This window comes from Pleurodeles waltl, chromosome 10, assembly GCF_031143425.1.
Source record: "Pleurodeles waltl isolate 20211129_DDA chromosome 10, aPleWal1.hap1.20221129, whole genome shotgun sequence".
NCBI classification, from domain to species: Eukaryota; Metazoa; Chordata; class Amphibia; order Caudata; family Salamandridae; genus Pleurodeles; species Pleurodeles waltl.
The window spans coordinates 792,786,343-792,858,431 of record NC_090449.1 but is presented as its reverse complement, the minus strand read 5'-3'; positions in this window follow the sequence as shown (position 1 = coordinate 792,858,431).

The following is a 72,089-nucleotide window of genomic DNA, read 5'->3' as shown; positions in this document are numbered from 1 at the left end:
ACAGTAATATTGACCACCAGAACCGTTTTGAGCACTACCAGTGCAAATAACTGTGGTCTCTGAAAGTGAGCAGCTCTGTGCTCACATTTATGATGGTCAGGGTGAAATCTTGACCAGAGACGTTAGTTACCTTCTGCATTGGCTCACTTCATGTTCTTGTTTGGCTTTGTGGCTGGCCTTGTCAGTCTAGCTTTTTTGGCTGGAGCTCTGGTTTATCAACATCTCAGTGGTGTGCTGCATGGTGAACAAGTTTAAGCAGCCAGGCAGGGGCACACCCGATTCAGGCACACCAGATTTAGTTGCTGCAGCTTGCCACTTCAACCTTTTATGGGACCTCTTATCCTTCCTCATTTAAACAACAGTTGCCAGCTGTGGCACTGTGGTGCTGCCTGTGGGTAATCGAGAAGCGAACATTCCATAGTCCAATTACACAGACTTCCTCACACAGAATATTTTTCTGATATTCTCTGAAATGCCCCCAGTGTAAATGCTCCTCTGACTTTTCAGGAAACCAGGAATGCAAGAGGAAGCTTATTATTAACCACCACAGTATGGCAGTGCCACCACCAATCGGAAACCTTGACTTTCAAATACCTTACCATTGGAAAGGTGATACAAGCACCAACATATCCTTTTCAAAAGAGAGGATTTGGAAAAAAGTATCTGAGAACACCCAAAAAGAGCAGCAGGTGCCACACGGCAGAGGCAGAAGGTGACAGCCATATACATCACCAGTCATAAGCCACTGCTGTTGCACTACCACTAAATCACACAATGATTACACATGAGCAGGTGTAGGTGAAGAGAGCCCAGATAATGAGCTATGGGCACTCTCATTCTGCCCTTGCCCCCCACTTTATCTTGCATTTTTTCTCTTTCAGCCTCCATACCTTTAAGGAATAAGTCAATGATAAACAAAACAGAACAAGCCAAGCATAGGGCCCCACCCACCTCAATGAAAAAGTGAATTCCCGAGAATTTAACAGCACTGATTGTAGACATCAATACCACCGCCGTCAATATGCAAATACACAAGAATTTAGGTCCTCTTTCTAAGCTCACCAATAATGTGACCACAGTGGAAAATGGAACTTTTCACCCAAAAATTCATTTAAAGTGGGGCAAATTTCACACTGCGCAGGGGGTTTTCCTCTAGTACAAAGTTTTTTAAGAAATGTCTGTCGAAATTTGTGAGTCAAAAAACATATTTCAATTGTGGTTCAGACCTGGACAAAATGTGCAATATTTTGTTGTTATCACTTATTTCGGCCTGCAAAACTTGTAATAGGAAAGTAATACCAAATAATAGAAAATCCACACCCTGTCATATCGGTATATCCCCAGGAGTAATTACCACACCTATATATCAGCCAACCGAGACTGAGGGCCTTAGTCTTCACCATCCTGAAGAACGGGTGGGTGATAATGACTGCAGTGTTTGGAGTCGAAGGACGCTCTTCTAAGCTTTCTCCAGATCTTAGGTACAGTTGTGTTTACAACAAAAAAAGCAGGCAGCTTGCACCGGTGCCAAACAGAAAACAAATGCATTTTGCACCAATGTAATTTCCTACGTAGTAGGGAGTAAGTAAATAGATTTTGTTCCAATTTCTGTTACAGAAAGACGTTTGCACCCGGTCTAAAACTCAGAAAAAATGGTTTGTGACAACTTCCCAAAAATAACAGGTTCGCCTATAAATAATTTTATTTGTGCAATCATTTTTTTTATAAAGAACACCCTAGTCCTAATTACATAAACTGCTCGATGCTATGCGTTTTTTCCTCCTGTTCATATTTTATTATTTGGAGATTATCTAGCGTTTCAGGTACCTCCCTTCTGCCAAAAAAGTACACATTCTATATCGGGTGTACTGTACGACCACTCATTTATTTTGGAGTTGTCCCCCATCTGTCAAACTCTAAATTACCCCATTTATCTAATATAGTTCACGCTAAGATTGGAATGAAACCAGTTTGCTCTATTCCATATCACCTATGCAGCACAAGAGGTACAAAATTATTTAATCTATGTTTTGCTCAGTGCACAAATTTGTGTACTATAACTCATGATATGGCTAGAAGGATTTCCCAACTGTGTGTTAACTGAAGGTCAAGTCTTTTTCTCGTGCTGTAAACAAACACTTTTGTAAATGATTGGTTTTATTTTCGCACTAATTAACGTTGTGCAAGCACAAGTGAGATTTGAGGGTGGCCAAGAGTTCAATATAGATACAATTAAATAAAGAAGCATTGGCTAAACCAATGGGTCTGGTATTGGTTGCCAGTCCTCTGGCTTTGTCAAAGCTTGTTTTGTTTTATCATGTTTTTTGCGAAACTTTGTTCGGGCAGCTGCCAGACTCTTATCAGTTCAAAAAAGGCTAAAATATTATTCGTCTCAAAAAACACATATTAGAACAGTAGTCCCTGGGGCTGAAGGGAACTGTTTTGTGTGTGGATGTGTTCCTTAGAAAAAGCAGAATGCGTCATTTACAATGAAATTAGAAAATGGTTGAAGTGCGATAACCCAGTGCTTCATCCTGTATGCTGGTGTGGTGGAAGAACATTTGTAAATGATACAATAGCAGACCAATGGATGGGTAAATATAGGTGTAGTTTTAGCAAAATCAAAAAGTGTTGGCTAATGTAAGGCCTAAAAATGAAAGGATACACTTTTAGATCTCACCACCGGCAGTGGATTATAGGGAGTGAGTCAGTGAGTAGACAGCTTGTGAAGTTGTATGCAGTAAACCTCAATGATTGTGTCTTCACAACGCCCTGGATCTGACTAGTAGATGCAGTCAACTCAGCCCTACTAAAGGGGAGGAAGTTCGAAGAGGAATTTGAGATAATACTGAGAAAGCAGGAGGGATTTCAAAAAAGTTTAATATGTAACCTTGCACAGTCTGTAGACACTGCAAGGGAATGTAGCAATCTATACTTCCACTGACAACACTGGATAGTTCTTCAAGTCTACAGGAAAACTATAAGTCAACAAATAAACTATTGTATTTTGCGGAAAGTGGCCTTAAAAGCTGAAAAGCCAAACAATGTTATGGGTTTGCGTACTGACAAAACGATCACTCTAGACTGAGTGCACAATGCAGTAGTTTGTGATTCACTTCTGTAGGGTGCAGCACACCAATGGCCTTCCTAACAAATGCTAGGGAGAAAGGAGTTAGATGTGATTCCCTGTCTCATTAATTGAGACAGACAAGTTGGGTAAAAACTGTTGCAATTTGCAGCATGGTTACTAATTACCTTACATAGCGTATATATGACTTTTTAACTTATGTAATTTCACCCCTGTTTCACTCATCATTAAGGTGGGGCAGAATTTACAAGGACATGTATCATTTTTTCAACCCATTTTTCTCTTGGACTTTTCTCTTGGACTGGAAATGTTTCATTACAATCCACGTGACAATAACTAGCCTTGCGTTTATTCCCTTTGAACATACACACATGCATTTAGAATATGGACAGTGGTGACATCACCCGCTCTGATTTTTTTTTTTTAAGAAACTCTACCCTATCGACTGTATCCGCTGTCTTTTGTTTACTCAAGGAAAAGGCGATTTGTGATTTACAATGCTGAGTAAACAACGTCAGTAAATATGCCTTATTTTGGGAATCTATAAGTAAGTCACAGTGCTGGAATAAGAAATAACCTGACACAGAAAATGATTTGTGAATGAGGCTGGATATTCAAGTGTAATTGACATGCAAGACGCAATTACTTATAGTAGGCCCATAATTCCCTAACTTTATTAATCATTTTAATTACGTATTTAGTGCACGTGACTGCCTAACTGGATTCAAATATGTGCCCCGCAGACCTCTGGGCAGTTCTTCAGGTCACTGAGCTATCTTATTTGCTGATGCCTTTTTAGGTGCACGACGAGAGATGTTCTTCAACGGTATTTCTTGTAAAACTTAAACACAAGCACATTGGATGCATTTAAAACTCTCTCGAGAAAGCAGCCGGAGACCGGTGTGAGCAGAAAGGTCCTTTGGTGGCTGTTTTTACAGTTCTCATACTCTGTTTGGACCAGTGCCACACAGGTGAACATATGGTGAAACAGCAGACCGCATTAGGCGAATTTGATCAATTTTAAAATATGTCACCTGTGTAATAACATAGGCCTACTGCTAAGCTTGTGTTGGTCTGAATTTTTATAGCACAATCTTAGCATCTTCTTGGTGTAGATAACACCTTAGCATGGATGCGTGAGGCTTTTTTTAGGATATGATTTAAAGCCATAACATATTTTTCAAATTAGTTTTTTTGCTTTTAATTTGATTTTGGAACAGTTAAACACAGAATTTCTAATGAGAACAGTCACGGCAACATTATTCGAAAAAAAGGTATGCAACTCACTCAGGTAGAAAGAGGAAAAGAAGGAACAAGAAAAAACAGAACAATACTATAGAAAGTACAATGGCAATACAGCTGAAGCAACCAAATGTACACAAAACATTTACATTACAGTCTGATGCATCACATGAGGAGGTCGAACAGTTCTCTTTGCAGGTTCCGACTTTCACTTCTGGGAATAAGAGGAGGCAGTGAGGCGGATGAAGAAAGGGGTGCGAGTGGGGAAAAAGAGAGCGGTGTGGGTGGGAGGAGCACAACAAGGACATGATCTATGTAAAAGGCCCTGAAGCAGGTCACCAATCAGGCATCATTTATTCAGGAAATGTCAGCCCTGACCAGGGGCGGCTCCTCCGATGGCAGCTGCAAAACCTTTAAAAGAAAACTATAATAAACTTTATTATTGTTTTCTTTTCAAGTGGCGGGGCCACGGGGGTGACAAGCAGTGAGGGGGAGTGCTGAGCACTCCCCCTCAGAGCGCATGTGTGTTTAGCTGGCCATCTCGGGCCGGCCAGACACACATGCACAGTAGGCTCTCTCCAGCCCAGCAACACAGTTGCCGGGCTGGAGGGAGCCCGCACAGGCTCCTAGTCTGCCTGGGAGCGCCCTGGCTAGGCACTCCCAGCCATTCCTGATGCTGCTCTGAGCAGTGTCAGGATTGGCCGCAGGGCAGGCTGGGAGCCTGTGCCTGACTGCAGCAGAGGAGCAGCGCTGTGGCAGAGAAGGTAAGCGTGTTTTTTTAAATTTAATGTTTATTCCCCCCTATACCTACCCCTTGCCCCCACGCGCCCCCCCTTCCGCGCCTTGCGACAAATCCTTGCTCGGGCAACAGTAACTGTCTGAGGTGATCATACGTAGATTGCAATGTTACCTAGGGCATTCACAAGCTACAGTCAACCATCAAATCCCGTGGGGGGGGTATGTTAGTTGTATATTCAGAGGGGGTGATTTTCATCTTTCGGAATGGTAGACAGGAACATGTCCCAGGTTGTAGTACAAGACACTGGTCTCTCCTTTCTGGCCAGATTAGTTAACACTTGAGCTTCCCACCAGTCCATTTCACAAATTCTTTCCTCTGCCCATCGAGCCTGGAGCATCCTCATTTTTCCAGTACATTGCAATCTGGCAATTAGCCAATGCTAAAGACAGGTCTGTGAACCTAGTCACTTCCCTGGTCCTCTTGGATCGTAACGTCCTACTATGCAAACAGGCCTTAGGAATGCTTGGGATACACAGCTCAGCAATACAACTTCTTTGTTGTAGCCCACAGGGCAAGAAAGGAGCCAGATTTAGACATGCACAGACCATGAGTAGAAGATCTGCATTAATAGCGTTACAGCTGGGGCAATTGTCCGACACTGTGGGAAACATTCTACAAGGCCTACTCTGTGTTAGATAAGAACAAGAGAATATGTGTTACTGAATCCGCTGAAAACGTACCTTAAAGCAAGGTCTTCAAGGCTTTCATGAAGCAGAGATGGTTACTTCTTTCTGCAGTCTGGGAGAAAGTTATGCACCAGATTCACAAACAACCTCGGGGAGCGTTTCTCCTTCATTCACCAATGACATGAATATTTATGGAACAAACATGTCAAAAAGAAGGCTTGAAATGTAGGAGAGAGACTGGTTGACTGCAGTGAATAAGGAAAGAGTATTTGCATCACAACCCAGACTCTCATATGCTGAGTGTCTGGATCATGAGTGTGCAATGTCGCAAAATCATCTTATTTGCAACTACATGATTTCTTAAAATGTGAATGCTGTGAAGTGTGCACTCATGAAATTTGAAAAAATTGAAACTTTGGCATCCCTTTGCAGCAACAGGAATCATTACTATTGCCACGAAGTGGCAGAAAAGGTAAACGGATGAAATGGTACTGCTTGACTGCCATCAATGGCACTTGCTTTGACTCTCTTTTCCCCAGCAAACTTCAGAGTCACAGCCTCCTTCTCTGGCCCACAAGCATTCAGAGCATGCCGTACTGCTTCTTAGCCCTGCCCAATACCCCCCACACATCCCTTGCCAGCCTCCATGACCGTTCTCCGTGGCACTTTCTATTGAGCGATTCAGGGGATGTTGCAGGAAACAAAGATTTCCTGTTCCAGGATGTGTCACACATAGGACAACCTTTGGCGCAAAATAAGCCTTGAAAGGGGGCTCGAAATTTAGCCTTCAGCTTAGCGAATTCAGCAAAGTCAGAAAACTTAATTTGCTTCATAAAATTTGAAGTTTCCAAACATCTGAATGCATGAACAAATAAACTTCTACCACTCCTAGCCATGAGGTGATGTAGGATGGGATGATCTAAGACTCCAGCGAGATTGGAAAAAACAGGGCTCTTAAAAACAGTTAGCCACATCCAGGTGAAGAGCAGTGAGTGCTGCCATTACAAATGACTCAAGCGGTCATTCTGACCCTGGCGGTCATAGACCGCCAGGGCCGGGGACCGCGGATGCACCGCCAACAGGCTGGTGCATCCAGGCCAATTCTGACCGCGGCGGTAAAGCCGCGGTCAGAAAAGGGAAACCGGTGGTTTCCCGCCGGTTTTCCTCTGGCCTGAGGAATCCTCCATGGCGGCGCTGCAGGCAGCGCCGCCATGGGGATTCCGACCCCCTTCCCGCCAGCCTGGTTCTGGCGGTTTTGACCGCCAGAACCTGGCAAGCGGGAACGGGTGTTGTGGGGCCCCTGGGGGCCCCTGCAGTGCCCATGCCAACGGCATGGGCACTGCAGGGGCCCCCTAACAGGGCCCCACAAAGATTTTCAGTGTCTGCATAGCAGACACTGAAAATCGCGACGGGTGCAACTGCACCCGTCGCACCCTTTCCACTCCGCCGGCTCCATTCGGAGCCGGCATCCTCGTGGAAGGGGGTTTCCCGCTGGGCTGGCGGGCGGCCTTCTGGCGGTCGCCCGCCAGCCCAGCGTGAAACTCAGAATGACCGCCGCGGTCTTTTGACCGCGGTACGGGGAGCCGCCCGCCAAGATTAGAATGACCCCCTCAGTGCCTTGCCAGTGCTCCTACTGCCCCAGACTCTATATGGGAACCTTAGAATTTTACCACATTCGCCCCTTTGGCAAATTTGCAAATTCAGTTAGAGAGAAAATGATGGGTGAGGTGGTCTTGAAAGAAGGTATACTGTTCCAGGATCCATCAGTTGTAGCAGCTGGGGGAGACTGTGCTTATTCTAGATGAGCAACAATACCAATAAAAACCAACAAAAGCCCAAATAGCTGCACTAATGCTCTTGTTCCCTTTTCACAAGAGTGTAATAACGAAAGGCAATTTGGATAAGAGGTTACACATTTAGGGAGGAGTCACCAATCAAATTAAACAACAAAGAGAACTACTAGATGTAGAAAAGACTAAAGCTGACACAGCAAATTAGGCAGGTGACATTTCCTGGAACTAGCCCTCATTCGGAAAAGTCTGAAGCACATGTGTAAACCCTGTTCTTTTTGCATTTGTCACCCTAAGTGGGAAGGGTATGCCCAGACGTGGGTCCCGTGCTCACTATGCCACCAGATTCAAGCTAGTCTGGCTGAAGAGGAGTGATACCCTGAAACCGGTTCTAGGATGCTTGTTTCTGGTCCAGGGAGGACCTGGTCTGGCATTTCGGGTTGGACTGTTCCCATGGGGAACAGGGTCAAGACTGATTTGCATATGGCTGGGTCCAAACTGGAATGGCATGGTAGGCAAAAAAAACTGATGGATTATACCCAGATCTGTGACTGGGGGTGAGTGTTTGATTTGTTCTGCATTCCATCCATCAACTGTTCTTTTTTCATTTGTCGCCCCAAGTGGGAAGGGTATGGCCCGACGTGGGTCCCGTGCTCACTATGTCCTCAGATATAAGGTAGCCTGGCTGAAGAGGGAGGATACACCGAAACCGGTCCCAGGATGCTTCTTTCTGGTCCAGGGAGGACCTGGTCTGTCAGTTTGGGCTGGACTGTTCCCATGGGGAACAGGGTGAAGACTGATTTGCATATGCCTGGGTCCAAACTGGAATGGCATGGTTAGCAAAAAAACTGATAAATTACACCCAGATCTGTGATGGGGGGTGAGTGTTTGAATTATTCTGCATTCCATCCATCAAGAGTTCTTTTTGCATTTGTCGCCCTAAGTGGAAGGGTATGCCCAGATGTGGGTCCCGTGCTCACTATGCCAACAGATTCAAGCTAGCCTGGCTGAAGAGGGGTGATGCCCCTAAACCGGTGCCAGGATGCTTGTTTCTGGTCCAGTGAGGACCTGGTCTGGCAGTTCAGCCTGGATTGTTCCCATGGGGAACAGGGTCATGACTGATTTGCATATGGCTGGGTCCAATCTGGAATGATATGGTGAGCAAAAAAAACAATGGATTAAACACAGGTCTGTGACTGGGGGTGAGTGTTTTATTTGTTCTGCATTCCGGCCATCAACTGTTCTTTTTGCATTTGTCGCCCCAAGTGGGAAGGGTATACCCAGACATGGGTCCCGTGCTAACTATACCACCAGATTCAAGCTAGTCTGGCTGAAGAGGGGTGATACACCAAAAGAGGTCCCAAGATGCTTGTTTCTGGTCCAGGGAATACTTGGTCTGGCAGTTCGGGCTGGACTGTTCCCATGGGGAACAGGGTCAAGACTGATTTGCATATGGTTGGGCCCAAACTGGAATGGCATGTTGAGCAAAAAAAACAATGGATTAAACACAGGTCTGTGACTGGGGGTGAGTGTTTTATTTGTTCTGCATTCCGGCCATCAACTGTTCTTTTTGCATTTGTCGCCCCAAGTGGGAAGGGTATGCCCAGACATGGGTCTCGTGCTCACTATGTCACCAGATTCAAGCTAGCCTGGCTGAAAAGGGGTGATACCCTGAAACCGGTCCCAGGATGCTTGTTTCTGGTCCAGGAAGGACCTGATTTGGCAGTTGGGGCTGGACTGTTCCCATGGGGAACAGGGATAAGACTGATTTGCATATGGCTGGGTCCAAATTGGAATGGCATGGTGAGAAAAAAACTGATGGATTAAACCCAGATCTGTGACTGGGGGTGAGTATTTGATTTGTTCTGCATTCCAGCCATCAACTGTTCTTTTTGCATTTGTCACCCCAAGTGGGAAGGGTATGCCCAGACATAGATCCCGTGCTCACTATGCCACCAGATTCAAGCTATCCTGGCTGAAGAGGGGTGATACCCCAAAATCAGTCCCAGGGTGCTTGTTTCTGGTCCAGGGAGGACCTGATCTGTCAGTTCGGCCTGGATTGTTCCCAGGGGAAACAGGGTCAAGGCTGATTTGCATATGGCTGGGTACTAACTGAAATGGCAAGGTGAGCAAAAAAAATGATGGATTAAACCCAGATCTGTGACTAGGGGTGAGTGTTTGATTTGTTCTGCATTCCGTCCATCAAATGTTCTTTTTGCATTTGTCACCCAGACGTAGGTCCCGTGCTCACTATGCCACCAGATTCAAGCTAGCCTGGCTGAAGGGGGTGATACCCTGAAACCGGTCCCAGGATGCTTGTTTCTGGTCTAGGGAGGACCTGGTTTGGCAGCTCAGGCTGGATTGTTCCCATGGGGAACAGGGTCAAGACTGATTTGCATATGGCTGGGTCCAAACTGGAATGGCATGATGAGCAAAATAAACGATGGATTAAACCCAGATCTGTGACTGGGGGTGAGTGTTTTATTTGTTCTGCATTCCGACCATCAACTGTTCTTTTTGCATTTGTCGCCCCAAGTGGGAAGGGTATGCCCAGGCGTGGGTCTCGTGCTCACTATGCCACCAGATTCAAGCTAGCCTGGCTGAAGAGGGGTGATAACCCGAAACCAGTCCCAGGATGCTTGTTTCTGGTCCAGGGAGGAAATGGTCTGGCAGTTTGTGCTGGACTGTTCCCATGGGGAACAGGGTCAAGACTGATTTACATATGGTTGGGTCCAAACTGGAATGGCGTGATGAGCAAAAACAACTGATGCATTACACCCAGATCTGTGACTGGGGGAGAGTGTCTGATTTGTTCTCTGCATTTCATCCATCAACTGTTCTTTTGGCATTTGTCACCCCAAGTGGGAAGGGTATGCACAGACGTGGGTCCCGTACTCACTATGCCACCAGAATCAAGCTAGCCTGGCTGAAGAGTAGTGATACCCTGAAACTGGTCCCAGGATGCTTGTTTCTGGGCCAGTGAGGACCTGGTCTGGCAGTTCGGGCTGGACTGTTCCCATGGGGAAGAGGGTCAGGACTGATTTGCATATGGCTGGGTCCAAACTGGAATGGCATGGTGAGTAAAAAAAACTGATGCATTACACCCAGATCTGTGACTGGGGGTGAGTTTTTGATTTGTTCTGCATTCTGTCCATCAACTGTTCTTTTTGCATTTGTCACCCCAAGTAGGAAGGGTATGCGCAGACGTGGGTCTCCTGCTCATTATACCACCAGATTCAAGCTAGCTTGGCTGAAGAGGGGTGAGACACTGAAACCGGTCCCAGGATGCTTGTTTCTAGTCCAGGGAGGTCCTGGTCTGGCAGTTTGGGCTGGACTGTTCCCATATGGAACAGGGTCAAGACTGATTTGGATATCGCTGGGTCGAAATTGGAATGGCATTGTGAGCAAAACTACTGATGGATTAAACCCAGATCTGTGACTGGGGGTGAGTGTTTGATTTGTTCTGTATTCCGTCCATCAACTGTTCTTTTTGAATTTGTCGCCCCAAGTGGGAAGGGTATGCCCAGACGTGGGTCTCGTGCTCACTATGCCACCAGATTCAAGCTAGCCTGGCTAAAGAGGAGTGATACCCCGAAACCGGTCACAAGATGCTTGTTTCTGGTCCAGGGAGGACCTGGTCTGTCAGTTCGGCTGGACTGTTCCCATGGGGAACAGGGTCAAGGCTGATTTGCATATGGCTGGGTCCATACTGGAATGGCATGGTGAGCAAAAAAACTGATGGATTAAACCCAGATCTGTGACTAGGGGTGAGTGTTTGATTTGTTCTGCATTCCGTCCATCAACTGTTCTTTTTGTAAATGTTTTCTAGAGACAGGAAATGCTTTTGTGAGCTGAGAAAATGTAAATGTAGCCCCACTGGGGCACAAGGAGCCCATGTACAACTTTTCAAAGGTGGGATCCAAGGAGTGCTGCCTATAGTGATCATCCCCACCCAATTTTGTACAGTAAAGGTATTTTGTTTCTTTATGAAATAAGGTATTGTGGATTACTTTAATACCAAAGGACAAAATGTGTGAACACCTAATTTTGGCTGTGCCTTCATGCGTCACTGGAGTGACATAATAATGTAAACGGCAATACATATATCATGTGTCTTAACATTACTAATAAAAGTGGAGCATAATATAAAAGGTCATAATATTGACGGTGCATTAATTGTAGAACACTAATAATTCATATGTATGTGTGTTCTAATATTGATGTTAACTTGCTGGACTGTAATACTTCTACTCTTTTGATACTTATGTACTTTGATTGTGGTATTATGGTGAAAATGAATATAATCACGTTTCATTTTTGGTTCTTGTTCCATGTATAATTGCAAGATGCCTTAATAATCATGTATTCAAAATGTGCATTTAATGGCAAATTAAATTAGCATAACCAAAGGCCTGAAATGTTTGATTCCTTGTTGTTAACCTTCAACGTGGAGTTTTGCTTGAGCTGCCATATTCTTTATTTGCAAGTGCTTCCATCTGAGTCTATACTTAATGAAAGGCATATTGTGTAACTTAGATAGTGGGGTAAAGGAGGATACTTTGGCAAGGACAAAGACTTACTAACAAACTGAGAAGGAAACACTCCTGTTTGTGTGCCCAGAGACACTCAAGGTTGTCCTGATGTTAACTTGATGGGAGCTGCCAATTTCAACTGCGTTAATGATGTCAATTTCTTGAAGGTTCGGTAGGTTTATTTGAAATTCACCTAGTTAGACAAGATTAGATTCTCTTTAGCCTTTGACGAAGGCAGATTTGCCTGAGACTTAGAGGGGTACAGACCCCTCTATTCTTTATTCCTTTGTTTGGCTTTATGCTATGCAATACCTCTCTTTCGGAACTTCTACTGAGGTTTCTGCTATGCTGACGCTTTAATATACTTCCATTGTTTTCTATATTTCCAGTGAGATAATTAGGATTTCTTGTACCTTACTTTAGGGTATTTAGATTAATTTAGATTTCCAATGATTAGGCAAGAGGACCGCAACTTAGATACAGACCATCAGATCTTGTTTCTCATCTTTTGTATTGCTGCAACTGAAATTATTGCATGCCTTATACTTGTACGATTTAATCTCATTTGATGATTTACTTTTCCTTTGGTGATTGTATATTTACATAGCATGTCTTTGTCCCTTAATTTGTATAAATTATTTTGAACTTTAACCTCTTTCTCCAGGATTTCATGTGTGACCAAGTTGGTTATACTGTTAATTGATTTGAAGTGTTGATTTTAACTCCCCTTTAGCTTTCAAGGGTCCTAAAAAGATCTGTCAAAAGAAGAAAAGCAAGAATATGGGCCCCATCATCAATAGCTAGCAACATACTGGTACTATGAAATAGGAATGCCATCATAACTATCTCTGCTTCACTTGGTGACTGAAAAATTGCATTAAGGGACACAGAGATGGATGCGATCCACTTGAATTTCATTGACATATTTCATTTTGGACAAGGCAGAAGGGTTATAAATATGGTTAGAAGACTTGGTAAAGGAGGTAGTGTAGTAAATCAGGTTAGAAACTCTCTGCATAACAATGTGCTTTTGAAATTGCTGGTGTGATATGGTAATTTATCTTTAAGACTTTCAGTAGAGAGGAAGCTGCATTCTGAACACCTTCTTTTTTTAGGAAGGGCAGATGGACAGTATTTTTGGAGATGTGCTTTCCGTAGATTACAACACAAAGCCACTCCACAACAGCAACTCACCACCCCAATCGCACCCCACTGCACAATACCAAACATATTGCATGATACCTTACCACACAGTGTAGAAAAATACACCTCTCCTGTTGTTCAGAGTTACATCCCTTTTCCACTGCATCACAACTTAGCACACCTGTTAATATCGCACATCACACCAGAAAGCAAAGGATCAGACAAAAGCGACTCAACACAACATCTCACACCTCATAACACCTTAAAGCATGTTACACCATACATCACACCTTATCACAAAACACGCTTACTCATTAAATAACACTCAGCGCCACAATGTATATCATGTCTTAGTATGTCACTCCATATGACATGCCAAAATACACTATTCCCACACCTCAACAAATAATACATCACCCCAGCTTAATGCACATCTCTACCTATTGTACCACTACTGTGCTACATCACAGTATACCACAATGTTAGAAAATGGGTCTCTAGTTTGCAATGGTTTACACTCTGTCCAAGTAAGTACCCTCATTCTAGTCAGGATAACAGAGTCACATAGCTGGGATAACCTCTGCTCATCCCCTTGGTAGTGTGGCTCAAGCAGTTAATCTTATCTCAGAGGCAATGTATAAAGTATGTGTACACACATACACACACACACACAGTGAAAACACCACAACAGTACTCCCCACCAGTTCAGAAAAAAGCCAATATTCATCTGAGTAAAACAAGACCAAAACAACAACAATTCAACATACACGAGTAAACATTTCTCTTTTTAAAAGTTTCAGCAAGTCTTTAATCCATAGGAATCAATAGATGTATCTCTTTAGCATAAAATAGCCAGGATGTGTCAAAAACAGAGACAATGCAGGCAACAGGGGAGAGAAGGTGCTGGAAAAGCAAAGCAACGCATCAGTTTCTTACTGCACAGGGGAGGTGATGTGTCCATTGTTTCCTCACAGGTGAGACAATGCATCTGTTCCTTACTGGCAGGGGACGTGATGCGTCAATTCTTTCTGCACAGGAAAGGGGTGCATCAATTTTCAGCCATGAGTCCTCGGTTCCTTACTGCAGTGCAGGGTTGATTAAAAATTGACACCTAGGGATGATGCGTGAAAAATCAGACACGCTGTGTTGATGGGAATGCGGTGAAACAGGTGCGAGACAAGGGCTGGATCAACTCTCCAGCCGCAGGGCAGGCGCTGTGTCGATTCTGCAGCCACGAGACAGGTGCTGCATCGTTTTTTTGGCCGCATTGCATTGGTACATGGATTTTCTCCTCCAGATCACCAGCTTGCACTTCAAAAGGCCTAGGGAATGGGGTTGGCACCACTTGGCAAGTTAGGACTCTCAACAGAGGAGCCCAGGCCCTGACAGATGAAGTCTTTGATGTCCCTGAGATCTCTTAAGAGGAGGCAAGCTTAGTTCAAGCCCTTGGAGAACCTTTGAAAGCAGAATGTAGAAAGCCAAATCCAGTCCTTTCAGTCCCAGGGCAGAAGCAGCAAGCAGCAGGCCAGCACAACCAAGCAACAGGTAGAGTGGCAGTCTCTCCTACAGCATCCAGGTCTTCTTCCTGGCAGAATTTTCTCACTCTAGAAGGATTTTAACTATGTGGTGTCAGAGTAGGCAAACTTCAAAGAGGAATCTTTGTAGTGCACAAGACCCTGCCTTTCCCTGCCCTGGCCCCAGACACACTCCAGGTGGTTGGAGACTGCTTTTTGTGAGGACAGGCACAGCTCAGTTCAGGTGCAAGTGTCAGCTCCTCCCTCCAATTTAACTTCAAAAGACCCATCAGCCTGGTGATGCTTTCACTTTAGCACTGGTCCGCAGAGGTAAAGTGCTCAGAGTTCCAAAACCAGCAAAAAACGAAACTCAGTACAGAATCAAAAACAGGAGGTCAGAAGCAAAAAGACAGGGAAATGTACGCAAAGAGCTGACAGGTCTAACACTCAGTAACACCATAAAACTTCATCATCATTATGCCCCTTTACAGCACCCTTTACCAGACCACACTCTCTGCATTATGCTCTACTACACCGTACAAAGGCATGAGAGCGTGGGAAAACATGGGTTTGGATGCCATGTGGGTTGGGTAAAACATGAGCAAGGGAGATTTAGGGATTGGCTAGACAAGTATGAACAGAGGAACAATTTAGGGGCTGAGATGAAGCATGAAAAAGGCAGAGAGAGAGAGAGACACTAACTCAATTGACAGCACATACAGTGGCAGCTGCCACTCAAGAGGGTGGCGGGGCTGGATGGGATGGGGAGCGGGAGGGTGAAAAAAAACCTTACCTTCGTGGGAGACACGTTTGTCTATCCTCTCTCCTCGTCCTCTTCCTGGCTGCACACAGGCTTCTAGCCAATCATGATACTGCTGTCACCAGCATGACAGCAGCAGCATGATTGGTCTGAGCAGCCTGCTTCGTCGCTTAGACTGGGAGTGGAAGCCTGGGTCTGTTCTCCACTCTGCTGTGCAATACAGCCAGGTAGAAAACATGCAAAGTGCGCATGCCTGTTTGGCCGGCCCAACACAACTGGCCAAACAAACATGTGTACTTTGTGTATCAAAAGCCTTCCTCTGGCCCTCTCCCTCCAGCCCAGCCTCCCCCCCCCCACTTACTCTCAGGAAAAATTCAATTATAATAGCATTGCGTTATTATCATTTTATTTTTCCTTTCTCCACAATCCAGTGAGGTGAGGCTCCTCCGCCTTAGCAGAGGAGCTGCCCCTGAGCACATATCAAACTAGAGCTGAGCTCATCGAGCCACTAAATTGTAAGGTTTGAGGATTTGTACAATAAATATATATTCATGAACATAACTCAATTTATTGGAGATTATTTGCATGCATATCTTTTATTCTGAAAACCGAAGAGAATTATACAATTCATTGACTGGAGAAACCCAGCCTTACCCCAAAAAAGGAGTGTGGGAGTGTGTTGAATTGGAGTCAGAAGAGACAAGGAATCTACTGATAAGGGAGTTGAAGGCAGGAAAATTTGGTGGCACTTTGCCAAGGAAACACATACACATTAGACCTATAAAAAAGCATCATATCTAGAGGTCAGGCAAAAGGACATTGCGACCAGGTATTTGTCAAGCCCTGTGCATTGTAGGCAGTGGCAAATGTACAACAGTCTCTCTGGTCATTTAAACCACCTGCTTCCTCCAATCTGTTTTTGGCTCCCCCACTATGATCCCTAGGCCAGCAAGCTTTGTAATGGGATTGTTGCAGCGGGCACATTAATTGTTATATCGAGCTCTTAAGGTACTACAGGGCATAATCCAACATTTCTTCAAATAGAACAAACATTATTACTAACCAACAAATGTATGGACAAATACAAATTCAGACACTGGAAGACCCGGGTGAAAGAAATACCTGTAATAAGAATTAACACAGACAAGCTGACTGAGCGTTTTGAGGACAGAGAATTTAAAGAGAGAGGAAACAAGGATAGAGGGAGGCTTGATAACATTAACCTCGGAGTTCAGAAGTCATACGGACAAGAAAACACACCAAGGAGACACGGGACAGATGATAGAGAACCAAGTAGGATCATACATATGCTGAAATTACATTGGGAACTTACTAGACTCTAAGGGACTCGGGCTTGGGGCCCAAGAACACAAGAAATCTGGGTGTGAGAAGAACAGGTGAAACACAAACACAAGTAGAATGGACAATAAGAACTCAGGGCAGTAGTCCTGCTAAAATACCCAAGTCTAAGAATCCAACACACCTGACTGGAGTCTGATGAGCCACACCACACCATGAGGACTATGACACAAACCTGCATATATCATAATGAAGAGTAAGAAGATACTTCTCTCGGGCTCCACATATGATAGATTACACTACCATAGCTGCCAGGGAATCTAACCCTTCCACGGAACACCCCGCAGAACACCGCACAGACATACTTTTTTTTAATTTATTTTTTATAAAGATTTTTATTCATTTTGTCTGAATGGAACAGCATGAACACGTTACAACAGTAAGGGGGGGGAGAAAAAAAAAAAAAAAAAAGGGGGGGGGCGCACAGACATACTTAACTGGTTTTAAACCTGTGGTCAGGGAACCCCTGGGCGGCTGCAAAGCCTACTCAGGGGGTCTGTGACTGCTCACAAAATTAAATAATATTAATAGATAAATAAACTGTGTCCAAATAAACAAGCAAAATGTACAACTGAATGTTTTAAATCGTTCTGTGACCTTGAAGGTTTTTCAAATCTGATGCTAAATATGAAGTTAGTCTCCTCGGTTTTATTTCCATGGCAACTGTATTTGCTGCACTGATTTCTGCGAAAAGCTAGTAAATTTGGCCAAACATAACATAGCATAATATAGCATTCAAGCATTGTGGGGTGGAAAAAAACAGCGTTTACTCTCTTCCCTTCTAGAAAAGCAGCAATATAGTGCAAAAGAGCATTTCCTTAATTTTGTGTCGGTGGGAAGGTTGTCTAATTTGACCGCCGGTCTACTATATAAACCCATTTTCTATGCAGTTCTTTCTTGGCAAATGGAGCTGTACAGACAAAGCGCCGGCGCACACGGACCTACTGTGCAGAGCAAGCAAGCTTTGGTTGCTAAGTTGCCTTTCAAGATTTCCATTTACTGCAGCTAAACGAGAATCCTGAAGCTGTCTTCACCGGGTATATCTAGTAAATGACCAATAAAATGTTATTGCTTTCAGCTCATATCTGGAGATGCTTAAAGGCTCCACCATAAAACATTGTTGATGAAAGACTTTCTTATTGGATTGCAATCATTGCTGGCTGTCCCAGCCAGCCAGCAAGTAAATATGCATTACACCCCTTGAGAAAACACGTTTTAATATCACAAGGGGTGTTTAGGCAAACAGACAACTCCGGGCAAAAGGCTTTGCTGAAAGCTCCATTGTAATCTCTTTGAGGCTGCAGGTCTGAACTAGCCAGGGACTGTGTGATCCTGAAAGTAACTCAAAGGCAATGGGTTTATTAGTGCATCTAAGCTGACTACTGATTAAAGGATAACACCCAGCGAGCAGGCCTAAATCACTAACAAGTATTGCATTAACAGCATTATCAACAATAGAAACAAGTCAATCTATTGATCAAATCGCAAAATTGATCTGAAAGCAAAAGTGACCTGCGTTGTGTCAAACGAGTTCACAATTAAAGCGTAAAATCAGAGGCTCGTATTTGGTTACATAGCAGAATTCATTTTTCATGACATAACTAATGAATTAGAAAATATTGTCAGCCCTATATATGTTTCCCACAGGGACCCTCTCCCCATCCACACCACGTTTCAGTTAAATTATTTATAGACAAAATTGCAATGTACATTTGCCTTCTCTCCAGGGGCTCTTAGTACAACATCTGGGCAATACAGGTAGGTACATTATTGCCTGTGCTTGGACTCATTGCCTGTGCTTGCACTCCTAGGAACTCAGTTACTCTCTAATTTACTGATGCATTGAAGGTCATAGTCTCTTCTCGATATTTTCAGCCCTTTGTGTTTTGATAACTGTACTCGGTAACAGAACGTAGCTAGTCCTGGAAAGAACATAATGAAACTTTCAAGCTGCGATACTATCCAGTTGCAAGCATATCTGCTGTTTATTATCTAACAGCACCCTTTTAGTTTTTTTCATGGTGGTTGGTAGATAGCATAATATTTAAATTATTCAGGTAGTATGCTGAATGTTATACAGATCTCCATTGGATGCCTTGTACACTTATCGGAAAGTGTGGTTAGTGTTGGAGCAAGAGGCCTGAAGCCATTGTCGACTTTCATGTCATATCCATATGAAATAAATAAGCATACATGTATTTCAATGGATATCAATATTTATAATAATATATGGTTATGAGAGAAACCATGCATCGCTCCTGACCATGTATAGCAAGATTGCAGCCCACTGTTACACATCTCCAGTGGTTGGTCTTGCTTGCCCTTTGTAACTTACTCATGATCGCACATATTTTTACATTTAAAAACATTTTGTCTGAATAGAATATACTTTATTTGTGGACCAGTGAAAAAGATAGACGTGGCTTCTAGTACGAAGGCAAATGGTTCGGGCATAAATGACCAAAGCACAGCAAAGGAAGGTAGTTACGGGGCAGCAATATTAAAGGAAGTGATTTTTTAAGGTTAGTCGCGTAAACAGCTTAAACTGTCACACCAACCTAATGCAATAAAAAGATTCATTAATATAAAATACATGCATGCATGCATTCATAGAGGGAATTTGGATCAGCTTTTTCAGCCATGGGCTCATTCAACTTTCAATAAAGTTTCGCGCTGGGAAACACAATATGCAGCATGGGTCAGTGCGCTAGGCCACGCCCGAGATGGTCTCATTTGCACTGTGAGTAACAGTTTTTTCCTGATTACAGGTGCAAATCTGCTTAAAAAGAAGTGCATTTCAATCCGGGGGCTAATGGACCATAACTTTGCTTTGCCAATGTTTTCTCCCTTTGCATCATTTACTCTTTTCAATTTTTTTTAGTCATCCTTGTTTTGTGTTTTTAACTGTGTCTTAAGGTTGCAGTAATTCAAATTGAATAGTACCATTTATTTATGCTAACAAGAAACATAGGGCCAGATGTATCAAAAAACCCTTTTGCGATTCGGTAATAGCGATTTTTAAGAAATCGCTATTTCTGAGTCGTAAAATGGTATGTATCATATTTGCGATTCGGTAATAGCGATTTCTTAAAAATCGCAAATGCTATTACCGAATCGCAAATTGCGATACCGGCCCTATTCGCACCTATGGGCCTGTAGGCCCATATTTGCAAATTTTTTGCATTTCCCAAATTGCGAATTCCTAACTGGAATTCGCAATTTTGGGAACTGCAAACCCCAGGGTGCTGGGGGCCTAAGGCCCCCTCTGCTGCACCCCAAGAATTTTTTTAAAGACATGTAATGCGCACACATGCCAAAGGGGCATGTGTGCGTTACATGTCAATTTAAAAAATGCATTTTTAAAATTTGCACATGGTTATCACCAAGTTCAACTTGGTGGTAATAGCGATTCCTTACTGCCCAATTCGCATTAAGGAATTGCTTGTTACATGTGGTTTAGAAATCGCAAATAAGGATTCCTTATTTGCGATTTCTTATTTAGAGAATTGCAATTTGCGATTCTCTAAATGGGGTCGCAATTTTAAGGAATCGCTATTTTAGCGATTCCTTAAAATTGCGTTGCGAATGCCTTTCATACATACTGAAAGGCATTTTTGCATTCGCAAACGGCTATTCGCACCGTTTGCGAATGCAAAAATGGTTGATACATCTGGCCCATATTCTCCTGTGATGTGCACTGAAAATGTAAAGGAAGTCTATATCTTTCTTTTAGGAAGCAACCACACAGATCTATTAGTACTATAAGTGAAGCATATTGTTGTTTTAATTTACATTTTATGATTGCAAGCATGTAACCTCTATGTTTAGGTGGCATGTTTTCTTTATTTGCCTTCTTCCTTTAGTTTTTTGTGCCATATGTTTTCAGAGAATAAAATGGATAAATGGTTTCAAGGTCAGATCTAGTGGCTCTGCTAATTTTTGCTTGTAATAGTGCAATGCTTCTTTCCTGCAGCCTATGTTCTCCATCTGCTCTTGTACCTTGCACGATCCTCTAGGTAATTATGAACTGGTACATTTTTCAAATCGTCAGTCTTTAAAAAACATGACCACCTATAACATAAATATGAAAATTTGAAGTTCTCAAAACAGTAGAACATTACAAAATATTTCCAAAACAAAAACATACATGAAAAATGTGTTACATTTATTTCTGTACCTTCCGTTCGAAGCACAAACTAATCACACATCCTTTTCCACAGCTCACAAATCCCATAAGAGACCTTCACACTTTTATTTATGGCTGACATTTTAAAGAGATTACTTTGCAAAAAATACATTAAGTTTGGGAGCCGTACAATTTATATGGGTGTAATTTGCTGCGATATTTTTTATTAGGAGTGTGAGAAATGGAAACCAAACAGATTTTTTTTTAACTTGCTGCACCAACAAAAGCATATACATGGCTTGTAACTGAACATACTTTTTGTAAGGGGTTCAGCTGAAAAAATTAACAGTGGGTCCAAACTTCAAAATTCAATAATAGTGTTTGGTCATTTTGTGCAGTGTGTCAGTCTGATGCCATATTAAACATGCACTGCTCTAGGCATAAAAGGTGCCTGTGATTTTTTTATTGCGGGGTGAACAGCTTTCTACTGCAACGTTTTTGGCCTTATTGTTAATTGCCAATACCCTGAGATGTTTTAGGGAATTCCTTGGCCACAGGTCAGTTGCAAAGTGACACTTTAGACTAGATGATGAGGGCATAGGAGAAGTTGAACAAGAAACATATTTTTGTAATTTGCATAATACAGTCCCAACTCATGCACTGTAGTAGTACACTTTTATTTGGAGGCAGTGCTTAAAAGGAATGTAAAACAGCAAATACAATTCCTCTCAATGTAAGATGCAAAAAACATAGCTGATAAAACAATTCTATGTTTATTTTCGACCTAATAATCTAACCAATGAATGCCACATCTAAAAAACACATACCATGCAAACATTTCTGAGCCTCTAATCACCAAACCTATAGCATAATTATCAATACTAGCTTCGATATTGCTACCTTATTTGCAGCAAAAGAGGACAGTTTAATAGTAAATGAACGTTATTGCAGTTTACACTTAAAATACAACAGCAAAGCCTTTCATTTCCTTTTATTAACCTCCTGGTCTCCACAGGGGCATAAAAGGGTTTGAGACATATCCAAAATTTAAAAATAGTGTGTCTATCACTAGATTAGGCAGAAAGGCAAGGATACAAGCAATCGTCTATCCACGATGGCATACATGATAATGAACAATTCTCTATATTCAAGTACTTCAAATTACTTATCCTTGATTCATATGAATTGATTCGTATGAAACCGTGAATCAGAATTTGTTTTCAGACTAGATAGGTGGAGCAGTCACAGCAAAAGGGTGTTGCTTCCTTACCTCCTTAATCTACCCAAGTCCAATGTACACCATTTTCTGTAAATGTAGTTTACCATCTTTTATTTTTGTGGTGGTCAGAAGCTTATACCAAATCATGTAGAGTTTGCTTAACTATGATAGATTTCCAGGCCGTTATATTAATATCTACTGCGAAAGATTGATCCATTGCCGGGTTAATTAAACTTAAAAAATATTTCAAATACTGACCTTCTACTCTGTCCCAAGAAAAATTCCAGCTGAGGCCCAAAATTCCGGCCTCATATACATCTATGGTTTCACCATAGGTTTGTTGGCGTCTGGTGCTCATGCATAGGACAACATTCTTTTTGGAGTAGGATAATTTCAAGCATGCAGTATGTGAGGTTCAGTTAAACCAGATGTAAGGGTAACGTACTTCGAGCAGTATTGTCGAGTAAGATTTCCAGGGCTAGGAAACTGTGGGCAAATGCCAGTTGTCCGTGGAACGCTGGGAACTAGATTTTCCAGGACTCCTTCAGAAAAACAAGAACCTACTTTTTAGGCTTTGACACTCAGTGGTCAGCAAAGGTACCAGTCAAGTTTCACTCTTGAAGCAGAATACTCAGCTACAATTAAAACTAGAATGGTGTAAATATGATATTCAAGCAGGTTGACATTTTTGCAAAAGTTTAAGGATGTTGAATATTAATGACTCAATAGCGTAGCAGCAGTATTTCAGGTAGCTCCACTGTAAGCTATGTTCAACACACTTAAATATGGACAATATCATTGTTCCATATGTTCAGGGGTATCCTATACATTACGCTATGTGCAGGAATCAGGAAAGGTGCCATGGTTTATGCCTCAAATGTGTAGTGTTTTGCAGAGCATGAGTTCAAAAGTTCAGTACAAATGTTAAAGGCTGTTCAAAGTGCTTGCATCAGTCGCTGGAGCCAGACACCGATGGTTGAAGCGGTTGGCTGGATATCATTAGGAGGTAGGGACACTAAGGTTGCCGTCAGTCCCGGGTAATGTCTTGGTCTCAAGGGCACTTGTATGGTTGTGTTCCTTTGCTTCTGTCTCATGCTGTAGTTTTGTTGCACCACAACGGCACAGTTCATATCGAGGGGGTGGCAAGACCTTTGGGACTACATGGGTGGCTTCAGGACTACCACACAAGAGATGCAAACAGGCCCTCGATGTCACAGTGAAACACGGGGCATTATTGGGGAAGCAGTGGCTAACACCAGATGTAGTTTAGCTCACTCCTGGTGGCAGCGCACCAAAGCAACTCTTTCTTCTCCCTCGGTAGCTGTTGATGAGAGTTCTGCTTCTTACAAAGCTGTGTTTTGATCCATATTGGGAAGTGGCACTTCACAAGCTTTAACAGCATTCCATCATTTGAATCAGTAATGGTGGGAAGGCAATAGTGAAACGGTGCTTTCCTTGTAGGTCTAATGTTCAGTGCAGATCAAGTGAATATTGCTGTGGTTTTCTGCAACAACTTGGATTGGCATCACTCCACAGAAAGTCAGAGTTATGAAAATGGAGTACATGACACTTATTAGATTGGATTAAATATCATTGAGTTAGCCAATAATCTTGCTTTATGACTGCAAATATTTTTGTTGTGAATAAGCCAAGTTAAATATTTAGGACGTAAAAATCTACTTCAGCATAATCTGTTTTCATTCGGAAATGTAGACACGTACATTTTTGTATAACTATAAGGCTGCTTGCATGAATACGTCTCGGAATTTGTGACAGTCGCTGCTTCCCCCAAGCACTGGTAGAATCTTTCAGAATCCATCGGAAGCCAGAAATTTAGTTTTAACCTAGCAATGATATACCTAAATAAATTACGACCTTAGAGCTTCGAGAATCAAGCTCACAATTCTGTGACCAAGTGCTGACGTCAGAAGAGGAACACATATCTCCAGGTTCCACTATCAGTGAAATAAGACCCGCCTCTCTGTCTCAGATTTGTGCTTGCTTGGACTGCCGTAATATTACTGGAGTTGGTAGGACCATGTTAATCCATCATCCGACAGTCTGTAAGGGTGGCATAGCAGAGCACTCTACAGCTTAATACATCATCATCAGTCAACCCTCGGAAAAACAAACAATTGGAGCTCAGAAGAACATTCTGTATCATGACTGATTCTCTTTGTGTGGATGGACATTCAAGGAGGAAACAATTTGTGTGATTAGCACGTTGTTTTCCTACACTTACAGCCTCACCCTGAGTATGGTGGGGTTTCCATAACAGCTCACATCACAGCCAAACTGGAGACAGCACAAGCGTATTTGATTTTAGTGCCTGTGCATAAAGTGTGTGGCAGAGCTACATACGCAAAATTGTAGATGTTATATTAAACAAAATATGTTTGAAAACCAACCGTAGACTAGAAGAAATTAACCATAAAATACCCCAGAGTAGACTCTAAAGCCGATGGTAAATCCGTAAACATGATCAAACTTCACAAAGAATATATTATAACTAGGAAACTTAACACTATATACATCTAGACACAAACAGAAATACAAAATAAAATGAAAGCCATTACAGTGACACTAAACCCTTGAGCACCATAGTGCGCACAACCTACACACCGGTTATGCCAATTTAACCTGAATGCTTGAGAAGGCAGACCACAGAAATACTCACAACCCCTGGACACCGTGGATACTGCTGTTGCAGGTTATTTCCTGACACTTCGCAGGATTTCCACAAAAGTGCCTTGCGCTGTAGGAAGAGAGGGTCAAAGGTCAATACCAATATCTAGAATAAATAGAAAACCGGGATGGGCAGTACAAGGCTCGGTCGAATTAAAATGTAAGAGTTCCAGCAGGGTATTGCCTCCACACGGAGAACATACCTGCCTGCCATTTGTGAAGCTTAGCATAGGGACACAGACTGTCATATGCACACTCATTAAATCAATTGTAGGATTTAATTTCTATGTAACAGGTTCATTCTAGCATACAGAGGCATAACACATCCTACCTTTTCAAAAATATTGATCCAGATCCTTTCCTCTGCTGAACATAGAACCACACATCGTATTCCAAATCGACTGACATATAGTCAATGCAAAGAGGTGGAATCTTATGGCACTGCAAGTTTCCCTAATGAGACTGATGATAGATTGCATGCACATCCCACAGGTCCTCCAATGGCTAGTAAGTAGTCATAAAGGAACTACAAAGTGTAGCACTCCCTTAATGAACAGATGTTGTGTGATCCCAACCACTAATTTTGCACACAACTTCTACCTTCAAGTCATGAAACCATAATCCTGCAATGTAGCTGCATTCCAAATGTTCTGGAGACATATTGCCCACTCAGGACATGGCTCATTTGTGAATATGACAACACACTCCCCTTCCTGGTGACACTGATAACTGACCAAAGCCAACGCAACTGCTTGATTTCATGCATGAGTGAAATAACTTTACACCTACACCAACTGTGTAAGTTGGTGGTTTCTTTGAATTCTCTCCAGTACTGGCAACAATACTGATCAACCTTCAGAATGGTCAACCTGTAGCTCAATTGCTGAAGGGTGACAGTCAATTATCTGCTCTGAAGTCTACCCTCAGGCCCTGATGTGAACGTCATCAGGGTCATGAGTTTGGACTTGGTAAGTGGTTCTGCGTTTATTACAATTTGTAGAAGAGGTTTATGAGCCATGTTCTCAGTTTCACTACATGTGTCCTACTCTGGACTTATGGCCAGGATGTTTCCTCGGGTGTGACAGTGGCAATTGTGAATGGTGATGTCAGTGTGACTCAAGGAGAAGAATAAGGCCATTCATCTGTGTCTGTGTTTGCTGAATTTGATTGGTAGGTATCACCTGCAGAAGAAGGCTGTGATTGGTTTGTGCTTCATGTGAGCACACATCATTACCCAGGTAAATACTAAGCTATGTATGTGTGAGTACAGTGTGCCTAACTCTTGGTGACTGTGAATGTCCTCCTACCTCCAAACCTCCAGATATGCCAACAACTTCTAAGAGGTTCATGCTCAACATGACCTTCTTCTCAGAGAGTTGCAGGGTGAGATGTTGTGCTGACCTGGGTCCTGAATCCTGGCAACGCCAGTGTTTGTCGTTAGCCTCCCTTAGCCATTGGTTGAGGAAATTCAACCCTTTTTTAATCTCCAAGGCTTCATCTTGTGGGAAAAACTCCATTGACGTTATAAGCAGTGCTCCATCATATTTTTGGACAGCTGTTAATCAAGAGGTATTGTATTTTTTTATTGTAATTGAATTTACATAGTGCTTGCCACCTTTGACAGGACCAAAGATATGTACCACATCCTTCACTACCTCCTCTGCAAGTACGATCAGTGCCTGGTCAGAGAATTTGTATTTCATCTTTCCTCCTGCACCTTTTTCTGTGCTGTATTCTCTAAGTAGTGGTTGCTGATGGCGTCTCTGCTGCCCGGGTCCCTTCCGTAGATGAGTAGGGTGGCAATGACCTCTATGTCCCTGTTCTGTAGGTTGTTTGCATGTCTTTTCTGAAATGACAGGCGGCAGTTGAAAACGTGATTCTCTGCCCTTTTTCTACAAGTGTGTGGTGTGTTGAGTGTTCATATGATCATCAAACCTAAAATGAATACTTTTATTTTTTGCAGATTATTTTGAATACGATTTTGTTTTACTGAAACAGCTGATTTTTATAGTAATTCAGTGTATATCAGTATCCAATAAAATGGTAACATTCTGGGGATCAAAAATGTATATCTAACAATCTGAACATGCGCATCTCTTATTTACGTTGAATACAAACATTAAAAAAATAATCTGTTTAAAAATCATTTCCACTATACCGCTAACTTTAATTTGATATATTATCTTATTATTCAATTACACTTGTTATTTCAGCAATCAGCAATTCTGTTGCTTTTTGGGATATGCACCCACCTCACCTCATTGTATTGTTCATCACCATGGGTACTGTATGACCTTTTAAATACTTCTTGGAACATTAAATACAAAATATCAATAATCAATTTTCATTTTACATCAATTGATTTACTCAATAGCCATAAATACTAATCTGAGTGACTAGGAAACTGAATAGTACATACATACTAAGTTAGACTGACAGAGGTGGCTAATCTATCTGGGTTTATTTCAGACATTTCATTCTTTTCAAGACAAAAAGTCCCTTGGTCTGCCACCCCAAGAGACTAAGGGCCTGATTGCAAGTTTGGCTGTCTGACAAGACGACCGCCAAACTCGCAGGGAGAACACCACCGTCATATAGGTGGCACCCCTCCCCCTCAAGCGTATTACAATGTTTCAGCTGGGCTGACCGGCAGGAACATTCCATTACATGTTCCCGCCAGGCTGTGCGGTGGGAACAGTGCTAGGATAATTGGTCTCTGCTCCTCTAAGGGAGCAGAGGCCAATACTGTAGCACACCAGCACCATCGGAATGCGCAGTGTCTGAAAAACAGACACTGCGCATTGAGATGGTGCTGGGCAGGGAGGGGGCTACAGTCCCTGGCACTGGCTTCCGCCATGGAAAGGCTGGCAGAAAGCTGAGTTGTAATCAGACAGAAGGTGTTGTGTTCTGCCCGCAAGGGTTGTAATATGGCAGTAAGACCACCTGAAGTGCGGCTTTCTGACCATCACCACAAGTGTGGCAGTCCCACACTCATAATGAGGTCCATAGTTTTAATCCCCGCCCAATTTTGGTAAATTATGTGTGCTCTTAGCCAATCAATTTTTAAACTTTTTCGTTTGCTTCCTTATTGACAAGACTGGAATGATTTAGAATCACTGTAAAAACTGATAGTAAGTGATAGTTCAAAAACAACTGGACAACATACTAACTAGGGGTAACAAAACACTGCCCAATCTCATGGTATGACCACCATATGTAATATGGTGGTAAATGTATAGCCTTTGAATTAAGTAACAGTGTGCTGTAATCTCAGATTTCCTGCTTGCTTTTTGATCCCAGACAGACCATCAACACCTCTGTCCACTAATCTGACAATACTGTATGTGAGCACTTTGAAACATGTTTAAAGAAAGAAATGTACTCCAAGGCATATTCCCAAAGCAGGATCCGAGAATTGTTTTGCTCACATATTCAGGGATTTTATAGGCCAGGTGGATACATTTGCATCTCTGTAGTAGAACATGATTTTAAAGTTGCACTGAGGAGGACCCCCATGCTGCAGCATCATACCTCTCTTACAGCTTATAAAGGGCTCAAAGAGTGGCAATTGGCATCCTGCAGTTGGTCTGTTTGGCAACAGACCAGGATCCAGGATTATGGAATATACCTGCAAAATGCTGCCCAGTGGCACTCCATAGTGGGTGGGTGGGGGAGACATAAGGAAGGTGCGGCCATTTAGATTGCAGAGGGGAACAAGTCATCCTAGCCCCTATGTAAACATGACAAACTGTGCTTGCATGAGAGGAAAGGCGCACTACTGCTCCATCTAACATACCTATGTTGTAGTGTGTGAGAGACTGTTCTAGCCTGTCCTTTGTGTATGGGGCAAGCCAATATGATAACTACATGTACGGCACTTGAGCTGTGAATTAGGAAAAGTTGCACTTTAGTTGTTGTGATTAAGTAGTGCCACATCTGTGACAGATTACACTGCTGTTCCACATGATGAACCTTTTGCGATTCTATGTAGGAAGATTGCACTGCTTTCCTACCTATGCTGCATACGAGTTAACTCTTATCAAGTGAATTTATCTGTGCAATCGCCTTCTGAAACTGAATGCAGCCTGCAATTGAAAAAAACAATCTTCTTTCGACCAATAAATGATAAATAATTAGAGTAATAATCTGTAAAAAAGTTCGGATGAAGCAATCAAAGTGTTAAATACACCAGACAACCTCTTTCTGTAATTTAATAAACAAAGCCGTACATCTTCAGTAATCCAGGAAAGTTAAATTGAGCAGGCTTATCTCTTCAAGCAATTATATCCACAGCAATGTGATAGAAGTAATCATTTTCAGTCAAATGCAGGGTCAATCAATCAGAGTAATCCAGGTTTTCCAAGTTGCTTAATGCTGGAAAGTCTTAATATTATTAAAAACCCAAAGGAAAGTGCTATGCACATAGCACTAGAATGCCAGTGGCAAATATGCTTCATCCTCTTTTTTGATGCAAAGGTAGTCATCTCATTTATGAAAAATCTCAAACAACATACATGGATGAACAGGAAACAAATATTCACCAAGCATTTCCTGTCCTCCAAAGAACACTCGGGTGGACAAAGGGATGATGAGTATGGAGACAGAAAGCAAGCAAAAAATAATAGAAAAACATTCAAGAGCAGGATACCATATGAATATTTCAGAGAACAGAGTAAAGAGAGAGCAGTAAGCTAATACTTACACACATGTCTTCAATAAAATGAGGACTTTCCAGCATTAAACAACTTGCACAGTTCAGACTTTAGGATAAGGCAGGAGACTCTTTTCATACGTTCTTTTTACAAAACTTTAGAGGATGTGATTAACAGGGAAGGAAGAATGTACAATAGGTTTATAGGAAGTTATCTTAAAGGTTAAAGCTGAAGACAATTCAGCTGGCTGCTCTCAGAATGTAACTCTAACTAGCCACAGACAAGAAGGCTTAGGAGCACTAGCCACTCTAGACCAATGAGTTCCAAGGACAAAAACATATCTGGCAGCTTGCTGCATAACTCATTTGGAGATGGTAGCCAAATAAGCCTACATGTCATGTTTCCAGATTGCTCTCAGATCATGCAGCTCAATGGGCCCCCCCACTCTGACAGATTTGTGTCTGATTCTATTAGAAGATCTGCGATATGGAGTGGAAAATTGCTTTACCATTCCGTGCTTTAATGTGGTCGATCCACCAGGAAGACTCCTCTTTCTTTTTTTCTATCTTCAACTAAATCATGACTGAGTAAACTATATCCTTTCTGGGGTGACCGATTTTCAAATATTGCAAGTCCCAAAAACACAACTACAATAGACAAAGCTAAAATCCCAACGATCCTGTCCCAGTGTCTCAAGGATACATGAGACAGGACATAAAATTAGAAAGTTCCTTTTGAATCAAAGACAGTTTGGTTCTGGTTAGTTGCAGGGAGCAAGGTATAGAATTCAATATAAAACCCAAGAATTACAGAGAATGAACTGGCTGTAGATAAGTCTTTTCTTCATTAACACAAAGCCCAAATTCTCCAGGAGTAAAAAGGCTATATTGGAAATGGTGCAAAGTAGTATTTATTTTCCCTGTACTATGATAATACTATTCTATAGATATATTAAAAGATAAATGCCATGATATCTAAGATGAACTGTCACCTGCTTGAATAGCTTGGCAAAATACCAAAAGGAAGGGATGGAAATTGGTATTCTTGGCCCATTAATCAAAATTGATCAAATATTGTGTGTTGGTAACTGACTTGAATGGACAGATATGCATGCTTTAAATCTAAACAGACAATCCAGTTCTGAGGTTAGAGACAATAACAAAAGAACAAAATGGTATTTCTCTTGAAAAGTCAGTACATGACAAACATATTGCAGTGACAGGTTGATGACAGGATGTGTCTCTATTTAAAAGAAACATATTGCTCATGAAACCTGAGGGATCTAGAAGAGCTGGTTCTACAGCATTCTTGCTGGACAAATGTTGAGTCTTCTGTTGAACCAAAAAGTGGGGTGCCTGTGAAAGATGAAAAAAGTTGGAAAAATAGTTTCCTTTGGAATACTGAAAATAAAATCTGTCTGATACAGTTGCAGTTTGTAAGACTTAAGAATCTGCTGAAATGGAAAGGCAGTTGTCTAGAAAAGGTTTTAGTTGATAGCCAATATATTGTGAAATTTGTTGAACTTTTTTTGAGAATATTTCTTCTTGGCTGATTTCTCTAGGATCAATGATGGAATCCCCTCTGTCTCAGGAGGAATCAGAAGTGTCTGGTAGCCATATTGGCCCCTGTTACTGTTGTAGAACAGGGCAATGTTGTCAAATGTGTAACAATCAGTAGAAAGACTCCCTTCTTCTACTGAGCCAGCTAAAACCATGTTGGCTGCATTCCTTGCGTAGAGATAGTTGAGCCTCATCTACTGAATGTGACAAGACAGACATACTTGAATATTTCCTTTGTGAACGTTTTTCCAGAAAAGGAGTCCTTGAGACTTTGCTCCTGCTTCAGTAGGGCCTAGCATGGAAAATTTTGGGTCCATCTTAATTAATAGCCCATCAAAGTGTTCACGCAATATTGCAGCTTTAACATGCCAACAAAACAATTCACTTGTTGAGTTCTAGAAGATACATCTCTGAACCAGTGGTTAAACAGCCATCCTTAACTTGCTCAGCCATGTCAATTTATTTTTAAAACGGACCCATAACATCTAACAATGTATCTTGTCATGAAGACCAGGCATGATGTATGCCTTTTCTGGGATCATGTCCATACTTTTGGAAAAGAAAGAACCATTTGTGGTCTGTAACAGGGGTAGTCAATAAAAACATGATAGAAAATTGAAAACTTCGGACACTCCAACTTAAGTTTATTTCGAACAGATTTACCTCTGGGTCACCTTATTCTGCCTCTAACAAAAACAGCAACATGAGGCAACATGGACAAGTATGTAGATAATATATGGAGCAACAAAGTGGGGTCAAATGGAGGTTCACCTACCCCATTCAAGATTTCAGACTGCTCGTGTTTGACTTTTTTATAATCACATTTAGAGACTTGTGTGACTTTTATTTTACTTTTTTTTTACCAAATCAATTTAAATTGGTGGGTGCCATCATTGCCTTCAAATGTCGAATCTAGTGAATACAGCATGATTACAAAGTCATCATCATAGTCACTCAGATTAACAGAGATATCCCTCTGTTTTTTTTTAAACCATGCCAGCCAGCATCTTGAACATCCATCTTGCATCCTAGTCACCCTCACATCCAACGTCGGAATCCAAAGTGGCAAAAACGCCTAAACTCCTGTCTGTGCAGTCAAAACATGGATAGACTTGCATATGTACTTCACAACTGATGCAACAGAACCAAATAAGATCTACTACTACCACTAGGATGGGTCTGGATCATACAAACATCCTTTAATGTTGTTCGTATGTCTTGAACAATGATTGACATAGAAGCTGCAGCTTTCGTCTTCACTGAACTCAAAACAGAGGAGCTGTTTTTTTTTTTTTTTAAAGTATCTCTTTACTTTCATCAATGCCATTTCCAAAATATTTTTGATAATGCCATGTTAAGACATGCTGAAAACAAAATAAACCTAAAATAGTTTTAATGTACATGTTAAATGCATAGAATGTGTCCCATCAAAAGGGAGGAATGATAAAGAGGTCTGAATTCAAACACATGGGTTTTCCTGAATCCAACTACCTATTGTAAGTACTAATTTTTCCAGCACTAGGGACACACTCTGAATACAGAAGGGAGTCGTGCTAATGGAGACAAGACAAGCTCCCTGTGACACATGAAGAATAAAAGGTAAGGCAAGAGAGCCTACAATGGCCCTAGCATAAGGGAGCGCTAAACCGCTTGAGTTATGGAGGAAAAGACCCTATGGGAGCCTGGCATCAAAATGAATACACCACTTATTAGGGACCAGTGTTAAGAATAAACAGTCACGAATAAACTTAAAACAAAATACATTTAAACAAGATAGTCTATGTCTTACTCAAAATCACGAAAAAAACAGAAAGGAACTTATCTGACAGCAAAGCAGCCAGAAAGAGGAAGGGCCGTCTTTGCCTCAGATATTTCTAGTAATCTAATCAAGCATCTGTGTTAGGTGCATTGGTAGTGTATTTCCCAGATGTTGCTGGGTATTGTAGTTCAAAAAAGAGGACTTTATACTTAGGGAGTCATTCAAGACCGCCAGGGTCACGAATGACGGAAGCACCGCTAACAGGCTGGCGGTGCTTCATATGCCATTCTGACCGCGGCGGTAAAGCTGCGGTCGCCCCGCCGGGGCCGGCGGTTTTCTGCCGTTTTTGCCCCGGCTGGGAGAATCCGCCAGGGCAGCGCTGCAAGCAGCGCTGCCCTGGGGATTCTGACCCCCGTACCGCCAGCCTGTTTCTGGTGGTTTTCACCGCCAGGAACAGGCTGGCGGTAAGGGGTGTCCTGTGGCCCCTGGGGGCCCCTGCACTGCCAATGCCACTCGCATGGGCAGTGCAGGGGCCCCCTAACAGGGCTCCGGCCAGCTTTTCACTGTCTGCCTAGCAGACAGTGAAAAGTGCGACGGGTGCAACTGCACCCGTCGCACGGCCGCAACACCGCCGGCTCCATTTGGAGCCGGCTCCTGTGTTGCGGCCCTCATTCCCGCTGGGCCGGCGGGCGCTAACTTGGTTAGGGCCGGCCGGCCCAGCGGGTATGTCAGAATGGGGGCCGCAGAATTTTGCCCGCATGGTGGCCAAATGGCGGTTTCCGCCTGGCGGGCGTCTGTAGCCGCCCGCCAAGGTTGGAATGACCCCCTTAGTTTGCTTGTTATTTCTCTTAACTTTCTGACTGCTAATTAAATAAAGACAAAAAGGCATGTATAGTACGAGTCTCTGGTTTTATAATAACATCTCGTTCAATTTCATAAAAAGTAAAAAATCAAAGCTACATTGTGGTATAACCTTGGGTATGTTAAATTAATTTGATTAGCCATTTACTTTCAAATATATGATAATGAAACTACAGCAATCACATTTTGTAATCAATGCAGAAATGAATGAAGTATAAATTAATACGAATGAGTTGTAGAAACTTGGGAGGGATGAAGTAATCCATGTAACCCCCTTCTCCTGACTACCTAGGAAAATTTCAGAAAATCTGCTTAATAATGTAGGCTGAAGCTGTAGGTCTACTCTGTTGTAGTCTGACGCACTCTGTGTGGATGCTGTCTGCATTGTTCTTGCAGAGTGTGTGCCTTGCAAGGCAGCTGCAGACGCTGTTGCCGTTTTCAGTGTCACAGGGGAGCTCTGCTTTTACTGAGCACATGTTCTGTTTTCGAGAGAGCTTGCCACACTGCTGCTGTGCTGTATATGTTACATGTGTGTGCGAAACTGGAACTGCACTGCCTTAGCTGCATATAGTATGTGGGCGAGTGAAGTGTGCACTTCTGCTAGTAATCCTGCATTTGTGTTCTTAGTGAATGAAGGCTGTTGGCTTTGCCAATGCTTATTTCTCTTTGCACTTGGCCACATATAAATGGTGTTATCAGTATTCGGGGAATTAACTGTCATCAGAACTCTTATTGTGAATCACATATACGTGTTTGTATTGTTCAGCTTTTTCCAATTAAGCACACACCTGAAGTAAATGATTGAGAATAACCAAAAAGACATGTTTTCACACATCTTAACTATGAATGTCTGTTAATGTCTTGTGAATGTCTGTGAATGTCTTACACGTGTAGCTTAACTTCCTAGAATTTTTATGAACATCTGTGAAATGGTCATGGGGTCCCACTTGAGGTAGTAGGATTGTCTTGAAGGTCTGTGAATTGGCCGGTGAGGTGTAACTTCAGTTATTAGAACTTCTGTGAATGTCTGTGAGTTGGACGCTGTCACACAGCGGGTCCAGGAGCGGTACTGGTACTCAGGAGTTTCAAAGGCTCATGCACACTAATTATGGCTATCTTTTTCATTGCAAGAAGATGTGCCATTTTGGTTCCTCGCATTACGGTTCAGAGTATCTTTGTTATGCCACCGAGAAGAAGTATGTGCCTCTACAGACAAATTAGAGTGTGTAAAATATACGTCCTTCAGTGCTCTTTTACGCACTCTTCCACGCCGTTTTAAATTGGAAACAAAATATCTAAAACTGGAATGAAACGTGACTAATCACATACACTTGGTACGAACAGAAAGGACTGTGCCCCCTTTACACTTTTACTAATAGAGACATGGACGATTCAGAGCCAATAAGAGCATATAAAGGAGTACTCCTGCAGTACTACTTCCAGTACTCATAAAAGCGTTTACTAATCTGCCCCAAAGTATTTAGGACCTTCCTTGGGCCTAAACTGCTGCGGAGGGGCACTATATATATACATATATATATATATATATATGATATATAGATGCACATATATGATATATAGATGCACATTAGTATCTTTTTGCGATGAAACAAGCAAACCAATTGATTGTAGTGCAAACATCTGTGCAAAACTAAACTGTTTCAGCGAGTACAATAATTGCAAGGCAGATGTTAAGCTGTTTCCATTCTTGCTCCAGGTCGACATAACGATATCAAAATCTACTGGAAGTGTAAAAATAAATAGTTTACTTAAAATAAATACTTTCAAATACTTGGTACAAGACACCAGTTAAGTAAGTACTGCGGTGTGTAAACTATAACACACCACATCCTTCATATAATAATGCTGGAAAAGCAGTTTAGAGAGTTTTCCTCTGTTTAATTTCTGATTTTATACTGAGGACTGATATCTCCGTTGTCCAAAAAGATGAATGGAACACCAACAACACCAATGTGTGTACCGTATATCCCTGCAGTGGATACTTCAATAAATGTAAATGTCTGTGAGAGGCTTTCTTCCAAAAGAGAGGCACCAGAAAAACAATTTCAGCTAGGTATACTATAAGACATTTGGTGGTTCGTCTAAAAAAGGAGTGACCTGTACTTATGATCTATGCAAGTTCTGAATATTAACAAAAATTACCTTGTGATTTATGAGCAAAGCATACATGTTGAAATGTACAAGTCTGGGGTTTGTATTCATGTACACTGATGACTTATGTCTATTTTCCTTCCATTTCACATATTTGATTTACACAAAGCGCATGCTATGCACACACAGGGATGGTGCAATTTTGTTTCTTGTACTTTCTTCTTTCCTACATAAATATTTTTTCAATATTCTACCTCTGCAGTCCCAGTCAGAATTTAAGTGTACGCGATGTACATTAAAGTACGTATGTAATTTTGTGTTATGTTAATAGAAATTTGTATAGGGTTGTCCTCCCTTTTGTATGCCCCGGCAGCACTGTTGGCTGTTAGCACACTCATGCCCAGGTATATGTTTAATAACTTTCGCAAATTTTGCACATGCATGCCGCATACATACGACTTATGTGCACATGACTGAATCTTCATAAGGTAAGACCACATACAACATGAACTTTTCTAGGCGAAAGTCTAACTTGCGCCAGGAAAGAGTTTTGTCGACAGGCCTTTCAATGTTTAAGTCAATTAGTCTTGCAAAGCAATGCAGGGTGCCACCTTTAGCTAATTGTTAACCGATGTCTTGCACTGTATAAACTGTACTGTAATAAAAACTATATATTTTTGCTAACTAGACACATAAAGGTTTTGTCTGGGTTGGGCGTTCCTCCAGACATTATAGAAGAAAACTGGTTTGATCTGGTCAATCAAACTAAACAAACGAGCCCATTTCTGCCTCCTGGTTTGATCTGCCGTTCCCCCTTCTTATTGAAATGTTATACATCATTCAGCAAGTTGCATTTTCTTTGAATAATGATCCCAAGAAGGAGCTCGGAAGAAGATGGTTAAATCATTCTTATCCAAATACAGACAGTGGGCGGTGCTGATCTAGCAGCTCCTGTCTCAGAAGGCCATTGTTAGCGGAGATGCATAGTAATGACCACTGGGATGTTTGCACAAAGGGCAGCGCTTACAATAGTATGCAGATAAAGCAGACCTGCGTAACCATCAATAAGCTGACTGCTTTCGCAGAAACCTGTACATTCAGGCCTTTCCTTTTGGGAGCTAATTTAAATGATCCTGAAGGATGAGCGTGCAAGTCATCAAATATTTTCTAACAATGTAAGAGTTAAAGTGGAGGGTGCATTGTGCACGATTGAGCAGGATCTGTTGTAAAACAGCACAGGTGAAAATAAATTTACCATTAAATCTTGTGAAATAATTGTACTACCTGGGAAATGCCAAGCAATATAATATCCTATTGGAAGGCAAAATCCTAACCAGCATGGGGCACGTTTTCTGTAGCGTCATCATGTTGTTACCACAATTAAAAGTTGCAAAACCATTTTCATTTCAGTGTATTAAATCACACCTATAGTAATTTCTTTACCATCATTCAAGCTATTCCATGGAAACTGTACTAAGTAATCTGGATTTTACCTTTTTTGTGGATTCCGAGAGAGGAGATTTACTGCTATTAATACTTCTCTCTATGGGCAATCCAACCATCAAGGAGCTAAACAGATTGTGAGCCATGAGTTATAGGCCACTGGAATTTGGTAGAATTTCCATTCAGCTATGGGTAAACTTTAATCTGTGACTTTTACTTCAAAGGGGATACAATCGATACTGGTAAACTGAAAGCTTGTCTTTCTCTACAATTAATCTCGGACTTTTCAGCTAAACCTATGTAGGTGAGACATCGATCTATTTGTGGCTGCTTGGAATCCTAGATTCAACTGATAGTCCTTTTCAGTCTAAATAGTATCAAGGAGAACAAATTTGTAATTCACTCAAAATCATTGGGCGTCACAGTTGAAATACCGGGCTCTTGTCAAACCAAAACAGAATACAAATGGCAATGGATGCATCACTTTATGCAGTCATATAGAGAACAGGTTTATGATTGGCTGCTTCATATTTTGTATTCCTTGGCATAACTGTTTAAATAATGCATTGATGTATCTATGTACTTAGGTGTTTGTAGAATAAGCTCCAAGAGAGTAGTCGAAAACGAAAATATCCCCCACTTCAAACCAAAGCTCTTATTGCATCAATTAAGCGAAGCAAGTCATCATGACCCTCAACCAAAGAGTTCTCTTATTTCTTCCATCCAAAGATAAATATCCATGCATCCATTTATCCTTTCATATTTCCATTCACCTGCTGATATCCACAATCATACCTTTACGTTATGTCATTATTTTTTTTGTCTTTCATTCAATCTTTCACCATTTCATCTGTCCACCCATCCATATCCAAATCCATTTATCTATCTCCAAACCTATCCAACAAACCATCTATCTAACCATCCATTCACCTTTTCACTCATCTATATCTCTATCCAACCTTCCACCTATCCATGCATCCATCCTTTCAGTCATCCATCCACCCTTTCACTCATCCTTCCACTCTTTCACCCAGCAAGTCATCCATTCATCCATTTACCCTTTCACTCATCCATCCATCCATCCACTCACTCATCCTTCCACTATTTCACCCACCCAGTCATCCATTCATCCATTTACCCTTTCACTCATCCATCCACTCTCTCATCCATCCATGCTTTCACTCATCCGTCCATCCAGTCACCCTCTCTTTCACTCATTGCTCCATTCTTTCACTCATCCATCCACCCTTTCATCCATTTATCCATCCACCCTCCCTTTCACTCTTCCATCTGTTGTGTAGCCATTTTAGCTATAGTTCTATACATGTTATTTTAGCAAACTAGGCATGCAGCTGTGCACTTTAACGTAGATATGTTTCATTTTAGCTTTATTATATTATTTTAACAGTAGACACATTTGTGGTATTGCTTTATTATCTAGCTGCTCTTCACCTAGGTCAGCACTACGTTCTTAAACAAGACATTTCTCTCACTCTGTGCTTTTCTCAAGGCTGCAGTAAGATAGGTTGCCTGCAAAAGTGGTGCACTTTTTCTCCAATGTTCACAGAAACATACACACTCTTACGTGGGGATCCTTTCTTGGAAAATTAGCTGTTTTATTATAAAAACATTACTTTGACCCATGTGCGTTAGAGGGAGATTCCAGTCAGATGACCACAACTGTATGCTGATTGCTTTGCTACAGCTGCTTGTGTAGACTACAGGCGTTTTGCTCAGGTACGAGGGATGATGCTTTCCCAGGGGGAACCTGAAGGGCAGAACTAGATCTTAACATGCTGTTCTCAACATAGCTTAGGTAGGAACTATCCTTATAAACTGTAGTGACAACATGGTAGCGTTATTTTTGTGTTTTACTCTCCTTGTCACAATTTTAATCTTGTTGTGCTTCATCGTCCCAGTTATTGCAATGCATTCCTTATTATCCAGGGTGCTGTTACTTCAAAAAACTCTTATTGAACTATACTCTGCCTCTGTTTGTCCTTGCATATGTGAGACTAATGTACCTGAGACAAACAGATGAGATCTAAGTGACCACGATTCCCCTGAGAAGTCATTTATGTCATGCGCCGGGTTGCCCCAATCATCCCTACTCTTGGGTGGAGATGAGGCACTGCTAGTTAGCCGGAACAAACCTGGATTAGGCTGACAGGTGTCACATGGTGGGGGATCAGAATCAGCCACCCGCAGTCAGTTTGTTCTGCACCCGAATCCAGTAGTCTCTTTATTAGAATGAGAACCTACGTGACATGGCGGTGCCAACCTTTGGTCAGGCACTAATTTTCGGATCCTCCTGAGTATCTCTGTCTCACTACATGCAAAGACACCTCAATACTATGTACAGAGAAGTCCGATCTATTGAGGATTTTCCTCTTCAGCTAAGTAGGGAATACCTAACTAAAGCTGTAGTTTGTTCAAGCTTGAACCATAAAAGGATAATCCCCATTTGGTGTGCTAACCTCTGAACTAAATTTACCATTCACCTTGGCGAACTCGCAACGGGTAGCAATTGCAGTCAATATGCGACCACCCCTTACTGCACATTTATTGGCACATGGCCTAACGGCCCAGGGGGGTGCAGTTACATTTGTTTTTGAAGCTCATGCCACATACAGAACTGAAATTTTCTATTCTTGGGTCAAATTTCCAGCAGTTGATGGGAACACAAACACATTTCACCACTACACACCTGCAAACATACCTGCACAATATAGAGCATATGCATATTTAGAAATACCTCTATCTTGTCAACACCATAATAATTGGCTTGATGGCGCCCTACCACATACAGTCCTACACGCTAGGTTAGGTCCTCTAAGTAATGATGGTCCTACCTGGCCTTTATTGGCCACATATACACCGCCCCCTGATGCAGCAACCTTGACGGTAGCTGAGGTTCGCCACTTATATGCTGAACTTACGGCAATATACAGACCATTAGTACAGTTTGTAATGCAAATACTAAATACAAACCCAGCACGTGCTGCCCCGGTGCACCCACATGCAGCAACGCCAGGTATTAATCCTGAGACTGTACATTCGATCATGGGTAAGGTACCCGCCAAACGGTAAGAGATTCTGTTTTGGTTAGCTCAAAAAGTAAATGCACTGAAAGCAGTATTTCCCCATATGGGACCTCAGGATAATAGAATATTAACTATGTGCTTGCCATTTGGGGTGGTTCTCACAGTAGATAACTGCAATACTTGGGGCACGGTATTTGCCACGCTCTATACTACCGCACACAGTACACGGACACTTGCCAATCTTCTGAAAGTGTTAAAACAAATTCAAGATGAATGCGGGGCTGCCCCGGCTCTAGACTTGGGGATGCAACTTTTGGGCAGTTTTGCCACTGTATGTTAAATTATATTGAGCCACCTTAAAGGGGAAGCAGTTGCACTAACAGTACGTACCAACGACGTCAACACCGCGTCACTGACCTCCAACCTCCTCAACCTCGGTCTCCGACAGCTAGTCAACACGCCTACCCACATCGCCGGTCACACCCTTGACCCCCTCTTCACCTCTAGCAACCACATTTCCTTCAACCACACCTCCGAACTCCACTGGACTGACCATCACTGTGTCCATTTCACCTATAAGAAAACCACAGAGCAACACCGCATCCAGCTACCTCCCCACCGCCGCTGGGGCAAAGTCACCCAAGAACAACTGACCAGCACCCTCAGCAACAACCCTCCACCCGACGCAATCGACCCGAGCACAGCCGCCATCAACCTCCATCAATGGATCCTCGACTGCGCCAACACCCTTGCCCCTCTCAAGAAACCCACCACCATCCAAGGAAAGAAAAAACCAGCCTGGTTCACAGACGATCTCACCACCTCCAAAAGCAACTGCCAGAAGCTCAAAAAGAAATGGATCCAAGAACGCACACCCGACAACCTCGCCGCCCTCAAAAACGCCAACCGCGAACACCACCAACGGATCCGCACCGCCAAGCGCGCCCACTTCACCGAACGCATCAACAACAACGCCCACGACTGCAAAGAACTCTTCGGCATCGTGAAGGAACTCTCCAATCCGAAAGCCAACTCCAACGACATCCCGCCCTCCCAGAAACTCTGCGACGATCTCTCCACCTTCTCCCACCAGAAAATCACCACCATCCACGACAGCTTCATCACCGGTCCACCGCCAGACCTCACCCCTGACGTCTCCTCCCGCGACTGCCGCCTCACCGCCTGGACCCACGTGGACGAGGCAGAAACCATAGCAACCATGAACACCATCCACTCAGGCTCCCCCACGGACCCCTGCCCCCACCATGTTTTCAACTCAGCCAACGCCACCATCGCCCCCGAACTCCGCAAGATCATCAACCTATCCCTCACTTCTGCCACCTTCCCGGACAGCTGGAAACACGCAGAAATCCAACCCCTCCTCAAAAAACCCAAGGCTGACCCCAACGACCTCAAAAACGTCCGTCCGATCTCTCTCCTCCCTTTTCCAGCGAAAGTCATCGAGAAGATCGTCAACACTCAGCTCACCCACTTCCTCGAAGACAATTCCATCCTGGACCCCTCACAATCCGGATTCAGACGAAACCACAGCACTGAGACTGCCCTCCTCGCCGCCACAGATGACATCAGACATCAAATGGACAACGGCGAAACCTCAGCCCTCATCCTCCTCGACCTATCAGCCGCTTTTGACACCGTCTGCCACCGCACCCTACTGACCCGCCTCCAAGAAGCCGGCATCCAAGATAAAGCCCTCCACTGGATCTCATCCTTCCTCTCCGACAGAACGCAGAGAGTCCGTCTCTCCCCTTTCCGCTCCAAAGCCACCAACCTCATCTGCGGCGTCCCCCAAGGATCCTCCCTCAGTCCCACGTTGTTCAACGTCTACATGGCCCCCCTCGCTCAACTGGCCCGCCAACACCACCTCAGCATCATCTCCTACGCCGACGATACCCAGCTCGTCCTCTCCCTGACCAAAGACCCGCTCACCGCCAAAACAAACCTCCACGAGGGACTAAAATCCATCGCCGATTGGATGAACAACAGCCGCCTGAAACTCAACTCCGACAAGACGGAAGTCCTCATCCTCGGACGCACTCCCTCGGCCTGGAACGACTCATGGTGGCCCTCCGTCCTCGGACTCCCACCCACCCCTGCCAGCCACGCAAGAAACCTCGGCTTCATCCTGGACTCCGCCCTCACCATGTCCAAACAGGTCAGCGCCGTCTCCTCCTCCTGTTTCAACACCCTTCGAATGCTCCGCAGAATCTTCAAGTGGATTCCAACAGAAACCAGAAAGACGGTGACCCAGGCCCTCGTCAGCAGCAGACTTGACTACGGCAACGCACTCTACACAGGCATCCCAACCAAAGACATCAAACGCCTCCAACGTATCCAAAATGCCTCCGCCCGACTGATCCTCAACATACCTCGCCGAAGTCACATCTCCCCTCACCTAAAGGAACTCCACTGGCTCCCGGTAGACAAGAGGATAACCTTCAAACTCCTGACCCACGCTCACAAGGCACTTCACAACACCGGACCCTCCTACCTCAACACCAGACTCAACTTCTACACTCCAACACGTCAACTCCGATCCGCCAACCTCGCCCTCGCCATCGTACCCCGAATCCAGCGCAAGACATCCGGCGGCAGATCCTTCTCCTTCCTCGCCGCCAAGACCTGGAACTCTCTCCCCACATCTCTTCGCCAGACCCAGGACCTCCTCACATTCAGAAGGCTCCTCAAGACCTGGCTCTTCGACCGCTAATCCAGCAGCGCTCCCCCCCCCCCCCCCCCCCTCAGCGCCTCGAAACCCTGACGGGTACATAGCGCGCTTTATAAATACCATGATTGATTGATTGATTGATTGATACGTATGTGGCTCAAGTCTGCAGTAAGATAGGTTGCCGGCAAAAGTGGTACGCTTTGTCTCCAATGTTCACAAAAACATACACACTCTTACGTGGGGATCCTTTCTTGGAACATCAGCTGTTTTATTATAAAAACACTACTTTGACCCATGTACGTTAGAGGGAGATTCCAGCCACATGACCACGACTGTATGCTGATTGCTGATTGCTTTGCTACAGCTGCTTAAGTAGACTACTGGCATCTTGCTCAGGTATGAGGCATGATGCCTTCCCAAGGGAAACCTGAAGGGCAGAATTAGAGCTTAATATGCTGTGTTCTAACATAGCTTTGGTAGGAACTATCCTTATAAACTCTAGTGACAATATGGTAGCGTCATTTTTGTGTTTTACTCTCCTTGTCACAATTTTTATCTTGTGCTTCATCATCCTAGTTATTGCAATACATTCCTTATTAACTAAGATGCAGTTACTTCAATAAAACCTTATTTACCTATACTCTGCTTCTATTTGCCCTTGCATATGTGAGACTAATGTAACTGAGAGAAACGGATTAGATCTGAGTGACTATGATTCCCCTGAGGAGTCATTTATGTCATGCTCCCGGTTGCCCCAATCATCCCTGCTCTTGGGTGGAGGTGAGGCACTGCTAGTTAGATGGAACAAACCCAGATTAGGCCAACAGGTGTCACATGGTGCGGGATCAGACTCAGTCCCCCGCAGCACAGGTGATTCTGCCACCCAAATCCAGTAATCTCATTAGGATAATGAGAACCTATGCAACATATCCATTCTGTCACTCGTCCATGCTTTCACTCATCCATCCATCCATCCTTTCCTTCATCTAACCTTTCCCTTATCCATCGATCCATTTTTTCACTTATTCATCCGATCGCTCATCTGTCCATTCAACCTTTCACTCAATCCAGCCATCTTTTCACTCCATCCATTCATCCCTCTATCCTCCCTTTCACTCAGCCATCCATCTTTTCACTCACTCACTCACTCATCCATCTATCCCCTCATCATTCATCCATCCAACCTCCCTTTCACTCATCAATCGATCTGTTCTCTTATCATCTATCCACACTTTCACTTATCCATCCTTACAGCCACTATTTCACTCATTCCGCCATCCACTCACCTATTGATCCTCCCTTTCACTCACAAATCCATCCATGCTTTCATTCACACATTCACCTTTGTCTGCCAAGTTGCAGATCGAAGATGCCGATCAAGAAACTGAGCCCTGCTATAGCTGCTAAGCTTGGGGGTTCACAAAGCCCCGACTCCATCCTTTCACTCATCCATTCATCCTTTCACTCATCCATATACCGACCCCTTCATTCTGTCCATCCATCCATCCAGCCAGCATTTCACACATTCATCCATTCACCTTTTCATCCATCCATCTTTTCACTCCATCCATTCATCCCTCTATCCTCTCATCACTCTTCCACCCAACCTCCCTTTCACTCATCAATTTATATGTTCTCTCATCATCTAGCCACACTTTTACTTATCCATCCTTACAGCCATTATTTCACTCATTCCGCCATCCATTCACCTATTGATCCTCCCTTTCACTCACAAATCCGTCCATGCTTTCATTCACACATACACCTTTGTCTGCCAAGTTGCAGAACGAAGATGCCTATCAAGAAATCGAGCCCTGCTGTAGCTGCTAAGGTTGGGGGTTCACAAAACCCCGACTCCATCCTTTCACTCATCCATTCTTCCTTTTGCTCATCCATATACTGACCCTTTCATTTTTTCCATCCATCCATCCAGCCAGCATTTCACACATTCATCCATTCACCTTTTCATCCATCCATCCATCTACCCTTTCATTCATCCATCCATTGTTTCATGTATCTATCATCTACCCTTTTATCCATCCACCCTTCATTTCAATAATTCATCCATCCTTTCACTCATCCATCCTGACAACCATCGTTTCACTCATTCATCCATCCATCCACCCTTTCACTCACCCATGCACCCTTTCACTCACACAGACGTCCGTCCTTTCATTCACTCAACCCTTTCACGTTAGTTATGAGTCTTTGGCGAGTTGCAGGCAGACCTCCACCGTTCGTCGTACCTACTACAGCAGGGAGGTGGGGGTTGAGATGCCCCTGTTAAGCCCTAACTAAAAGGTAGAGGAGCACAATTAACTAAAAGTACATCAACAAGATAGCGCACAACATTGGAGAGCAACAAACGTAGATCTTGAATTAAGTCTTTCAACAAAGATTCAGTGGTGGAACGCCCATCAGTGCCTGCTGAGAAGGAACAAAACCTTGGAACGGAATGAGACTCAATCTTGTTATTCCAAACTGTAAATAAAGCAGTGACTGATGAGCCAATTCTAGTGCTTCCTTTCTATCAACCCCAGGACATGCTACAGTCTTAAGGAAAGTGGACGACTCACCTGCTGGTTATGTTGGTCAAGTGCAAATAAGCAATTTGAAAAGGCTGAGTGTGTGGATTTTAAAGTGTGTGAGTGTGTGTATATGTGTGTGTGAGTTTGTGAGTCAAACCTGCTCTAAAGATGGTTAGAAGCTGTCCTACTCAGTCCTCCTAAAGGCAAATGATCTTTAACCCTTTCTTATTAAATTCAGATAGCAGATTCAATTTACATGCGGCTTAGTATGTATGGCGTTGCCTACAGAGTATGTCTGAAGGCAAATGGGGAGGCATTCGGCAAGAAGCAGCTACCAATCATGCTCTTTACCACTGAAAATTAATTTGAGGTTTTGTGGGAATATCTCAAGACAATTAACCAGGGAGGACAGAGGCAAAGAGAGGGGACTTATTTCCCCTAGATTATGTATCCTCACGACCACATCTCAGCTAATTTGTGACTCGTGCACATTTACAAATTCATAATAGGCTAAACAAAAATTGGGAACAGGCAATGACATCCTCCGACCATTAGCACTATGCTTGTAGTATTTTGATTTTATGAAAGAATGGGAAATGGCCTTTGTAAACCACAGCTACTTGCCGAAGCCCTGGCACCTGGTGATGACTTTTACACCAAGAAAAGTACTGGAGAGAAAGATGGTGAAGAAAGAAACAGAAATATGAGAACAATAAAAGAGTAGAGTAAAAAAAAAACAAGTGTTCAGCTTTCTGGGGAACGTAGTAAAGGAGTATGTCAATGTCAGAGAGAGAAGGGGTGGGCTGTAGGTGCCCACAGTTAGGACCAAGTTGACCTTTCCCCATAAGGGCGCAGCTGAAATGAGGGTCCAACATAAGCTGGTTAGAGGATGAGAGAAGGGAACATTTAACAACACATCTGGTGAACAAATAGTGGATAAAGGCGGGGCTAATGTTATGGACAGCTCCATGGAAGAAGCAGATGCACTTAAAAGCGGGTGCCCATTGTCATACACAGTCAATGCAGAGGCACACAATGAGAAGAAATTTGAGAACACTTAGGGTCAAGGATAAGCCGAACTACTGCATTCAGTAAAATTTGAAGTTCAGAAATGGGGTATCTGAGAAGTCCCAAAGAAGATAGTGCCGGTATTCAGAGAAGAGGTGGTAGCTAGAACAATACTTTTGCAGCAGCAGATTGAACCAAGGAGCCTTCAATTGAAAGAACTTAGAATAGATGATTGTATTAATGTGTTTTTAAAGGTTTTTAAGGGTAAGGGAGCATCCCAAAAAGAGATGTCCAGGTTGCAAGCTGTTACAACTGGAAAAGGGGAATCGGGGTACCAGTAGGCCACTACTCATCTGTCTAAAAGAGAGATAGTTCACCACCTGGGGCATTCGTTTGCCAATGGCCGAAAAGCAGTCCTAAAAAGTCTCTGAGAGGATAAAAAGTTGAGTTTTGTTTGCATGGGAAAGGGAAACAGCAAACTCACAGGCAAAGCAGCTGCACAATCCCCTGTCCCAAATAACACATGCACAAAATATTTATGATTATTCAGATTAAATAGGATTGTTCGGCTATTTTCATGCATTTAGCCACAAAAAGAGAGACCTAATATACATGACTGTGAGCTGCAAAGAAGAAGTGACCTCGAACGATGATTCATGAAAAACCTTTTCCAGCCTTTTGGAAAAATGGCAAATTTCAATATTGCCTTTTTATGAGTATTTTCTTGTTGCTCTAGAATTCATTCATTCCAATGTACTACAACTGAATGCTGTAAATATTTTTCTTTGTCTTCCACATTCATATGACAAAACTGTCCGTGAAATCAATGAGGAAGCATGGAAGTGGTTTTTTGATGCCACAACCTGTAAACACATTTGTGGTGAAAGAGTGCACAATGACACCTTTGTTATCCATAGTATTTTGATGAATTGAATTCAATGGAAGAGGCAAATTAGGAGCAATGTTCAGCTATTTAAAGAATAGCTCCAACTCCACCACACAAAGGAAATTTATAAGTGGGCCAACTATTGATGATGTGGCTGCAGGTTCGAGGAATAGGGTAGGAGGACAAGAGCAGTTGTGTAGATGCTGTACGACCCCCTGAAAATCAGGTAAAGTATTTTTTTGGCGGGCAAGGACACTTCAAGGTAAACGGGCCAATATAATTGTCCCTAATTGGCTGAAAGGGGCGTTCTATGTTTCAACTGAAGACCCATAATAATAATAATAGATCATATAATATTTGACATTGGTCACAATTTCAAAATGTTGATTTAATGTATTTTAACTTGTAATTATTTTCAGTTATGGATACCTAATTATTTTGAAACCAGTGATCAAGTTATGATGATGATACAACAATATGCCAATATCCCTTATTTACCAATGAGTTGAGCTGCAATTTTGTGCATGTACTTGTGTGTACTCTGTATCAATAAATGCAGTCACAATCTGTCCATATTTCAGTTGGGACGCGTGTACACTTTTGCACCCTCGTGAGACTGCACTTAAGGCCAAGTGCTATGATTGCCATCTGAAGAGGGACAAGGAATGCCCATAAGGTACCAGTGGATCATTGCTCAACCAACCCGGCTGTTGACATGTCCTTTAGAGTACAGGCACTGTGACCCGCCACTTTGAGAGGGCCTTGTAAATGCACATTTCCACTTTGTCAAACATGAGATTTGCACTCGTGGGAAGATATACACAGTCTGAGTAAGAGCAGTTTAGTGTTTGGCAATCCTGCGCACTCAATGATGAACTTGAATCCTCGGTGATTAAGGGTTGAGCAAATGGTCTAAATTTACTAAAGTGTGCGCTCTATGTGTACCCACATGCACATGACGGAAGTGAACAATTGTGTCATGTTTGTGAATTCAGCATTTAGGAGGATAGTGGAGCACCATTTCTCATTCCACTCCACCTCGATCGTTTGGGGTGAAGCGAGCACCTCCACCCAAAAGTATAGAGACACAACACTCTTCTTAGAAAGGACTACTTAGCAAATACTAACAAATCTGTGATAATAAGTGACTTGTGCATCCTCGGTTGTTTTCAGTGTAATCTACTGATTTCCACTGTTTTAGTTCAATTATGACAACCAACACTTTTGCTACTTTTGCAAACTCTTCATTTCGAATGTGTGATTTTGTGTACTGCATGGGCTTGGCAGTGTATTGTTTTTCACATTACTTTTCCTGAAGAGCTCATTTCACCACAGTGGACTCAGGTAAAATAATTACTTGTACACCAGAGGGACCTGATTAATCTCTCATTTTCTGTGGAACAATGGGACGTACATAAATGACACTTAGGGAACCACTGGGCACAATTAGAAATGCCTGTCAGGTTAATTCTCCATCTTCTCTGCAGTACTCGATTACTTTACTCTTAATTCACGAATTAGCAATTATCAAATTAAATATATATATTTAATCAGATTAATTATGCATGATATTTCAGAACATTGTTCACACATGCAGCCACACACACAGGCACACACAAGCATATAAACTCCACACACAAATGCACACACCGTACTATTTTTACCTGTTTTGTTTTTGTTTTATGTCATGACACTGCAGTCCTCCAAGTGCTGAACGTACAGTAGCAGTGCAAAGTCATTTAAATGTTTTATTTGTAGCATTAAGCTCTGATGATTTGTCAGTAGTGTTTTTATGATCATACATTTTAATCGAACACTCAACGGTTTCTGCCTCAGTAAAGTAAGGGAAAAGCTAAATCCCCACAAAGATGTAGAAAACAATGAAAGGGTTTAGTATCAGTGAATAGTATTTAAAGGCAAAAAAGATGTGTATACTATTTTACTAGCACTGCAACGTGCTGTCACTTTTCTTTATGATTATTAAATAATGCAATAGAGGCTCATGGTTGAATTTTACAAAAGATGGGAGGCATACCCATGTGAAGGAGGCGAACAACACTGTTTAGGCACAGCCCACCAAATACTGTTCGTTGTTTGTGTCTTAGTGTGTACTGAAATCCTGGGGGAAGTGTGCAGAGTTTAACAATACTTTAGACGTTTCATGCGAAATTAAAGGTTTACGAGGGATTATCTATTCATCCTTCTGTTAAACTAATAAACTGGACTTTATTTTGCTCAACAAAACAGATATAAACTGGTGTACATAGAGTTATGTCTCTGCCTCCTGGATACAGCCTTTCAATAGTTTATGATCTGATACGTTTGGGGTTTATGCTCACCTTCTCCCATTTTGTTTTTTATATTTATGACTAAAGGTAGTTGCCATATTTGTGTGTCTAGATTTTTTAAAACATTTGAGCAGAAGCACTTTTAAATGTTTAGGAATCAAAACACATCCTCAATCAATCAATAATATTTATAAAGAGCGCTACTCACCCGTGAGGGTCTCAAGGCTCTAGGGGAGGGGCTTACTGCTGCTCGAAGAGCCAGGTCTTGAGCTGCCTCCGGAATGCGAAGTGGTCCTGGGTGGTCCTGAGGTTGGCGGGGAGGGAGTTCCATGTCTTGGCCGCCAGGTAGGAGGAGGATTTCCCACCCGCCATTGTGCAGCGGATGCGAGGGACGGCGGCGAGTGCAAGGTTGGCGGAGCGAAGTTGACGGGTGGGCGTGTAGAAACTGAGGCGACGGTTGAGGTATTCGGGTCCCTTGTTGTGGAGGGCTTTGTGTGCGTGGGTGAGGAGCCTGAAGGTGATCCTTTTGTTGACGGGTAGCCAGTGCAGGTGTCTCAGGTGGGCGGAGATGTGGCTGTTGCGGGGTATGTCGAGGATGAGGTGAGCGGAGGCGTTTTGTATTCCCTGAAGACGTTTCTGGAGTTTTGTGGTGGTTCCTGCGTATAGGGTGTTTCCGTAGTCCAGGCGGCTCGTGACGAGGGCGTGGGTCACATTTTTTTTGGTGTCTGCGGGGATCCAGCGGAAGATCTTTCGGAGCATGCAGAGAGTGAGGAAGCAGGAAGACGATACAGGGTTGACTTGTTTGGTCATGGTGAGAAGCGGGTCCAGGATGAATCCGAGGTTGCGTGCGTGGTCTGAGGGGGTAGGTGTGGTGCCTAGGGCCGTGGGCCACCAAGAGTTGTCCCAGGCGGACGGGGTGTTTCCGAGAATGAGGACTTCCGTTTCAGTTTCAGACGGCTGAGTTTCATCCATTCTGCGACGTCTTTCATTCCATCCTGCAGGTGTTGTCTGGACCCTCTGGTGTGGTGACGTTCCTTCGGGTTCCTGCAGGGGTATAAGTACATGATTATTGCATGGGGAAGGTGGCAGAAGCAAATGAGCTGTTGATGATGGTCTGGAGGTGGGGGGCGATGATGTCGTCGGCTTTGTTGAAGATGAAGTGGTGGCAGGGGTCCGAGGGGGCACCAGAGTGGATGGTGTTCATGGTAGTTTTGGTCTCTTCCGTGCTGATGTGGGTCCAGGCGTTGAGGGTGATGGCTGGGGCAGTGGGTTCTGTGGTGGTTGGCTGGGTCTGGGGACCGAAGCTGTTGTGAAGGTCGGTGATCTTTCGATGGAAGAAGGTAGTGAGGGAGTTGCAGAGATCTTGTGAGGGCGTGATGGAGTTGGAGTTGGCGTTGGCGTTAGGATTGGAGAGCTCTTTAACGATGTTGAAGGGTTCTTTGCTGTTGTGAGTGTTCTTGTCCAGTCTGTCTTTGAAGGATGTTCTCTTGGTGGCGCGGATCAGCTGATGGTGTTCGCGGGTGGCGTTTTTGAGGGCAGACATGTTTTCTATGGTGTGGTCTTTGCGCCAGGCTTTCTCGAGGGTACGGCAGTTTTTTTTGGATTCCTTGAGGGTGTCTGTCCATTGAGGTTTCCTGGCGTTGGTCTGTCTTGGGAGGCGTCTGAGGGGTGCGAGGTTGTCCACGCAGTTGGTGATCCAATGTGTGAGGCTGAGGGCTGCGTTGTTGGCGTAGGTGGAGATGTTAGGTTGGTTGTGGCTGAGAGTGGAGAGTAGCTGTTCCGTGGAGATTTTGTTCCAATGTCTGCGTGGGATGGGTTGTGTGCGGAGGTGGAGAGTCTTGCGTCTGAAGGTGAAGTGGACACATCTGTGGTCGGTCCAGTGTATTATGGAGGAGTGGTTGAAGGATACGTGGTTGCTGGCAGAGAAGATGGCGTCGAGCGTGTGTCCGGCGATGTGGGTGGGGGTGTTCACCCGTTGCTTGAGACCGAGGTTGGCGAGGTTGGCGAGCAGGGTGGTGGTGTTGGGGTCGTTGTTCTGCTCCAGGTGGAAGTTGAGGTCTCCGAGGAGGATGTAGTCCGGCGAGGCTAGGGCGTACGGGGATATGAAATCAGCGATGGATTCGCTGAAGAGGGCGCGTGGTCCAGGGGGTCTGTAGATGAGGGTTCCTCTGAGGGTGGTCCTGGGGTCGGTGTGGATCTGGAAGTGCATGTGTTCGGCGGCGAGGGGGGTGTCTTCGGTGGAAGTGGTGACGTTGATGGAGTCCTTGAATATGATGGCGATTCCTCCTCCGACTTGGTTGGTGTGGTCTCTCCTGGCGATCTTGTAGCCGTCGGGGATGGCTATGGCGATGTCGGGGGCCGAGGAGACGTTCATCCAGGTCTCAGTGATGAAGGCGACGTCCGGTGCTGTGGAATCCAGGAGGTCCCATAGTTCAATGGCGTGCTTGTGGACAGAGCGTGCGTTGATGAGGATGCATTTGAGGTGGTTATTGGCGCGTGGGCTGGCGGGCGGGGTGCAGTCGCGGTGGAAGGTGTGCTTGCAGGTAAGGCATGCGAAGGGTCCATGAGTGCGTTTCGGGTTGGCTTGGAAGCAGGTTCTAGAGCGAACCGGGTTGAGTGCGTGGAGGGAGGTGGGGTAGTAGCGGCGCTGCAGGGTTTGGGAGTGCTGGGGGCCATGGGTTGTGGCGCTGGGTGCGGTCCAGGCGTGGACGGGCACAGACGGGCTTGCCTTTGGCGCGCCTTTGGCGCGCAGTGGCCGCCATAAGAGGGAGGAGGGGGGGGGAGGAGGGGTCAGGTGGGGGCGGGAGGGGGGGTGACGAATGGGAGCAGGGGGGGGCGGGCCGAAAGGGTGGTGGCGGCGGGAAAGCAGAGGGCGGGGGGCAGGGGGGTCAGATAGAAGGGAAGGGAAAGAAGAGAGGGATTACAGAAGAAGAGAGGAGAGGAATACAGAAGAAGAGAAGAGAAGAGTACAGAAGAAGAGAAGAGAAGAACACCGAAGAAGAGAAGAGAAGAGTACAGAAGAAGAGAAGAACACAGAAGAAGAAAGAACACGAAGGATGGGGTGCAGAGGAGGAGAGAAACACCAGAAGAACACAGAAGAAGAAAGAACACAAAGGATGGGGTGCAGAGGATGAGAAGAACACAAGAAGAACACAGAAGAAAAAAGAACACGAAGGATGGGGTGTAGAGGAGGAGAAGAACACCAGAAGGACACAGAAGAAGAAAAGAAGACGAAGGATGGGGTGCAGAAGAGGAGAAGAAGACCAGAAGGACACGGAAGAAGAAAGGAAGACGATGGATGGGGTGCAGAGGAGGAGAAGAACACAGGAGAAGAGCAGAACACGAAGAAAAGTCAAAGTGAGCAGGAATCAATAGACGAAGCATCAAATAGTACCAAGCACTGGTTTTACCAATAGGTTGACACTTGCACGTGAGCACTGACAAAAACAATAAAGAATGCTTGCTGCACTGAAAGACAATTAAAGAAAAGGACTTTTTTGTGTATACAGAGCATGATAATAAAAATTAAATGAACTTGTCAGATGTGCATTCCAATAGAGAAGGAATGATATACTCAAACAGCCAACAGAAAGAAGGTCAGGTAAAGATACACACCTGGGCTGATCCAAGAAGTGATTAACAATGTTTCAAGCCACTGACAGAAGGTTCCTGAGTCATAGAAGCCAGTGGTTGAAGGAGGCTGATCCAAAGTTCCTTAGAGTATGTAGATAATGCAATCTGGGCACAATAAAAGAAGCAAGCACTGTGGCATGTCAAATCTAGCATGCATTGGCAAAACAAAAAGTCTGGTGTTGGTTGCTAGTCGCTTGGCCTTGCCAGTACTTGTTTTGTTTTGTCATGGTCGATGCAAACAAGTAATGCTGAGAAAGACAATATAACTGTTTTTTGTTCTAAAAAAAGGACACATTTGCATATTAGTCCATGATATTCAAAGGTACTACTTCGTGTGCAGATGTGTTCATTGTGAAAGGGCAGAACACCATCACGCTTAGTTAGCCAATGGCTGAAGTGGGCTGACCCACTGCCCCATGCTGTTTGTGGTAGTGGACAGGAAAAACAAGTAAATGGCACGACAACAGTCTGATGAACGAATGACACGGATTGGTTAAAAGCCCATATCAGTAAATAAGTATATACATATTTATACAATCACTTCTCTCCAAGAAGGTAAACATGTGAACAAGAAATCCAACACTCATTTGAAGAGCAGTACACCTCATGATCAAGATGATTTCAATAATGCCATTTGCTTTCATGGAGTGCTTTCAGAACACAATAGTCCTTGGTATACTGCAGCCTCACATAAGTACTCAAGTTATTGCCCCTAACAGAAAATCAGAAAGTCATGTTCTTGATCGGTGTACTCACAGCAAATGCAGTTAAGATAAAATATTATGAAATAGTATGATGACTAAGAGGTTATATCCATCACTTCAGGGCCTATTCTTGAGGACATTTGACTTGTGTATACTATTTTACATACTCTTACTTGCTTTTGTAAAGAGGCTCTGAAACATCCAAATCTCTATTAGTAAAACTGTAAAGAGGTCACAGTAGTTTCTACTTGTACTAATTGTATATGAAGAGGCATTTAAAAGCATGTGAGACTATAAGAGTGCCACGTTTCGTGCTCAAAAATACCTTTATGGGTAGGCCCATCCAAGTTCAGGTCTTCCTCCTTATATTTCTTGCACTATAAGGTATTTGAGGATACCAGGATGCCACTCTAATGTTTTCTACTGGATGTTTCTGTGGTATTTTATTAGAGCTGTGGTAGTTTGAGTATTGGCATTTTTGTGCTGTCTTAGATGCCTGTGAGATGTTCTTTTTAATACTTTTGTTTGGATGGAGGAATGACATCTGGGAAAAAATGCAAGTATTGCAAATACTTGTCTGAGTTCTATAGTGGTATTTGTATAGCGCAAACCCAGCTGAAATGCACATGGTCAACAGTGAGTCATAACTCCCTGGAGTTTGAAGTCTCAGCACAGGTGGATTAGTGGGACTGAAAGCTTGCTCAGCCAGCCACAGGTGAAATAACCCATATCTAAATCTAGGACGAAGGGCCTCATTACAAGTTTGGCGGTCCATGGGCCGTATGGTTGACCTTCAGAACCTTGGCGGTCGGACCTCCAGATTGCGAGTTTGGTGGTTAGACCACCAGAAGACTGCCAATCGACCACTGGAACCATCATCCTCAGCTCGACGGTGACTGCGGTGATCATGAACTCTGTTGCTAATGTTGCAGATGCCAGCATTGAGACCGTCATGGACATTACAACCTGCTTAACCACCAAGCTTTCAATGGCGGTCCCACATCCATGGAAAGCTTGGCGGCCAGGCAGGCGAGGGGCTCAAAACAGAGGGCCCCAGGGGGAATGGCCCCATTGAGGGTGAGGTAGGGGCCCATGTGGGCCTCGCTAAAACTGTGGGGTCTCCAAGTACACTGTGTCCCATGCACAACATGGTGCATGGGCACAGTCCACCCTTTGTGCCGGCAGGTAGGGTAGCATGGCCGGCAGTAGCTCCAGTATACTGCCCCTTGCCTCCCCCCACCAGCCCCATGAGGAACTCGTAATCCGGAAGTCAGAAGACCCTCGGCCTGGTGTCGTTCGAAAGACTGCCATCATGGCGGTCTGGCAGTCTGACTGCCAAAGTCGTAATGAAGCCCTAGTCTGCTATCCCAGATTGAGACAGAGTGACCCTGGTTGAAGAGGTAGGTATTGAAATGTGTAATTTATATGAAGATCAAAGTATTAATTTAGGTTCTAGTTAAATAACAAGGTTTTTAAAAAGTTTGCAAATGGCAATTAGATGCAGCTCATGAAATATTAATAGGATTCAGGTAGCGGATAAGCAGCTGAAAGTGTTTGACCAGTCTGAAGATTTGAAACGTACTATTATGTTCATGGAAGAGACACAGAGGCTTTTAGATTTATTAAGTTAATTTTTTGTGAGGTATTTTATCAACTGAGAGGTTTAATGTCAGACAGGATGCTATTTATTTAGAAAATTATCTGTGCTCTTACAATTCTGATAGAGTATATTTAATTTTTGCATCTTCCTATTCTTATATTTCTAAAAGTTGCCCTTCTCATCTGTTATTATGTTTTACATACATACTTCCTATACAAGAAATAATTTGTTATAATACATATGTTTTCAGAAATATAAAAAAGGTAAATAATTTGTGGTGAAATATTAGATAGGGTAGATCTTGTACTTAGTCTGATCTTTTTTAGAAGAACCTTACTTTCATTATTTGATTTTATGCCATCCCACCAGATGGGCAAAATCATGAATGTATTGAAGCTTGGTGATCGCAAAAATGTTGATATTTAGACCTTGGACTTCTAAATTGGTGGAGGAGTAGATTGAAGAACTTTGGCGGGGATCTAAGTATGAGTAATAAGACCGAGAAGAGATATTTTTGAAGGCATATGAGGTGATTTTTGTGAATTAGGTACTTGAGTACTCCATGTTCCCTTTCCTTCTTGTGCTGTTGTGTCTGTCACAGTCATTTGCCTGGCATTGATTTTCATCTTTTAGGGTGTTAGGTCTCACTAATTGATATTTATATATCATACCAAATTTTTAACTGGTTACTGTGAATAAAAATCAGTATACTGTATATTGTTTTGACTCTTTTGCGTTCTAGCACTATTACGCATGTTAATAACATATGCATAAAATTGATCTAATAAATTCATTTGATTTCATTTGGGTGGTTATTACTCTTGTCAAAAGTTCGTCTAATGTTTAAACTATTATATGTTTAAATGTGAGCCTACCTACAAATACCACTCTCGCCTTCTTTCTTCGGCCTTATTTCTTTGTTACACCTGCTTATTTGATTGTTACTGCAATATGCTGTCATTTCACATCATATATCTAATCTACCTTTGGTCACTATATTGATTCAATGTATTCTGAATGCGTCTGGTTTCTATTTAATACATTCATGAAGTAAATGTCATCGATGTCGGAAACATAGACATTTGTTTCCATTTATAATACACAAATTCTCTTGGCCGGTTATCTGCATAAAAATTGTATGCAATGTATCCACTCATGTACAAAAGCATGCAAGATGCCTGCTCAATATATTAGCCATGTAATTTTGAGAGTTGACATGTGAGCACTGGCAAGAGTAGCACATGCATCTGCAGCACACATCCAGTTTCACAGGTTCTTCCAAAACATTTTCAGCTCCAATGAGGTCCCAGTAGAAAAAAAATCCTTGTAGCACAAAAAGGAAACCAAACAGTACGCAAAATATACACAATTTAATAATTTTGAATTACCCCAGTTTTGCTCCGGCATACATATAACATTATAATATATGTCTCTATCAAATTGAAATAAACATTTTCAAACTCAAATAATGATGTCAATATGAACCGAGTAGCGGCCGCCACAAATCTCAAGGGGGAAGGGAGGGGGGGGAACAGAGGGGGGAAAACATGGAGTCCTGATGTTGCTCTCATGCTTAAACTAGCACGAGAGCAGCGCCAGGATTAGCCTGAGCATCTTGGTCTGTCACTCAGACACTGCATGGGAGCCTCTGCAGTTTCTCCAACCCTGCTATGCAACACAGCCGGTTTAGTAAAACCTAAGAGTGCACGTAAGTTTGTCTGGCCTCAGACGACCTGATATGCGCACTTAAGTGCACTCAGTGACTCCACTCTCCCTCCCTTCTCCCCCCTCCCATGGCCCAGCCCCACCCCTCCCTCCACATGCTGGCTGAGCCAGCAGCTGAAAAATCAAACGATAGTAAACTATTGTTTTATTTTTCAGCTGCCTGCTTTTAGCCAGGGGGGCGAATCTCCTCCATTGCAAAGGAGCCGCCCCTATATGAACCTTTGTTTCCAAACAATACATATATAAGTGTGGGTATGATGCACTTTAGCTATCTAGCAAATACCAGATACATCTGTAGAATGCTGGTTTTGGTGCACTTTGACAACAAAGTTTTTTGACTTAGATAGAAGTCACTGACACCAGTTCAATTTAACATAGACGTTCACATAGATATTTAGATTGACTTGCCTCTGCAAACCCACGTTTTTGTACAGTTTAGATATTGTAAATTACATTTTGAACAAGTCGGGCAGTACTGTTAGTGAAAAATAGCAATTATACTCGTACAATCGCTATAACATTTAGGGGTAGCACATGACAGAAATATTGCCTACGTGGAAAAAAAGTTAGTGCAAAACCATTTATAACAATGTTGATGCTTTTGCTATATGGAATAGAGCACCAGTGATGTCCACTAATCAAATTTTAAATATGTGCTTTTCTATGAGGTAAAATCGGTGTGTTCTGTTATTATGAGCAGGAGAAGTAGCAGATATAGTGCAAAATCTGTGTGATTTATCTTTTAAAAATCGTTTTCATCGGTTATGATTTTTTCAGTTTTCAGTTAAACTGTATATAACTCACTTACAATTACATATAAGAAATGCATGGTGCTAATTAATTTGCTTTGTTTGTTGCAGCATTGCAAGGTTTCTATGATATGGCCCCTAAAGTGTCAGTCGTCCCATCATTAGAACACATGCCAACATCTCTTTCCATTACTTGGCAATACCTGCCAAATAGATCCTATTGACTGATCAAGAGTCAATAAAACCATGTTCTGTGCATCAGATATTAGTTAGAAATAACTTATTGCATGAACCACCCCTAAAAGAGCAATGAAGTGCTCTGTATTGTGAATACAGATTGTAAATGCCAGTTTTTAGTTCACCCAGTTAAATCGACAATTACATAAAACTGTAAATACTAGCTTTATGAGGAGACCCTCTTACAGGTACCTTTAACTAAGAAGCCCAAAAAGCGAGAAATCCACTCCTCTTAAAGGGTCCGATAATCATGGGCGTTGATTCACTAACATGTTAGGAATTATCAATCAATCATGTATTTTTAGAGCGCACTATTCACCCATATGGTCTCAAGGCGCTGAGGGGAACAGTCAGCGATCAGTCAGCCATCACACAACCTTTGGACCCAATGACATACCAGTAGTTGTTACTTTGTTCCACTTTTTACCCAATAACAGCTTATTATTAGTTAATATTAGTTAATAAAGTTCAGGGAGAAGGACAAGGCGATAGAAACAGACTCTTAAACACGTTTACTTTCTGCTCCTGTTTTCATGACCACAGTCATTATTAAAAATCACTATTCAGATTGGTTAGATCAGAGAGCTTGTGCAATGGGGTGCACAAAACCATTGGATTGTGCTTATATAAATGCTGTGACTTTCCGTTAAAACCTTGCATATTTTCTGAATTTCACGAACCTCAAGTGTAAAACAAATGTGTCTGAAAATATGCTGAAACAAGGCAACCTGGGGCTGTGTTCTCAAACGTGGCTCCTTCAGAAAGTTCAAAATGTGTCCACTTCACACAGTCTTATGGGGGAATTTCAATTCAGTGTACCTCTAGTTGAAACGCAATTCACTTGGGGTTTAACACACCGAAGGGGTAGGGACAGCAAACCCTGGAAATCCTAAAACGATGTTCAGATGATTTACCTGATTGTCAAATTGGATATTTTATTTTAGTCCACCTCCGAAGTCTCTACCAACTGTCCATTATTACACGCTAACATATCTGATACAAAAATGTTAAGCCAGCTTCAATGAACATTCTCAATGTGTCCACATGTAAAGGACATTTGCATTTGCTGTTGGCCCTATGGTGTGGACACCAGGTGAATCATTACTCAGTAGCCCTACCTGTTCACTTAGTGTAGTCCATCTTCACATTGTTGCATATTCTTCAGTGAGGCAAAGCTTAATAGCTATTTTTCCTTACAATTTGTCTGATTGCCATTGGCATCTTGTCAAAATTTTGGTTCCTGATGTTTGTTTTGCTCTTCAGGATCTCATCAGAGTAACACAATAGGTCCTGAGTGCCAAACGTTTTTGCATCATAAGATATAAAGGGCAACTCTATGTTTCTGCAAGGTACATACTGAGTTGGTCCATAGTCAACTGCTCTGACAACCAACCTCATAGAACAATCTCAATGTGACAGCGTGCAAGATAAATTGACAGTCACCGACAGCCTTCAACTGTGGACTTCAGATTCACCAATGCTCAATAGCTCTTCCACACTGTTGCACTCAATGTAGTCTGTCTGTGCAAAGTTTAAAAACCATTTTCTTACAAGGGATCTGATTACTATTGTTGTCATGTTCATCTGAGAGCCACTGCAGAAAGCTATTGGAGAATATCAATTTGTTTTGATTATATACACTTGAAGATTATTTTGTCAAGTCAGCTGACTTTTTCATAATTGTGAGGCTGTCCTCTGCAGCAGTAGATAGTGATTTTACCTAAAGTACCACAATAGATGTACCTGACAGATGATGCATTTTGACCAGCAGAACTGCATGGAAGAGAAGAAACTAGTGATGAGAGAACCTTAAGAAGTTGGTGTTCTGCTATGTTTTCATATTTGACTCCTTAAATCATTTCAGGTTTCATCCTTTAAACGCATTCCATAAAATCCATGATAATTCTTCATAGAAAATAATTTTGCTATCCTCAGGCAAGATGTTTGTTTTTATTAGGAGAGTAACACGAAATCAAATACAACAGAAATCAATAAATATGTGCAATGAGGCGTGGTATTGCTTAAAAACTTCTCCCTTTGATTTTTCCAGCCACCAATACACTACACTCCAATCATGTTTGAAAGGATAAGCGTTCACTGATATTCTCACTCACCAATAGGATGTATTGGAAGGGCTGGTGTGTGTATGTCAATGGAATTCTTGTCCACTGAATCAAAAGTAAAAATTTACTGAGCTAAAAATCACTCTGTTAGTTTCACGTTGACTATTATCTGTTGTTTGTTAAAACTTTTTCGGTGTTTAGATTATGCACCCATACATACTTCCAAGACCCATTCTATTTTTATACATTTTGTTTTTTTATTATTTTAAATAACAGCTGCACCACCCAAGCCGAATATTAGGGAGCTCTCGTGGGGTGTGAGTGTCAGAAAGAGGCAGGAAATCCAGCAGAATGTGTTGAGGAAATGCATAGCAAACCAAGGAGGCAGTCTGAACTAAACTGAAGGATTTCAGCTTTCTCAAGTACTTTATGCAGTTCGTATAAAGCCAGAAATGCAGAAGGTGGAGATTCCTTAATGTAGAGTCTTGCACATAATAGGAACATCCCTCCTTAAAGCTCTGTGTTACCAAAACAAGCTCTTGTTTCAAATTTTGAGCCAAATTGGGCATCTGGATTTTTTTTTATAAAGTAATATTTTTTTTTGCTTATATAAAGAGCTATTATCTAAAGCACCATGACAAATGAAGAATTAGTAAACAATAGCATGAAATGAACAGGTCATGAAAGAGGACCAAAGGCAACAGAAAACACTGATGGTTAAACAATACACAAAGAAAACCTAAGCTAAGCAATACCCCTTACAATTTTAACAGTGATAAGAGCCTATAGCCAGAGGGAAGAACTCATCCTGCACGACCTACAAGTTATCTATAAAGTGGCAATGCAAGGACCGAGCTTATCAAAAAACAGGGAAAAAGAGAAAAAAGAAAAAAACTTCTACTCCTTGCAAGCCCAATATCTCCATTTTCTAAGGTAAATAGTCTATGCAGCCTAGTGTTAAACCATGCCTCCCGCCGGCTCACTTTCCACATTTTTATAGACAACTTATCCAAACTGGGAGTAACTAGGGATTTCCAGTATGGGCTAATAAATGATTTAGCAATTAACAATACGATGAAGACAGAGTTCTTTACCTGCTGTTTTCCTAAGTTCCGATTGTCTATTATGCCTACAAGAGCCTCTGTTGGGGAAGAAGGAATGTCCTTTTGGAGCAACCGCCTGAAATATTCCAGCCCAAATCTTTTTAGAGTGCTACAGGACTGGAACATGTGATGCCAGTCACCTTCCAGGTCACACCTAGGACAAGTCCCAGAAACAGAGAGGAACATTTTATTCAGGCTCCAAGGTGTTAAATATAGCATCTAGCCATTAAAGAAGATCATTTGTTGAAAATTTGCGCCTCTTAAATATGAGTGGGTCAAATCGAAATAATGCTTCAGGTGTCATTCATCTAAACTCATCACAGTATGTTGTTCCCATTTTGTGCTTATCAAACCTAACATTTCATCCAGTTGCAGGAGAGCTCCAGAAATTAGAAACTGAGGGAGAGGTTGACTCTGTCCTCCCTAAACAAATTCTTTACCAGCCTTCTAGAGGAATTAATGTCCTCCCCAACAATATTGTCTAAGGATACCTTTATTAGGTCGTACATTAAATAATAACATTGTCTATAAAGAACCTTCTGTGAGAAAAGATTCTAAAAAGATTTAAAACCTGGTACCTCAGAAAAATCCCCTATTTTGTTATGTTTAGATCTGACAATGTAGTATTGTCCCCTTGGCTAATCAAGGTAAGAGATAACCAGAGTAGCTTAAGGGTGTTTTGGCATTAATACTAGTTATACTCTGTTTTAAGAAGATCTTCTGTTGCAAGCCCCAAATATATACAGTTCAGCATCTTGTACCTTAATTTTCTGGGGGCTGTAGGGATTGTAGCACACCATGGAATGTCAGAATTATACTTCATCAACATCAACGTAGGAATCGAACTACCAAAACTATCTTCCTAACAGAGAAACAGCAAAACTGCAGGGCTGAGGATGCCATATGATGAAGCAGAAAGTCTGGGAATTTGAGTCCGTTCTTTTTTCTTAGACTGACTCAATACTTTCAGATTGACCCACAGACAATTCTGATTCCATACAAATGATGACAGAACTCATTCAAGCTTGGTCAAGAAAGAAGGTCCTAATCCACAATAAACTGTCAAAAAGAGAAACAAAAACAACTGGAGGATTGACATGTTAAGGAGGGCTATTATTCCCATGATGAATCCTCCAAATTCCAAAGAGGTTAGTTGCTTTCTTCACAACCAGGATATACTTATTAACAAAAAAAACCCTGCTGCTTGGAAAATGGAATCCTTAAATATCTTTTTGGCCAATTCTGTAATTTCCTTTCAGAACTATGGGAAGGACTGCTGGGGAAATAATAATAAGCAATGCGTCTTTGCTTAGTTTATTCTATAGCCTGTAAGTGCAGTACATGCCTTTATTACTTGCAGAGCTGAGTTTATATTGAGCTGAGTAGGGGTTAAAACAATGCAATAGTTTCTGTATATTGCTTTATTTTAGGGACCCCCGGTGTAAGTGCTATAATATGGGTACTCTGATAATCACCAAATGGCTCAATGAAAAAGAAACAAATAATAAGGGGGAGAGAGGATAGCTCTGCCATGTGCCACTCTCAAAGAAATATTTTGCTCTCTGTGGACTTAATAATAATCACCTGAGTGGTAGTTCTCTGGTACAGTGCACAAACCGACCCCGTGAGCTGTACTGGGATTTTAAATTTAAAGTATGGAATGCAAATTTTCAACTCACAAGGTCAAAGGCCTCTCCGCGTCCAGTTGTGACTGTATCAATGAATTCAGCCAAGAATTGGGTATTTGCATACAGGCTACAGCTGCTAATAAAACCAGTGTGGTCCATTTATATGAGAAGAGCGGTGACAGTATTTAACCATTTGACTGAGCTCTTCGTGTATGGCTTATAATCTAAATGCAGTAATGCAATTGGTCTATAAGACTCCATCTATGGTTTCCTTTGTTTCAGTAAGTTAACCAAAACTCCTCTATGAAACTTTTCTGGAACTCTACTGCCCTCCAAAAAAACTATTAAATAAAATATTCAAAGGTCCTGACAAAGAAGATGAAAAGGTGTTATAACATTCAGGGTCAGAGCTGCCTTCCCAGGAGCCTTCCCACTGAGGAGCTCTCCTATTGCATACCGTACCTCTGTTTCTGAGGCAGGAATAGTTAAAATGGTCACTACTTTGGATGTCAGAAAGAGTAGTTCCAATTAAGAAAACTGTTGATTTGTTGTTCCAGAACAACTCTTTTCTCCCTTACCTTCTCTTCCTGATACAAGGTGCAATAAACATCATTAAAAACCTGTACAATTTTGCCAATCTCTTCAAAGATCAGATTATCACGGGATTCCTAACTCATAAACACTGGTTCAGATTCTGCTTTTCCTTAGCTTGCAAGGCCAAAAAACAGCCTACAAATTCCCCTTTCTCAAAGACCTAGCGCTGAATGGTCTGGTTCTTTATTAAGACCATTTGTAAATAAAAAATCTTTACCTTTTTTTTCCTGCCATTTGGCTTCTAAAGAAGTATTGTAGCGATCTGTGAGCAATGTTTTAAAGGCCATGTTCACCTACATTTGTAAAGAATGGCTCTCTTCGCTCTCATTCTTGCATTTGACTGCTTGAGAGAAATAAAAATCTCAATAATTGTGCACTTGAATACCTCCCATACCATGGATATCTCAGCTGTCAATTAATTCTCTCTAAAATAGTTCTGAATCTTTACCTTCACCTAATTCATAAAATCTTCTTCTAATAGGATGGTCTTTAACCTTTGAACAGTTTGACAGGTACCGGAAAAAAACAACTAAGAACTACTGCAGAGTGGTCTAAAAATCACTATTAAGGTAAGTGATCTATGTAGTAGACAGAGAGCAGGTTGCTATGAACATATCAATCCTTGAAACAGAGTGGAATCGTTTGGAATAATAAGTAAAATACATTTTCCATGCCTTTCTCCATTATCAAAAGTCACATAATCCCAAAAGGAAGCACAAGTCTGTAAAAATGTGTTCTGTGTGTTCCTTGTTTAGGGTGCAAGATTGATTTGAGGGACCTGTGGCAGGGTCTGGTAAGAAATTAAAATCTCTCACAATGACCTCCCCGCTAGGGTGCAAAGTGCTCAACAACTTTCTAAAGATGACCGAGATCATCACTCACTGGGCTATAATATGTTAGCAAATAATTTCTACGGGTGCATAACTACATCAGACGAATCGTCTGGTACCCCTCCGGATCCTTAATGAGCGTGTGATATTTTACCTGCAGATCTTTTCAAATAAAAACTGCCAACCTCTCTGAGTGGTTCTAGCCCAAGAAAAAAAAGATCCCATAGCCTCAACGTTTTCACCTTTTCCTTCCCTCTTCTCACCATCCAATGTGTTTCCTTTAGGGTTGACCTGCTTTTGTCAAGCAAAGATGGCATCACTCTTTATTCTATTATTGAGACCATTGGCATTAAAACTAATGTGTGTCAAATTCACCAATCCTCAAGATAAATCTCCATCAAATCCTCTGTGCACAGCAACAACCCCTCTTTCCCGTACCTGGGGCACCTAGCAATCAATCAATCAATCAATCAATCACAATATTTATAAAGCGCGCTACGTACCCGTAAGGGTTTCAAGGCGCTGAGGGGAGGGGGGTTGCTGCTATTGGTTGAAGAGCCAGGTCTTGAGGAGTCTCCTGAAGGTGAGAAGGTCCTGGGTCTGTCGTCGGGAGGGCCAGGGAGGGAGTTCCAGGTTTTGGCGGCGAGGTAGGAGAAGGATCTGCCGCCAGATGTCTTGAGTTGGAAGCGGGGAACGTTGGCGAGGGAGAGGCTGGCAGAGCGGAGTTGGCGAGAGGGGACGTAGAAGTTGAGTCTGTTGTTCAGGTAGGTGGGTCCGGTGTTGTGGAGTGCCTTGTGAGCGTGGGTGAGGAGCTTGAAGGTGATCCTCTTGTCCACGGGGAGCCAGTGGAGATCCTTCAGGTGGTGGAAGATGTGGCATCGGCGGGGTACGTCGAGGACCAGTCGGGTGGAGGCGTTTTGGATGCGTTGGAGTCGTCGGATGTCTTTTGCGGGGATGCCTGTGTAGAGTGCGTTGCCGTAGTCTAGTCGGCTACTGACGAGGGCCTGAGTCACTGTTTTTCTGGTTTCCGTTGGGATCCATTTGTAGATTCTGCGGAGCATGCGGAGGGTGTCGTAGCAGGAGGAGGAAACTGCGTTGACCTGTTTGGACATGGTGAGGGCGGAGTCGAGGACGAAACCGAGGTTGCGTGCGTGGTTGGCTGGCATTGGAGGGGGTCCCAGTGCGGTGGGCCACCAGGAGTCGTCCCAGGCCGAGGGGGTGCGTCCGAGGATGAGGACCTCCGTTTTGTCGGAGTTCAATTTCAGGCGGCTATTTCTCATCCACTCGGCGATGGACTTCAATCCCTCGTGGAGGTTGGCTTTGGCGGTGTGAGGGTCTTTGGTGAGGGAGAGGATGAGCTGGGTGTCATCGGCGTAGGAGAGAATGGTGAGGTTGTGCTGACGGGCCAGTTGTGCGAGGGGGGCCATGTAGATGTTGAACAGCGTTGGGCTCAGAGAGGAGCCTTGGGGTACGCCGCAGATGATGTTGGTGGCTTCGGAGCGGAAGGGTGAGAGTCAGACTCTCTGGGTTCTGCCGGAGAGGAATGAGGAGATCCATTTGAGGGCTTTTTCTTGTATTCCAGCTTCGTGGAGGCATGTTAGTAGGGTGCGGTGGCAGACTGGGTCGAAGGCAGCGGAAAGATCCGGGAGGATGAGGGCAGATGTTTCGCCGTTGTCCATTTGTAGTCTGATGTCATCTGTGGCGGCGAGGAGCGCACTCTCGGTGCTGTGGTTGCGTCTGAAACTGGACTGGGAGGGGTCCAGGATGGAGTTATCCTCGAGGTGGTGGGTGAGCTGAGCGTTGACGATCTTCTCGATTACCTTCGCCGGGAAGGGGAGGAGGGAGATCGGGCGGAAGTTTTTGAGGTCTTTGGGGTCAGCCTTGGGTTTCTTGAGGAGGGCGTGGATTTCGGCGTACTTCCAGCTGTCCGGGAAAGTCGCGGTTTCGAAGGATAAGTTGATGAGCTTTCGAAGTTGGGGGCGATGGTAGAGTCGGCTTTGTTGTAGATGTGGTGTGGGCAGGGATCTGAAGGGGATCCTGAGTGGATGGAGTTCATGGTCTTGCAGGTTTCGTCGTCGTCTACGTGGGTCCAGGCGGTGAGGCGGTTGGCGTAGGTGTAGTTATCGGAGGTGGGGTCAGGCGGAGGCGTGGTGTTGAAGCTGTCGTGGATATCGGCGATCTTCTGGAAGAAGAAGGTGGACAGGGCGTCGCAGAGTTCTTGGGATGGTGGGATGTCGTTGGCGTTGGCACTGGGGTTGGAGAGCTCTTTCACGATGCAGAAGAGTTCTTTGCTGTCATGTGCGTTGTTGTTTAGGCGTTCAGTGAAGTGGGAACGTTTGGCGAGTCGGATTAGTTGGTGGTGCTTGCGGGTGTCTTCCTTGTGGGTTGCCAGGCTGTCTGGTGTGCGTTCGAGGAGCCATTTCTTCTTTTGTTTCTGGCAGGTGCGTTTGGAGGTGATGAGTTCGTCGGTGACCAGGCTGCTTTTTTCTTTTCTTGGTTGGTGGTGGGCCTCTTGAGTGGTGCGAGGGTGTTAGCGCAGTCGAGGATCCACCGATGTAGGTTGATGGTGGCAGTGTCTGGGTCAGTAGGGTCGGTAGGCGGGTCCTGGATGAGGGTGCTGGTCAGTTGGTCTTCGGTGACTTTGCTCCAGCAGCAGTGAGGAGGTAATGGGGTGCAGTGGTGTTCGATGTGTTTCTTGAAAGTGAAGTGGACGCAGTGGAGGTCGGTCCAGTGGAGTTCGGTGGTGAGGCTGAAGGTGATGTGTTTGCTTGCGGAGAAGATAGGATCGAGCGTGTGTCCGGCGATGTGGGTGGGTGTGTTGACCAGTTGTCTGAGTCCGAGGTTGGTGAGGTTGTCGGTCAGTGATGCGGTGTTGGCGTCGTTGTTGTTCTCCAGGTGGAAATTGAGGTCTCCAAGGAGGATGTAGTCCGTAGAGGCGAGGGCGTGGGTGCTCGTGAGGTCGGCGATGGTGTCGCTGAAGGGGGCTCGTGGTCCTGGTGGTCGGTAGATGAGTGTTCCCCTGAGGGTGGCGTTGGGGTCAGTGTGGATCCGGAAGTGTAGGTGTTCAGCTGTCTTGAGGGTGTCGTCCGTGTGGGTGTGGATTTTGAGGGTGGATTTGTGGGCGATGGCTATTCCTCCTCCGATTCCGTTGGTGCGATCTCTTCTGGTGATCTTGTAGCCGTCAGGGATGGCTATGGCGATGTCAGGGGCTGAGGAATCGTTCCACCAGGTTTCGGTCAGGAAGGCTACGCCTGGGGCGGTTGAGTCGAGTAGGTCCCAGAGCTTGATGGCGTGCTTTCGTGCAGAGCGTGTGTTGAGGAGTATGCAGTGGAGGTGGTTGGTGTTGGTTCTTGCAGGCTTCCTTGTTCTGTTGCAGGTGAAGTTGCAGGCCCGGCAGGAGAAGGGGCCTTTGGTGTGCTTCGGTGTGGCCTGGTAGCAAGCCGTGGAGGGGCCGGGGTTGAGGGCGATGAGTTCGCTGGCCGAGTAGCGTCGTTTGGAGGTGTGGGGGGCAAGCGGGCCAGGGTGGGGTGGCGCTGGGCACGGTCCAAGGGCAAGCGAGCGCAAGGAGGCAAAGCGCTGAAAAAAGCAGGTCAGAGGTCGCTCACCCTCGACGCGCAGCGCCAGCCATTAAGAAGGGAGGGAGAGGGAGGAGCAGCTGGGAGGCGGGAGGGAGCAGCGATGGGGGCGCGAGGGGGGCGGGCCGCAGGGAGGCAGCGGCAGAGGAAAGCGGCAAGGGGGAGCGCCCAAGGGGCGAAAAACAGGCGGAAAAAAGGCACAAAAGTGAAAAAAAAGCACAAGGCAGAGAGGCAATCACAAAATATGGAATACAGTCACAAATACGGTAAACGGCACAAAAGCACAAGCGGAGTACAGCAATCAGAAAGGGGCACAAATGGGGGCAAGAGCGCAAGGAGGCAAAGCGCTGAAAAACAAAAACACTTACAGATACAGCGAAAGCGGCACAGTGCTCACGGTTCTAGCGATGCTTACCAGAAGCCCACTATACACCAGGGATGAGGCGCAGGAGGATGCCTGCAGGTGGAGGAGGGCCTCGAACACGCTAGCAGCTGCGTGGGCAGGGGTCAGGGACACGAGACAGCAAGGTGGTCCTGCGGACGTGGGGGGCGAGCTCTTGACCAAAAGCAGGTCAGAGGACGCTCAACAATCTTTAGACAGTCCTTCTCAGCCCAACATGGTCAAGTTCATATTCACCTTCCCATTTTTTATTTTTTATCACCTCATCCCTAGCATGACCACCCTACCCACCTCCTCTGCTTCCACCTTGTGAGCCAACCTACTTTGTTAATCAATCCAATCCCTCCTATCAAAGAAGATATGATTTTGGTGCATCTTGCCAAGAACGTGAGGAGTCCGTCTTTCCACATATCCCCAAATCACCCGCTGTTTGAAAAATAAGATCATATTATTAATGCAGACCCTTGATTCTCCCTCCTTCCCACACACTTCCAAAAGAACAAAAAACAGAACCGGGCTCTTGGGTTCCAAGACACAGTTTCTAACACGTGACCCTTGGCCCCCCTAAGTGATTCACCCCCGAATGCAGTGTTGTGAAAACCCTGAGCCCAGATTCATAACCTAGTCAGTCCAGACTTCTCTTTTCACAGAGAAGATTTACGTGTGGCAAGAAAGCTGCAAACATCACTTGGATGTGAGAAATCCTGAAAAGTCCCTCTCCAATTAATTCTAACATTCGAGCCATGACTCGTGGTGGGGACGGTGAGGGCCTTAAATTCTGGGAGCAGGGCTCTAAAATCACTCTGCCTCCTAGCTGGGAAAATGGAAAGGGAGTAACCCCTTTCAAAAGAAATACGCCTTTTCGATCTGGCAATACTCAGAATAGTTTCTTTATTCTGATAGTCCTGGAAATATTCAATGAATTTTCTTGGCCTTGCGCCCACTTTAGGGGTGCCTGTCGGTGTCCGGTGTGGTCTGGCAATTGACATACCCTGAGTGACTATCTATTAAATCTCAATTCATAGAGTATCCCCTCGAAGTTGAGCTAGCAACTTCCTTTATGGGGTTGCGCTGTCTCTGAGACCCCAGGGACATCCATTATGTTGGAACGCCGGTATCGATTATCCAGATCTTTGCCTTTCCTTCCCGAAGATATAACTTGTTGGTCCAGTCTGCTGGTGTTAGGTTTCAGCTGCTCCTCCAGAACCAGTTTACGGCTTCCAGCTCCTGCTAGCCAGCCATGAAAATCATCATCTTCTCATCTAGAGCTACAACATTTTCTGTTAGTTGATCCAACGTGGGTGCTTGCAGTATCTCGGTTGTTTAAAGAGGTGATCAGATCTGTGTGTTGGCTAGAGTGGGGTGGGGTGGTTGATGATGTCTCGTGGCCGTCCAAATCGGTTAGTGGGACTCCGCCGATCCACCCTCCTGAGAGCTCCCAATACTGCCCAACGCTGGCGGGGCAAACCACGTTAACTCCACCGCTATTTGCATGTCCGCATTTTCAGACTGGGAACTACTATCTTTTGAGGGGTTAGAATGGTTAGCAGGAGCGCCCACTAAAGCCTGGGTGGCCTTGCTCTTCAAATTCCAATCCAACAAATGCAATATTATGAAACATAGAAATGTGGTCATTTGGAAGTCACATGTATCTGAATCAGACTGAAAACACGGCTCAAAGTGTAACTGTAAGTAAACTAGATGAGAACATTTAGAATGTTGACTCTTCGCTGACACCGAGCAAATAACATGTTCTGCTTGTACTTAAAAAAATAAAAAATAAACTACAATAGTTTGCTTTTAACACTCACGTCAGAATGTGGAATAGATATGGGTCATGGCCATAGATGTGCCTCAACAGCAGTGTTTAGTCATGCTAATCACCCAATGAAGCGCCGTTTCATGTTACTTATGAAACGTACACTGACAGTCGTGCACCAAGCCTTGGATAAAAGGGCTTCTTCAAACAAAATGTTTTTTCCTTTCTCTTAGTTAATGCCATCCCAGATGAGCATCTGGATGTACTAGGATGTGTCAAGTTAAAAATAACAGTTTTGTCCACGATAGGCAGAACTGCTGCATCTGCTTGAGGTGGAGAAGTTTCCAATCATATTCAGGCACTAACTTGACATTTTTGTATTTTCCTCTCACTAGGCAGTTATGAAGGACGTGGGGTTCTAACCTTTTAATGCAGTAAATGATGTCTTGAGCTTCAAGAAAGAGCATCCTACTTCCTCAGGTGATAATTAAGTAATTGTCTGATTTCTGAGACTGCTTGCAAAGATTCTTAATGTGAAGCTAAGGCCCTCATTACGAGCGATCAGTTTAATTGCGATATGTGTGGTAATTCCAGTTACTGCACGTATGTAGTTAAGAACTTTGTGATAAATACACGCAGGTCAAACTTGCTAATATTTACAGGGAAAAATGTTCTGTGTTTGCTAGTACATGCAGATCCTGGCATGGTAAACACCAAAACCCATATGTTATTCCTCAAAAACTCGTAACTGGCTGGTATTTATTACAACTGATAAATTTCGACTTAGCTGAGTCAAATGTAATCAGAAAGAATACATTTCACACCAGTTACGAGGCCACTTGTAACAAGAGTCTATACCTTGGTTCCTTTTGTTTTCAATATGCATTGGAAAATGTTTGTAAACTATGAAACCTGTGTATATGGCAAAACCGTTTGTAGTTTTGTAGTAGGTTGTTAGCACAACATACATTATGTTTAATAAGTGTACCTTATGACACCTGAATACATATTGGGCCTCATTATGACTTTGGTGGACGGAAAAGCCCGTCCGCCGAAGTCTGGACGGGTAGGTTGCCACCAGTGCGGCTGCCTCCCTATTGGGCCCATTACGAGCTTCCCGCTGGGTCAGCGGAAGGAAACTCAGTTTCCACCCGCTGGCCCAGCGGTAAACGGTCTACAGCATTGTCGTCGGCTCATAACAGAGCCAGCGGCAATGCTGTAGTGTGTAGGGTGCACTAGTACCCGGCGCAATGTGGAGGGAACTGAGATGTTTGAAGCGTAGGATGTATGACTTTAGGCACGTTAAAGATTTTTTCAAAGCATTTGCCATCTCTGTTGTTTGATATGACCACTCATGGCAAGTGGGTTTTTCTGTGATATTAGCTTTTATATTATTGTATATTATTTGCATGTTTGAACTGGCATAATATTTCTAGCTTGCCGTACTGGGTCTAAGGAAGATAAAGAGTAAAGTGGACATCAGGTTCATTTGTTCGCTGTTGAATTTATTTCTGCCCTTCTTGAAAAGAAAACTTGCTTTCCAAGCCTAGTATTTATTATAATATCAATATTCCACATGGGAATGTGCATCAAACTCAACTGGTGTTATATTGTGTGAACATTACACTCTTTGTACATGATGTCCTTCTATTCACCTCTGGGGCCATGTTATCGAAAGAGGCCCTGGGGGTGCAACAGGGGATTGCACATCATTGCTGCAGTCCGGGGCACTGATATTGCAGAAAGAACTGCAGACACTCACACAGCCCGTTCTGCA